This window comes from Zalophus californianus, chromosome 5, assembly GCF_009762305.2.
Source record: "Zalophus californianus isolate mZalCal1 chromosome 5, mZalCal1.pri.v2, whole genome shotgun sequence".
NCBI lineage: Eukaryota > Metazoa > Chordata > Mammalia > Carnivora > Otariidae > Zalophus > Zalophus californianus.
This window is the reverse complement of record NC_045599.1, coordinates 13,116,554-13,188,642: the sequence shown is the minus strand read 5'-3', so window position 1 is coordinate 13,188,642 and position 72,089 is coordinate 13,116,554. Positions and strand designations below refer to the sequence as shown.

General features: G+C 38.5%; 1 long non-coding RNA gene across 1 annotated transcript; it reads left to right on the top strand.

Annotated features, from left to right (window-relative positions):
- Nucleotides 1-32,837: 32,837 nt before the first annotated feature.
- Nucleotides 32,838-56,707, top strand: LOC113928757. The gene is made up of 3 exons (XR_003521958.1): nucleotides 32,838-32,887; nucleotides 38,176-38,260; nucleotides 56,628-56,707. It is a non-coding gene; the product is annotated as an uncharacterized LOC113928757 (long non-coding RNA).
- The last annotated feature ends 15,382 nt before the right edge of the window (nucleotides 56,708-72,089 follow it).

Here is a 72,089-nt window from a genome sequence, read left to right as displayed (position 1 = left end):
CAACTGCCTTTGGCTCGGGGAAGGATCCTGGAGTCCTGGGATCGAGTCCCGCATCGGGCTCCCTGCTCAGCGGGGAGCCTGCTTCTCCCTCTGACCCTCTCCCCTCTCATGTACTCTCTCTCGCTCTCGCTCTCTCAAATAAATAAATCTTAAAAAAAATAAAATAAAAAAAATAAAGATGAATACTTCATTTACTGTGAAGGTAATTGACCTATGGTCAGTTTTGCAAAGTTTAGGAGTATGTTTTATATATAACAGTATACGTTTGTGTCATATACATGTAAATCACTACCATAATGACATGATGATTCGCATTTAAAGTGATGCTATTGAAATTATTAGTGCTCAATTTTAAATACCATTTTACTGACCTGCCCTTCCTAAGGAAACAGATGTTCCAAATAAGATCTTTAACAATAACTGACTATATCCTTGGATGCTAAAATAATGTCTATTATATACTTAATAGAAGGTATTTAATAGAAATCATTCTAAAATCAAAATGCCCATACTACTGCTCAATAAAATCCATATTTCCCTCATTATAGTGGGCACATAGCTGGATTACATTACTCAGCCCTGCTGGAGATTCAGTGTGGTTATGTGCCTTTGTTCCAGTAGGTAGAACTTTAAGGTCTACTTCAAACAACCCATGCCCCCTTGGACTTTTCCATTCTGGCTGAAAGGAAGAAGACTCAGCCAGGTATTATAGATGGAAGAGGTTCTGCCAGTAGGTGTCCCAAGGTGACTGGATGGAGGAGGTTTCATCACACCAATCTATGTCCCTGCCTAAAACTCTTACGTGAGCATTAAATAGACTCCTATTGTGTTTGGACCATTATACATTTTGGAGTCAGTGTGTTATTGCATTGAGCCTATCCTGAGCAACACATCATCTTTTTCAATTAAAAAGAATCCTAAATTTAACATTTTCTTTGGACGAGTTGAGGTCTCTATCAAATGCTTTTACAAAATGGACTAATTATCACTTTCTCCCCTCACCTTGCTAATCACCTGCACCTCATTCCCCACCCTTCCTCTATGACTGTATTTTTACCTCATGTTCCTTGAGCATACAGAAATAGAAATGCCCTTATCTTCACACTACATTAACCTGCCACCTTCCCCACATTTTTTCCATGTATTTCTTTCCTTCCTGTTTCATCAACAGTAAGAAAGGAGTAAAAGAAACAATTGGATTGTGCGAATGGCTTAATCATATCCATTCCTTTGGGCTGGAGAATTTGACATTCATTTAGATCTCTAACTGTTCATCTGATATCTGATAAAAATGGTATACAACTATTGCTTAGGACAAAAATGACCCCTGAAAAACTACATGTGGATTGGATGTGGCTTTAGTCTTCCTTGAGTATGGTGGCTCTTATAACTGGGATATCTTTTGTGCAGACTCTGGAAGCTATACCTACAGAATTCTTATAAAGGCTATCACCTTCTATGGAGCATGAGTTTTTTAGGCCAAGATGACTCTTGCACCTCCTAGTGTGGACTCACCTCCAGTCTTTGCATTGTGATCTAGGGTCAGGACGGCTACTGGATGATTGTGTGAACAGCTGCATGGTTGCTTGCTGTACGACTCTTTTTGAAGGGATGCCTGATGTTGCCCTCCTGCCAAGCTGTCATTCCTGTGTGTATCTATCTGAGCAGCCTGCTCCTAGCATGGTCCATGACAGTGTTGTAAATCTGAATGTTTAGTTGAAGCCAGGAAGGTCCCCTGATGAGCTGTGCACCTCTCTGACCCGGCCCCCATTCTCAGTGAGACCTCTAGCTCTAGCCAAGCAACCACCGTCTTCTACTTCAGCAGAACTCTGGAGGTTTGTTCTCTCAGGAAGGTAAACAGAAGAGACTCCAGGAGAGAAATTAGCCACAGTTGTGAGTAGGAGTACTGTACTAAAATATGGTACTGGTATTAGCATACCAGTTCCTGAGGCTCCTGAACCCTCTTCTGCCAACTGGCTTCCAGAATGTTGGCAGGAGATTGAATCATCCCTCTCTAGTGAATTGGACCGAGCTGGCAAGAGGAAAGCTGCAAAATTATGTGCTCAGGCAGCACACTTAATAGTGAAAACTAGTCAACAAGTCTATGAGGTTCCAATCCTATTTTCAGCATTCTAATCTTTAGTATGAACAGAAAATCATAGATTATTCAGTTTCTTATAAAGTCTTTAACAACAACAAAAAAAACCAAAGGCCAAAATAAATTAGAAATAATATCTGAGACGAGACTTTAGTATAAAATTTATAACAACCAACACATGCTCGTGAACATACATATAAACAAAAGCAACATAAAGTAAAAGTATGTCAAGAGAATATCTCTTCAAATAAACTATCATTAATACCTTCAGACGACCAAGAGGAGATATTGAATCCATAAAACAAGAGTAGGTTGCTATTATAAAAGAATACTCAGAAAAAAATAAAAAAGAGTACTCACAGAACCAAAAGGAGCTCTTGAAAATAAATAAAAGACAGCAGAAAAGAATACTTATAAAACTCACAAAATGATGGAAAACTAAAGAAATATCCCATGAAGAATGCACATGTGCACACACACACAAATCACAGATGGAAAACATGTGAGAAAAATATAATTAAATAAAAAGTGCAAAAGTTTAACATTCTAATACAAGAAGTTCCAAAGTAAATGAAAAGGGAAAAACAAATGGAGAATATCATCTATGAAATAATTCAAGAATATTTCCAAGAACCAAAGAGCTTTCACTGTCAGTTTGAAAGACCTTGCTGATTACCTACACATCACACCAAGTGTGCAAAATCTCAGAGGACTAGGGATGGACAGAAGATCTTACAAGTTCTACAAAGGTGGAGGTGAGGTGGAGAGAGGATATACAGCCTCAGGGTAGCAGGTGAGAATCAGAGTATCAGAATGGCTTGGACCTTTTAAGCAGCAACATCAGCAACTAGAAAATGGTGGGGTTGGTGCCTTCAGAATTCTAAACAGAAATTATTTCCAATACAGAATTTTTTATCTAGTCAAATCATCATGTAAGAACACCCTCCATGATCCCATATGTATCCTTTTTCTGGATGTTATTGTAGGTCTGATCTCCCATAATTAGGGAGTAAACCAAGAAAGGAGACATTTTGGGGGGGGGCAAGAAACAAGGGACCCAACACAGAAGAGAGACAAAGGACATTTCCCCCGGATGATGGTAAAGAGATATGCTTTGTAGTGGTAATAATAATATAAACTGATAGAAATACTGGACATTGATCTAACCTCAATTGCAATATTAGAAAAGTATGTGGGTATGAAAAGGAGATGTGGAGTGGTAATGAAGAAGGAACAAGAGACATTTCGATCCCCATCCATAATGGGCAACCAGAAGATAGTACTTAAAATTGAAAACAAGTAAACATTTTTACACATTATGTATAGCCAAGTAATTCAAGGAGGGAAATGAAAATAAATGATGAAAATAGGAAATAAAAAAAAGATGGCTAGCTTTTTTTAAAGATTTATTTGCCAGAGAGAGAGCGAGAGAGAGAGAGAGAGAGCACAAGCAGAGGGAGCGGCAGAGGCAGAGGGAGAAGCAGACTCCCTGCTGAGCAAGGAGCCTGATGTGGGACTTGATCTCAGCATCCTGGGATCATGACCTGAACTGAAGGCAGACGCTTAACTGACTGAGCCACCCACGCATCCCAAAGATTGACAGCTTTTAAATGTTACACTGAGTTAAAAGTACATAACTGAACATTTTCCTTTGTAAACATTGGTTGAAAAATTGATATTTATGCATTTATTCTCTTACACTGTAAAACTGAAAACCAAGAGGCAGTTTACTGGGAAATATTAACACGGAGATAGATATTCTCAGGAATAGGTCTATAATTCCCTCATTACCCCTTTTCTACAGCTGTTTTCTTTCTGGCTCTTTTCATTTATTTTTTATTTGTTTTGCAACTCTTCGTAAGTACCTTTTTGGAGATCGTTAGTCCCATTGACCTTGCACATTTTCTATCTCCATCAATCTCTTCTATTTTCCTTTTCAGCTTAGAATCTGTGGTATATCACTTGACCAATATTCCTTCCAGTATTTATACAATATTCTTGTAGCATTATCCTTTAATTACTACCTCCATACAAAACACCAATATTCATCAAATTCTAGAAGTCTCATCCATGCCTGTACCACAGTGCTGCTATAGATAAAAAAAATATAACAAAAACATGGTAGCCAACAATGACTACTTTCTTATTTGTTCATTCATTTATCGAACAAAAAAAGTTACAAAGCATTAGCTCCGTGAAATATATTTGATAAGCCTTGGTTATCAAAATAGGCATAGTCCTTGCCTCGGTGGAGTCTTAACTCTATGAGAACAGAGTTAATAAACAGCTCATTGCTTAATTATCTGATTCAAATGTGACAAATGTTACCAAGACAAAATATGGTGTTCTACAGGAGCACTCATTAGGAAAAATGACCTTAAATTTACCTTCATTCTCTGAAGAAGTAAAATTAGGATTAGGGCACAAATGGGATTATATGTCATCTGAGTAAAGGGAATTTGCAACTGCAATGGTGCAGGGTAAGGAGAAATTCCAGACAGAAGAAGCAGACTGTTTGAAATTTAACCCCAAAAAGAGAGAACTTAAAGGAGTCCTGGAGAGCCACTATTAATCACCCTTAGGTCTTTATAAATGCTGTCCTCTGCCTGAATGACCTCCCTTCCTTCCTGTCCCTCTTGACCACAACTTTTACTTGATCAATTTTGATTTATCCTCAGGTTTCAGTTTAGAGGCTGCTTTCTGGGGAAATCTTGTTTCACTCCCTTGATCCTGACTTGTAGTTTCCACATTGGGCTATTGAGAACTTTTCTTCCAGTGCCCCTAACCAAAACCATACTGTGTTGTGATTGTCTTTTTCCTTGCCTCTGTCATCTCTTGGTCCCTAAGAGCAAGGACAGTGATTTCCTCATTATTCTATCCTTAGCATCTCTTTGATATAAATTGGTATTTGAACCTATTTGCTAAATGAATGGTAAAACAAGAGCAACTATGTATTGCAGAGGGCCTCAGGGCTTTGGGTCCGATGCCAGATCATTCATTCATTCATTCATTCATTATTTAATGACACCTCATTTTAGTCCCCTTGTTATGACCAGTCTTTTAGTTATATTTAAAATAACTGCAGCTACTAGATAAGTAAGTTCTGGATTACTTAAGGTATTATATGAGAAAAATTATGCTCTGAGTTGTCACGGACAAATAAAAACTGTAAGTACTGCTTTGTAATTACTTTATCAAAATATTTCTATAATCAAATATTCCAGGCCCTACCAGAAAATGGATAAACTTCATGATTACATGTACACTCCAATCTTTCCAACATGAATTAAATTTTTAATACTGGCTACATTTCTTAGGTGGGGAAAAAATCCCAATTATGTAAAATCATCATTTGTTTTACTTGGAATGATTTAGAGGTATAATTTTAATTAGAACACTCAAGAAAAACTCTGGAAACTAAAGGTGGAAACTCAGCTCTACGTTTGTTAACATTCTGCCTGACTTAAATTTACATTGTGAAAATAAGTAAAGGAAAAGTCATTTAGAATGGAGGGGGAAGGCCTGAAGGGGAAGCTCTCATGCAGGTCACTTCCCCCTGGGGCCTGTAGAACCAGCAGAAAGAAGGTAAGAATGATCTTGACAAGGGAGAGCACTTTTCACAAAGGAAATCCATCTCCTACTTTCAAGAAAAAGAAGGTCCCTCTCAGCCCCAGCAACACACTAGCCACCTCTTGCAGCCAATGAGAGAATGCTCCAGCCTCTAACTCTTGTTCTTTCTTCTCCAATGAACTTTTGTTCAAATTAACCTCCCTGATCTCTTCCTAAAACCTAATACAAATTGACCTTCCCTTACAGCTCGTATGCAATTCCTCTGCTATTCCTGAATAAACTCATTTTGCTAGTAAAATAGCTAGCTATTTTATCTTTAAGGTTGACCACACTAAGAAAGTTAATACTCGGTAGAGCGTGTGACTCTTGATGTCAGGGTAGTGAGTTTGAGCCCCACAATGGGTGCAGAGATCACTTAGAAAAATAAAATCTTAAAAAAAAAAAGAAAGTAAATACTGTATCAATTATAGCACTGATGATCTTAAAAGAACATTTTAAGAAATAAAAGTGATCCTATGGCCATATATAAAAAAATAATTGAGAGTTTGATTTACAGAATGAATGAAAACTTGGTTGTTAAATTACATATATAAGTAAAAAAAGGTCCTTAGCCAAATGAAGTCAATTAGGATAAGAAGTATTATTGTAACTGTAAAATAAAGTGAAAAAGAAAAAAAATGCAACAGAATTTATTTAAAAAAAATGAGCCCCATGTTTTTTATTCAAAAGAGAATCCTCTGATTTGGGGACTGTGATACTGCGATGGGTAGGTAATTTATTTATATATATATATACATGCATATATAAATATTATAGAAATACATATAAGTATATTTAAATAAATACACGTATAAAATATATAATATAGTCATTCAGGTTACTGGTTCCTGGCTCAGAGTTCTGCAAATCCTCAGAATTTGAAAATGAAAATAAATGGATAATTTTTTAAGCTGCTAGGTGACAGGGTAAATTGCTATACAGCAAAGGCTGAGACAGAAATTGATACCTAGAAACACAGTGCTGCTGAACAAAAACACAAAACATGTGGTATTAGACTTGGGACCAGGAAGCAGGAAGGAGTGGAAGAGCTGTGAATCAATTGTTAGTGAAGGTGGGACAGAACAATGGGTAGGAAACTCTCAGTGAAGTCTGGAAAAACAGCACAGAAATTTCTCAAAGAAGAGATTGGAAAAATAACAACCTGTATTATAGAGCAGAAACACAATTGGCAAACCCTGAGCTGTAATAACTTGCCAGACAAGAATACCTAATCAACTTTTGGATTTTAGCTAAGGAAGTCTCCAACCTGAATGTGAAAATTATCCATGGACGCTTATGGTTGTGTATGCTAAAACTGAGGAAAATACCACTGCGCTCAAGAAAGCACTACTCGGTTTGGAGCAAGAGTTTAAGAGGAACTGGCACCTGCAGGGTTTAAAACAAAACAGTCTCCCTGGTTTAACTATAACAGGAATTTCTTTTTTTTTTTATTATGTTATGTTAATCACCATACATTACATCATTAGTTTTTGATGTAGTGTTCCATGATTTCTTGTTTGCGTATAACACCCAGTGCTCCATTCAGTACATGCCCTCTTTAATACCCATCACCAGGCTAACCCATCCCCCCACCCCCTCCCCTCTAGAACCCTCAGTTTGTTTCTCAGGGTCCATAGTCTCTCATGGTTTGTCTCCCACTCTGATTTCCCCCCTTCATTTTTCCATTCCTGGTATCTTCTTTTTTTTTTTTTAACATATAATGTATTATTTGTTTCAGAGGTACAGGTCTATGATTCAACAGTCTTACACAATTCACAGCACTCACCATAGCACATACCCTCCCCAATGTCTATCACCCAGCCACCCCATCCCTCCCACCCCCCACCACTCCAGCAACCCTCAGTTTGTTTCCTGAGATTAAGAATTCCTCATCTCAGTGAGGTCATATGATACATGTCTTTCTCTGATTAACTTATTTCGCTCAGCATAATACTCTCCAGTTCCATCCACATCATTGCAAATGGCAAGATTTCATTCCTTTTGCTGGCTGCATAATATTCCATTGTGTATGTATGTATATGTGTGTGTGTGTGTGTGTGTGTGTGTGTGTGTGTGTGTGTGTATAATACACCACATCTTCTTTATCCATTCGTCTGTCGATGGACATCTTGGCTCTTTCCATAGTTTGGCTATTGTGGACATTGCTGCTATAAACATCAGGGTGCACGTACCCCTTTGGATCACTACATTTGTATCTTTGTGGTAAATACCCAGTAGTGCAATTTCTGGGTCTTGAACTTACCTTTTTCTCACTGCTTGTACTACCATAATCTATCACAGAGGTGGTGGTACCTATCTAGGATAAAGGAATAATTTCTCTAAATATTTCCTATGTATATAGGTCTGGAAAGAGCCAAATCACATGCTAAGGTGATTCCTGCAGAGTCCAGAGGTCCTTGCCCCATCCCTGTGGAGCTCCCACTTCTCTGCTTGGGAGAGCCAAGCATCACACAGAAGACTCTTAGTAATTTTCTAGGCTGTGGGTGCCAGACAATTCTTGAAGAGTGGATGCTCATTTTTAACAACAGGTATCTAATCACCTGCTATTCAAAGTATGGTTCTCAGACCAGCAACACTGTCATCACCTGAAAGCTTGCTAGAAATGCAGAATCTCAGGCCCTGTCCCAGACAAATGTTGTCAACCTCAGCCTATTGACATGATCCCTGGGTAACTGTATGTACATAAGAGTTTGGGAAGCATTGGTGAACTTCCTGGTCAAAAGTATACTAGTCATTATACTAAATACACTCTGCAAATATTTCCAAAGCTATTCATTGAGGTTTTGTGCTCTGTCAAACTCAGAGCCCCTCCTGTGTTGCTACCCAATGTTTCCATGCATCATTAAAAGTCCAGCTACTCCAAATGTATTAGGTTGCATCATGCAGTTACCTATCTTCTATTGGTTTTGACTAATAAAAACAGCAATTTTGTGTGGCTCGATCTAGTATTTTGAGAACCATGATATGTGCAGAGAACATGAGCCTTAGAGCCATATTAGTCTATGTCAAAATCCCATTTTCTGAAACTATTAGTTGTGTGACCTTGGGAAACATCACTTAATTTCCTTGGCTAAATGGGACAACAACAGTTTACTCATATGGTTACTAAGGAGATTCAGTAAGAAAATTCTGTGATTACACCTAAAGCAATGGTTGGTTCATGGTGGAAATTAAATAAATGTATGTTTTCCTTATGACTATGACTTGGCTGCCAAAGTGAAATGGAAAATTAAGACACTTCAATGAACTTGAAAAAAAATCACTATTTGAGAGTCCTGAGTTGCTGCTCTATAGGTTTTAGGGCAAGATGTGGTATTTTAGATCCTCCGGGGAGTATTTCCAGACAATCCACTAATGCGTTGTTGATCGTCACTGATTGTGTAGGAAGACTCCCCAACCTCCTTTTAGGATACAAGGTCTCTCTAGTGGCTTTATTTTGCCAGGTTGTACAAAAGCATGCCCCATTGATCTGAAAGAACTGAATTGCTTATCTTCTCTTTATTCCCCTTCAGGAATGTGACTTTTTTTTTTTTTAATGTTAGCAATGAACTCAGAGAAGGGTTTACATTGCCAGCTGTAGGTTCAGATAAACAGATTTGTATTAATCCACCAAGTAATTCGGAACATTGCATCTAATAAGGCATCTTGCTTAGCTCATGCCAGCTGACCTAGGTGAACAAAAGATTTGCTGTACCATCTGCTTACGAGAGTAAATTTGATTGTGAACATACATCCACACTGTCATACTATACCACTAAAGAAAACCTGGGAAGTTAGGGGCTGCCCCGAGGGACACAACAATTTCAAATGAATTAATGTCCCACTGAGATCTTCAAATACCACTCCTCTGAGGCCAGGTTCAAGCATTACTAGAGCAATTACATTTTATGTTAGATTGTTAAAATTCATGTAGTTTCATGCATGGGACAAAGTAAAATTGTCTATTCATTTTATAGTTAAAACAGACCTGGTAACAAGAGGAATCTTTTTATAATCATCCATAATAACCAGATTCCACACAGTGGATGGTTAAAGAAGTTAAAATCAGAAGAAGAAGAAAGGACTTAAGAAACATATAAGTAGTTTCATTCAAAAAGTCTCACTTTCTAAAAGTTATATGTTGGAAAGCAGAGACTATCAACATTAGGATTGGGTAGACATATACGCTGGTAAGGCTGTACCCAATGGGAAATATTCTATTAGTTAGCATCAGTTACATTTTGCATGAGCTTCCATAACATGGTACCTCTATAAATATGTACTTTGAATCTATAATTCAATTATATTTACCATGGGCCTTATTTAGAGAAAATTTACTACTTTAGAGCTCATGGAAGCAATATAAATCTGTGTTTATTGATGAATCAGGACTGTAAGTGCTCAGCAAGTCCCTCCTAGAAAAATATCATCAAGAGTAACATATGGGATACAATGGAATATTATGCAGCCATCAAAGGAATGAACTCTTGCCATGTGCAATGACGTGGATGGAACTGGAGGGTATTATGCTGAGCGAAATAAGTCAATCAGAGAAAGACATGTATCATATGACCTCACTGAGATGAGGAATTCTTAATCTCAGGAAACAAACTGAGGGTTGCTGGAGTGGTGGGGGGTGGGAGGGATGGGGTGGCTGGGTGATAGACATTGGGGAGGGTATGTGCTATGGTGAGCGCTGTGAATTGTGCAAGACTGTTGAATCACAGACCTGTACCTCTGAAACAAATAATGCAATATATGTTAAAAAAAAAAAAAGAAGAAGATAGCAGGAGGGGAAGAATGAAGGGGAGAAATCGGAGTGGGAGACAAACCACGAGAGACTGCGGACTCTGAGAAACACACTGAGGGTTCTAGAGGGGAGGGGGGTGGGGGGGATGGGTTAGTCCGGTGATGGGTATTAAAGAGGGCACGTTCTGCATGGAGCACTGGGTGTTATACGCAAACAATGAATCATGGAACACTACATCAAAGACTAATGATGTAATGTATGGTGATTAACATAACATAATAAAAAAAATAAAAACGTAACATATGGGAGCACAAACTGGTTACAGAAAATGTGTGATTTACAAATAGAAGAAAACTATCTAAAACTTTAATTTCCACAGGTGAGAAAAAAGCATACAGGGCACCTACATTCACATACTCTGGAAGGACATTGAAACTTGCTTGAATTACTATCAAGGGAGCTATAGCATTTCAAGACCTGACTTGCTGGAGCCCCAAATCAGCTTATCCTCACATTCTGGCCTATATAATAAAGAGATGGATCATATTGTGGTTGGCAGCAAATCGGATCAGAGCCATACTGTATAACCTGAGAGTGAACAAGGAGAACTTACTTAAAATAAGACAGAACAATGCAGCTGGTCTTTAAAGTACTCATGGCCATCTTTAAAGAGATTCATTAAGTTCCTACGTATGGTGTTCAGGGCACAGGAGAGACCATGCTGTCTGGTCCAATCACTTGCTTTTTCAGATGAGAAAGTCAAGATTTAGGGTATTTACAGGCTTAAACTCACAGCATCATTGAAGAGCCCTGGGTTCTACACCCTGCTCTGAAACTGCCTTTAGCATTTTGTTTTTACCCCCTCAAACTCACCAATAGTAAGAAATACTCATTAGTCATGGACCCCTTGCTTTCCTCATATTACTGTTTCTCTAACACACCAGTGTCAAAATTCTTGCCATATTCACATAAAACAGCATTTGTTGAATGTTGCTAATACTCATTCTTTGGATATTCTCATTTATAACTTGTTATGAAGATATCATTAAAATTATAGATCTGATGTATGTTATGTAATTTTAGTAATAAGCATAAAATAATTATATTATTAAGATAATGAGATTAATTTGTTTACTACCTGCAATCATGTTACGTAGCTCACTTTGGAAAATAATGTCCTCTGTTTCTGTCTCCAATGAGTATTTATTTAATGACTGATGATTATAAAATGCTGTGTTAGAGCTAAGGTGGAAGATATGTAAGGATGAATAAAAATATGATCTAGGTGTCCCAGGAACTTAAAATCTAATAGAGATAGAGGTATATACACAAATGGTGTAAAGGAGAAAATATAGTGGAATGGGGAAATGTGAGTTGAAGTTGAACTTGACAGTGAATAGTCTCAAGGTTGTCATGCAATTTCAGTCCGTGAATGTCTCACTCCTCTGCAAGACGGTGCAGAAAACACAACTATGGAAACTGGAGTGAATGAGAATCACGGTCCCTACAGAAAAATTTCAGTAGAGAAGTAATTTTTCCATCTTTACGTATATTTTGAACTCTATTTCATCGTATCTTCATCCACGGATTTATCCAGTTGTGCTTATTGCACTGTTGATGCACGATGCCAGTGTGCATGAGCATGTACGACATTCCCCAGAGAGGTACCAGCAGGGCAAAAGAAAACTCAAAGCCCAAAGCTGATGAATGATTCCAAGTCATAAGACTCCATTAGGGAAAATGTCTCCCTCAACACCAACTCATATTTCTGGGGCAATCAATGTTTTCAACGGAAAAACAAGCATTCTAATCCACCAAGTTTGAACATCTTGATCCTTGGCAAGTTAATTTAGGAAGACGGAACTTTAATAGGCTAATTATTTTGCATCCAAAGATTCTTGTTCTCTGACTCAGCCAGGTTCCAGACTCTGTTTTACAACTATTAAAGAAAGTGGAAGTGACAGGATACATTTTTGTTGCAAGAGCATATGCTTTCTGGTTTGTGTCCACAATAAATGTGGACAGAAGATCAGCCCTGTTCCCTCTCCAAGAGCAAATGGGTCATTACCGCCTCAGACAACTAGAGTAATGCCTGAGCCCTGTACGCCCCGCAGGGCATGCACCTCTCCCTTGGGAGTACGTACGCGGGAGCCAACAGAGAGGATCCTTTCTTCCACTCCTCCGTCAGGAGTTCTTTTGATAATTCTGCCAGCATTGCATCAGTGGGGCCATGAAACAAACCAAGACATTTAAGACTGAATGTAAATGGGCGCTCTGGCTAAATTTTATGAAGGCACAGAGAATTTAAGGTAGAAATAAGCTTCACTAGATCCTCATAGTGGAGTGAGCAGAGGGATCCTATAGGCTTCCATGAAGAGGTTGCAGAGACAGAGAGACAGAAAGAGGGCGGGCGGGTGAGCGAGCATGCAGAGGGCTAGCTGGCTCCAGCTGTCTATGGCAGCAGCTGGTTCTTTGAAATTCCTCCTGCCATGGATGCCTCACAAATGCAACAGGAATTGAACAGCTAAACACCCTGAGTACTTCTGGATGCAACTAGAAAGTACTATTTTATTCTCCCAAAGAAGCCACTTATTTTCTTAAGAGTTCTGCGGAATTTAGAGATCACTAGAGGAAAATTCTACATTGGAAAGGATATTCCTAGTCCAAGCTCCCACACTATATACTACATCTATGCTGATTCAAAAGACGGAGTCCACTAACCTTCAGGGCACTGGATATGTCTCAATAATTTGCTCAGACTGTTGTGACTCAGAGTTCACCAGGAACAAGCATTTTGCCAAGAATGTTCAGAAGAGTATAAGTCTATCTAGGTATTGCTGTTTTTCCAGAGTGCTGGTTATGTGGCTGTTTTTAATTATGCAAATGCACCCAGAGCCTTTGGCAGTGGGCAAAGTCTTTGTATAAACATGAGTATACATAAACATACACATCCATCCTGCTGCTCTTCTCACGTCTTTGTGTCTGAGGCTTTTTTTGTTCCACCTTCAACTATACTACCACAGTAGTTACACATGACCCGTTCCCTGCATTGTCTAGGAATCAACCCCCCAAAGAACTAAAAAAATAAAAAGGGAAGAAAAACTTCAAATATTCTTATTGCCTCTTTTGCCATCTCAGTACTTATATAAAGGAGACATTTTTCCCTTTCTCAACGTTTTAAAGATATTAGGACCTTCTCCATCAAAGGCTTCTTAGAGTAGAGAATACATAAGAAGGCAGGCTTGTGTTGAGTCCCATCCACGTCCCAAAAGATCTCATTAATAAGTCACCTGAGTTATAAGGCTATTCCAGAGCATGGGTTATAAGAACAGCTTCTCTATTATGTTGCATCTCGATCTCACTGTAGATACTAAATTCTAGGGTGGGAGCTGCCTACTGGCCCCTCTTCCTTGCCTTCCTCATCTCTATGATAGTAGGGTCGGGGTTCCTAGCAGGGTCAGATGTCGCTCTGGATCTTTAGGATACAGTGTTTTGTAATGTCCTCCTTATAAGTCACTCCACTGCCCAGATACCTCTACTTCAAAATTATCAGGCCTGTGGCTTCTTTCGTTAGTTTCTTGGCTCATACCTGGATAGACACCCAGACGTGAATTTAAACAAGAATTAAGACTGTTTAAATGCAGGACCCTATTTGAGCAGCAGCTACATATTTTGCTGCCCCTTTGAGGGCAAATGGTGAGCAAAAAAGGACTCACTGGAATGCACATGCGTGTAGCAGGTGGCCTAGTTTGCGGCATGATTTTAGGAATGCAAAGAAAGCAATGGCTTGCCCAAACTTCTCCCACCTAACAAATGACACTTAAGATTCAATGTTTGTCACTCATAAGTTTACAAATCTGGGGGCGCCTGGGTGGCGCAGTCAAACATCTGCCTTCGGCTCAGGTCATGACCTCAAGGTCCTGGGACTGAGCCCTGTGCCTGGCTCCCTGCTCAGCGGGGAGTCTGCTTCTCTCTTTCCCTCTGTGCTCTTTCTCGCAAATAAGTAAAATCTTTAAAAAATCCAAAGTCACATCTAAAGGACACGACTTAATTCAATATTCTCAACCTTGGGTCCACAGAATCCCCAAGACATCTCTGAAGGGAAATCAAGGATGGAGAAGTCTTACATCTTTATTTTCACTAATCTCTAACTGAAAGTTAGCATGATTTTCTTTTTTTTTTCTTTTTTTTTTTAAGATTTTATTTATTTATTCATGAGAGACACAGAGAGAGAGAGAGAGAGAGAGAGAGAGAGAGGCAGAGGAGAAGCAGGCTCCCAAGGAGCAGGGAGCCCGATGCGGGACTCGATCCCAGGACTCTGGGATCATGACCTGAGCCGAAGGCAGACGCTTAACCATCTGAGCCACCCAGGCGCCCATGATTTTCAATTCTTAATGTATGCAACATGCAGAGTAATATTAGCAGCCGTTGTGACTTTGCCACCAATAGAAATCTTATACTTGGTTGTTGCAAAGATGGCAAAATATTGTTCACCTTCACCACTATCTAGAACTTATAGTAATTATTAGACCTGTTGCCAGAACTTTAGTGTGCTACTTACTCTATTATATTACAAATTTGTTTAGTATTTTAGAACTATATTTCAATATAGATGATTTCTATTAGAATAGTATTTTAAAATATTTAAGTTAATAACAATGTATTCCAAATAATTTTCTATTTTTATGACATTATTTTAATACATTATTTTTACATATTTTAAAAATATTTTATGTGTTGAAAAACGCCATTCTGAGAAGGAGTTCCAAAGATGTCTGGTGACATAGCCCATTGCACAAAAAGGCTAAGTTTAGGAACCACTCCTCTAAATCATATTCATTTGCACCACAGTAGGAAGGAAGGGTCTGGAAGCAATTTTCACAAGTAGGAGGGCTACTTTATACATTCAATGGCAGAGAATATTCATGGATAAAGAACAATGTTCTGACAAGTAAGGTCATCAAACGATGATCCCATATTTCACTGTTTACATTTCCCACAGGCAAGGGTCCCCAAAACATTCCAAGGAAACAGCCGTTAGATGTCCACTTCTCCTGCCTCCTTATTTATCTTGCTCCTCCTTCCTCTCTGATACTTATTTGGAGCATCCTACTCTCCATTATAAAAAGGCAGAAGAAAATAAATCAGGTAAAGATGAAGCCAAAAGATTTACAAGTCAGGAGAACAACTTTGATGAGATACTGACAAAGAAATTAGGATGCAACAGAAACACTGACACATTTGTCCCTCTATTCCCAGATCTCAGAAAATTAGGGACATTTTTTCTGAGAGGAGCATGAGCCTCACGAGCATCTTCCGCATGTGCAGGTGGCCGAAATTCCATTTGCCCTTGCAGGTCAGCAAGGCCTAGGAAAACTTGAATCTCGAGCTGTGCCAGTCCATTAGGGAGGTAAGTCCTAATGGACTGGCACAGCTCACCCCTTCACACAAATCTGCCTCAAACTCATCAGATTATTTACAAGCACCTCCAGGTGTATTGCTTGGCACAGCTACCTGTCCACCAACAGTTCTTCGTCAGCTTCAGTTATTTCAGATGGTTAAGGCAGCAGGAAGGCATGGTTGTGAATTGTGAAGAGCAAATCTTGTAACGGTGGGCCAAGTATTTAATCTCTGTCTCCATTTTGGGGTCTGTCGCATTGGAATACTCAAATACGAAGAGTGCCTGCCCCACACAGGTATTGTGAGAATTCCGTGAGGAGACAGGGGTAAGGAGTGAGAGGTAGGTAGTGCCTGGCACATAGTAAGCACTCAGAAAATGCTAGACACTCTATTGTTACTGTTATTAGGCCCGTCCTATGCTTTTCCAAGTTCTCGGGCTCTTTCTCCTTAAGGACTGCTTCCTGAAAAGTCCTCTAGGTCTCCGAGGAGACTATGGTTGGCTTCTCCATGAGAACACTGATGTCTGGACCAGGGTGTTGCCTCTCAGGCCCGAGAGATAAATGTCCCTGATGAATTGGAGATACACTGGTTTCTGTAGGGACTTGAAGTCCATCACAGAATTCATACCTGGCAGAGATGTTTCTCAAACCCAAATCTTCGGATTCCATATTCCATGTTCTTCCTAACAAAGCACAGAAGTTCCACTCTAGCCATCAGTGAATACGGAATGCATTAGAAATGTAGGTAACCTCGACACCTGACATCATATAATCGATCATAATGGTTCAGGCAAAATGCTATAAAATACAAAGGACCAAAACTTTTCTAATGGTCTAGAGAGTCTTAATGAAAAGTGGTATTTTATTTGGATTTGGAAAAATTATTTGTGATTTTTATTGTAAGCTGAAGGAGAGCTTTCTGAAAGAAGGAGTAATTCTCTCGTTCTAGAGCTTTGAGTGCATCAAAGTGTTTCTTCAGAAATAAATCTGGTTGATACGGGCTGGGAAGGGCTATTAACCCCTAATAGCAGTACTTCCCTTTCTAGATAATTACTAATTATTGACACAAAACAGATCTGGTGATATCTGGAGATGCATCAGGAATGCATTCCTCATGACTTAGTCCAGAACAGAAGCTTCTCAGCTTTTCAGAGGCTACCCTAAGCCTTATCAGCCCACAGCCTCCTCACTTGCCTTCCCAGATCTATGTCAACAATCATGAAATTGATTAAATCCCACAATACATCCTTGAGCTGTATGTTTATTTTATAACTGTGTATCTAAAGAATGATATTGAGGAGGAGAGTAATGATCTAGATAAAGGCATTATGGTTCTTTATAGATCATAAAGATAGCATGATACCTTTGGTCATACCTTACCATAGATATAGAGTTCTTCAGTTTCTTCATGGAAAATATTTGCTATTACTTTTTAAGACTTCCTCCAGTCTTCCTCTCATCTAACCCAGTTCCCTCTGATTTGGAATTAATTGCCCTCGTGTTTCCTACACTTCACTTATTCACGAATTGTTTGGAATCAACTAAAATTCATGGCATTAGGGACAATTTGATCAGAGTTGTGCTTTAGCCACACCTTTCCCACTATTGCACACAATGAATTCAAAGAAGGAATTGTAGTAAAATAAATCCTCTTATTAATATTCGTCACAACAGAGAGAAGACAGTTCTTAATTAGATTATGGGGAGAAAAGGCAAAATAGCATATATACAAGGACAAAGGAGATGATTAGTTGTAGACATGTCAGATTTGAGATGATGACTGAACATTCATGGAGAGAAGGTCCTTGAAAGTGAGGGATGAAAGGCATGGTTATTGATGTAACAGACAGAACGAGTGGACAGACACCAGAAGCGGAAGAAAAGTGGTCTGATGGCAGAATTTGGTGAGATTTACACTAAATGATTTACACTAAAAGGATAAGAATAGTAGATAGCAAGTGAAGGTCAGAGAGAAGGGGGGGCAATTCAGTATCCTGGAATCTAGCGAAAATGGAAGTGAACAAATAGACAAATGCTGTGGAGAAAGCCAGGAGGGTAGGCTTGAGAGAGACCCTCTCTTGAGAGATGGCTGGAGTATCACTGCTAACTTCTAAAAGAGACGAGTAAATACAGGAGGGGCTTAGCCTGAAGCTACCCTGCCCAGGGTAGAACGGGAAGTGTAGAACCAGGAGAGGACCCCTACGACCTCCCTTTTATTTTGAGAATTTGAAATGATGTAAGGTGTGTAGCTCTTCCCAGTTACACTGCCTCCATATCATCTTAATAAATTAATAATTGCACATAATGATGATTTAACACTAAAAATGTACCATGTATGGAGTAGGAATTCAGTGTGGGAACGATCGCATTTAATGACCCATCTAGGATTTGGAGTCAAGGATAGCCTCACCCAATAGGGAACTAATATTAGTCATGAAGGACCCTAAGTTACTTAGAAATAGAAAAATGATCTAGTGGCATGACAGCCCATCCACAGGCCGGTAAGATTATTTTTCCAGTCATCTACTTTACATCTTCTTACACTTACTACTTGTTTTGTGTCTGCTTAATGCTGGCCATTGAAAGCAGGCTGGCCACGAAACAGACTCCATCACCATGTCCAAAAGCTCTGTGAACAATATGCATGCATCTTCTGAGACCATCCAAACTCTGTTAAAAGAAAAAGCTACTGAATGGACCTTTTGGTAATCTTCAGTACTCCTACTTCCTGATCTTCTGATAAAAGTTATTCTTTGTTCATGTTACCCGCGGGTGATCTGTCAGAGATGACACCGGTTTCCCTAATTTTCCCTTTGATCTCCTTTCCAGGGCTAGAACTCTGGATTAATTTTACCAGAGACAACTATGTAAACATGGCACTGTTGAGTCACAGCATTATCCTTTCATTTCCAACTTCCCATATGGGAACCATATATCTTTTCTTGCATTTTATTAAAGTTTTGATCAAATGCATGCCACGTTAAATGTTTGCAGCTCTATAGCGAATACATTTTGGCTATTTAAAAATCAGCCAAGATTTACAGTCGAATTCCATTGCTGAAGTTATTCATGACAAAGCCAAGGCAAAGCCAAAAATCCTCATATACACGGTGAAGTGTAATTTACACTTTACTTAGACATCCAAATATGAGGAACAATAGGGTTCTGGGTGGCATGGGGGGTAGAAGCTTTCATGGTTCACAATTCATTCTACAGAATCTATGATCTCTAACATATAAAAAGCTCCTGCTTCTGTCTGTGAACGTTGGCACAATTTACAGGCCTGGAGCAGAGGCCTGGAATGTCTCACATCCGAGAAGATGTTGGAAGCAGCATCACGCGGAATTTCACTTTCCCTTTGTGCATCAGAAGAGTACACAAACTTTGTCTCTTGGTTAGAGATAATAATGGAGACTGCTCTCTTTAAATTATTTATCAATCCTCTAAAGAAGGGCGCTAAAAATATCTTGGGGTTATACATTTTTGTAGAGAACAGGGACTTCTTTTTTTATAATAGAGTTTATACTTGAAAGCTATTCATTCATTTAACAGGTCTTTCTGAACACCAACTGTGTGCCAGGAACTCTGCTAGATGTTAGGGATATACAGAACACATTCCTCAAAGGTCTTATTTAACCCTTTAGCGGCCTTTCTGCCTGTAAGAGGCAGCTTATTTAACCTATGTAATCTTTCCATCAAAATCAACTTCTCAGTTGTTTTGTTTTCCATTTTTGAGCACTTTTGCCTTTACAGAAACGTCTCCCATGTGGAGATGCCTGGAACTTAATGTCAAAGGGCAGATGTGTTTTTCTGTTTCGGCCATATGCTGTTCATCACATGGGCATGTCCATATTTCATCTCGGACATCCATATTATATGATATGCTCATGCCTTACTGTAACCTTGGCTCACTTCCAACATTGCTGCTTTCTGTTTCTCAGCACAAAATCACTGTGGTTTGGCTTATTATGTCCCAGATGTATTCATGTGGATTGTCTCCCTCAGGAAGCCTGGGGTCACAGGGTGGTGGAGTCTGAGACAAATGCTCAGAATTTCCTGTAATGAGTCCTGATTCTAGCTTCATGATGCTGTCACTTACCCCTCATGGAGATTTTATCTGCCAGACCATTATTTCCCTGATGAAGCTGCTCCCTGCAATTGTATCTGGGAGGCTTCACACTCTAGCTTTCTATGAGGCATCCAGATGAACCTATCTGAATTTCATGGTTGGGGAAATTTATTCATGAAACCTGGACATGTGCCTTGATTTGCCCATTGATCTTAGGTCTTTACTGACATCCTTTATAAATACAGTAGCCCAGAAGCTAATGCTTAATTACACTCTTTTTGGAGAAGTGAGTTGAGAACAGGAGAGATGAAACCAAACTTGCCCATCTGGGAGAATCCAGAAAGTAGAACTTCCAGGTAGGTGCCTTCAGGGAATCATACTATTCAGAGAATAGTGACATATATGGATCAAAATAGGCAGAATAATTCTTTAGTGTGGAGACTCAATGTGACCCAACTAATAGGCAGAAGTGCTAACCTGCCCTCCAATACAATACCACTCTGAAATCACAAGTGATTTCCTTTCTCTGTACCTCCACTTTTTTTTTTTTTTTGTCTGCAAAGGTAGAATAAAATGAATGAATTTACAAAGTCCCAGAGGCATGATGGAGGAATTAGAGAAACACTATTTCATAAAGACAGGTGGACTGCCCTGCCAGTCCAACTTCCTCACAAATAGAACATGGAAACTTCTCCCTTTTATGTAATGTGTTGAGAGAGTTATCAAATTTAACACCATGCAATCTTTCATTAGACCTGCAAGTTTATTTCTCAAGCCTGAATTCTTAAATCAGGAAAAAAAAAAAAACAAAGGTAAGATGGGGAGTCCAAGTTACTGAGTTAAGGCTAGGCTGAGTTTAATAGAATGAAAATACATTTAACAGTGGAGTAAGAGGGGAACAATGTCAGCCAAATCATGAATTCTGTTTCCAAAGATAAAGTGTTATGACAAAGCTCATGTTAATTTAACTATGCTCTCAATAAACTATTCAGTAGGCAGGCAGCAACCACAATCTGCCAGTTGTTATTTTAGAGCTGAAAGACACTTATTCCCTAACCATAAAATAAAAAATATATATAAATGGGTGTTTGGATGGACAGTTTTATGTGGGGATCACTTTAAATAAGACTGATACATAATTCAATAATTGACACCCAGTCTCAACCGCAGCATGCCACAAATGCCCAACTGCATGCCAACGGGAAAAATAGCCCTTTCTCCCACCCACTCAGATTCCCCTATAAAATGCACGGAGAGAAATGTGTCTCTTTATAAAGTGAAATGGAGAAAGGGTGTGGCAAAAAGGAGAACAACGAAGTAGCCGGACATGGCCGAGGAGAAGCCGTATCTCTCAAAATGCTAAAAGGGGAAGATCCATTCACAAGACAGGACAGCTGGGACTTTGGTTAGATAGTCACAGTGTGAAAAGAAAAAGAAAAGAAAACTTTACAATGGCCCTTTCTGATTGTGTTGGCTCGACAGAAAATTCTGGGTTGACAAAGACAAAGTAGAGTGTTAACACTGTGGCTCCATTTACCATGATGTCCTCACTGGGGCCTTGGGGGCCACAGGATGCCTCCAAGGATTGCTGAGTGGAATTACTGCTGAGTTGCTGATTCTTCTCTCCAGGCTTGTAAATTTCCTCCCAAACCGGTCCTTCACTCCCTAGCCCTAACACAGCAGACGTTCGATATATACTGTCTAATGAGTTCTCTCTCCTTCACTTTATACATGACCTGTTCCAATTATTTCTCTTTTCCTTTGTCCTTCCTTAATTTACTCTGTCTTAGATATGCCTTTGCTTAGGGCATTTGGGTTTGCCTGTATTTAACAAGAGAGCAAAGATAACTTGTCTAAAGAACAGGATCACTTCCAATGTTTCTGCCCCCACACCTGAGCATTCCACTCATGTATAGATATGAAGTCCTATACAGCTTTGGTCTAATGAAGTCTCCTAGACATTCTTTGCTAAGTACCGGGTAAGGTGTCAGAACTAGCGAGGCCAAGAGAATAGTTTCTATTTCTTTTCTGTGTGGCCCTTGCTACAGTCATCCATTACTGGTCTTCAGTAATTGCTGTTTTCTAGTTTTAGGGCCCTTGCTATCTTTTGGAATCCCCAAGTATTTGCATGTGCACTGGTTTATAGAACAGTACCTGTTAGCTGACACATGTGGGGGTTTGCTTCCATCAATGTGGACCACAGAATCCAAGGAAGGATTGTGTTCTGTCCCATCACTTTCTCAGTCTTCATTCTGGATGATCTGTGTTATGATATAAACAGTGTTCATTTTTGGTCTGCTGTTTTGATTGGAATTTTTGAGGTTAAACATACTTTCCACAATAGGAAAATTATAAATGCCATGACATTTTTTTTCAGCTTCATTAGATATTTTTATATCTACCCAATCCCTCTTTACCCTAAACCAACCTACTTCGACAAGAGTTTGGGGACAGGAACGATGAGATTGGGGGAGTTTAAGAGAAAGGTTTTTGTCTAACAGTTTTATTCCTGATGGCATGTAGGCTTCAGATCCACTAGCATGGTCTCATGCTCATAAAAAAGACAGTTTGAGCCCTAATGTGAACAACCCATTTAGAAGAGATTTGAGTTTCTTCAGACTCGTAGAATACCAACCAACCTAGCAAGTAAACATTAGAAAGGATGCTTAATTAATCATTAGAGAAAAGCAAATTAGATCAATCAAAATGTGATATCTCTATTAACCTGCAAGAATGGCTGAAAGGAAAAGATAGACAATAATAAGTGGTGACAAGGTGGTAGAACAGTAGGAATTCTCACACACCATTAGTGGGAATAAAAATCAGAAAAAATCACCTTAGAAAATGCTTTGGCAACATCCATCAAGCTGAGTATATGCTTACCATTTGACTAGTGCTAAATAGGAAGGCATATTTAATTGTGTCATGACAATACTATTTAGCATAACCTCTAAGGAGAACCCAATCAAATCCTTCATACAATGGAGCACGATACATGATTAGAACAGAACCAACTATTTGCTTCAGACAACAACATAGATGACTTTAAAAATACCACAGAGAGATAAATCAAAGCCAAATGAGTACAACTGTACTTTGAGAAGCAAACAAACAAACAAACAAATCATGTAGGTATTAGAATTTTTTTCTAACAGGATTTTAGTTACCTTTAGAAGATGGTCCCTGGGAGGAGATAAGTGAGGATTTCAGGTTGTCTGTAATGTTCCGCCTCTTAATCTGGGTACCGGTGACATAGCTCATTCTGCATGTAATTATACAGAATAAGCTGTGTAAGTATGATCGGTGTGCTCTTCCATTGGCACATTATACTTCAGTAAAATATCTACCTACAAGAAAATAAAACGTATCATTTAGATGTTTGCTAACAAGTCCACTAGCTGTAAATAAAGGAAGATGTTGATGAATTGTTAAAAATTCGTGGTTTACACAATAACATGGAGGCCATATACTTTTTTTTTTTTTTTGCACAAAGGAACCTAGTGAATGATACCAGAAATCCTCACATATTTCTAAAGTTATGTTTCAAATAACAGGCATGCAAGTATCAAAACTAATTATATTTTACTATTTTCAGCATTTTGAAAGAGATTGGTTTTCACTTTCTTCTTGAATCTTCTATGTTTTTTCCGTTCTGGAGGAGGAAATGGAAGGAAAAAGATATTTCTCAGTTCAAGATTCTTAGAAAGTCTCTAGGAATAGAAAGCAGATTAGCCTCACAGTCTCACTGGCTTAGCAGAAATTTTCAGAAGTCAAGTGGAGTTACAAAGGAACCTTTACCCCCCAATTTAACATATTTCCCTGCCCATGCTCAGGCTACCATCAGTCCAGCTGGCTCATTTTTAATTCTTTACACACACATGCAATGAGTAACATAAAATGCCTCTACCTTCAAACTATGACATTACTGTCTGATTTACCAAGGTTCAAGAAAAAGAAACCACTTAGTGGTGAATAAATCAGCCAAACTAAATCTCTTAGTTTAATCTGATTCTTCTGCAGTCACATCGATATGACAGAAATGAACTCTTCTAAAAAAGTAAAAATGACAGTAATTTTAAAATGGTTTGTAAAACAATTATAAAACATGTAGAAAGAATCTCAGTCTAACTAAATGGTATTTTTAAAAAAATGAAGACAGCATTGCTGTTTCTATCAATGAATAGCTGATTGATTGCAAATGATACATACCTATTATTAATGAGACCTGACAATTCCATTAGACTAATATGCAACCACTGCACTTTTAACTCCCTTGATGAGCTTATCATTCATTTTTTTCCCCCAGAGCTCAGGAATACAAAACAAAAGCAAGAGTACTCAGAAGGTTAACTGAAGGTACAAATTTAAGGAGTACAGGGACTGTTTCTATGTTTCTCTCCTCCTAGATCAAATGATACGGAAGAATGTTAGAGCTTCCTATCAGGAGTTATATGGTCATTTCACAAGTAATCCATTAGCCAATTTTTATTCTGTTTGAACAGCTACATTTTAGTTAGCCAATTTATTGAATATTAGTCCATTCTGTCTAATCCCCTGGAGCCAGATGCTTACACCATTCAAACAAACCTGAGACCAAGAGTCCCTGAGACGAAACTCTTTTTTATCCAACTTAAAGAGAGCAATGCCTCCAAATTTATGATCTTCTAAGTAATCTGGGTTTAATAGGTTGAGAGGTGAGATTCAATAACTCCCTGCCTTTGAACAAATCACTCTACCACTAATGAAGACTGATTTTTGTGCTCTGAATACAAAAGTGTTTTTAAGAGGCTGAAGTAATGATACAAGGTCATATCAAATAACAACTTATTTCCATATGGCTAGATGTGTGAGGGTCCAAATAAGGATTCCATTAAGATAATTGCAGACAATATGAGGAAAACACATGTGCTAGTGACACTACCAAATACAGAGTCTGACAAATACCAAATTTATTTAGCTGTGAAGGGTAAAATACAAAAATTTTCTTCTATACGTAAGTGAAAATTCCAAATGATTCTTCTGCATGACAATCTCGTTTGAGCTATATTTCCATTTTAATGGAAATGATAAATTGAACTTACTGAAAATACATTCCAGGGAAACTTAATTATCTACTCATTTACTTTCTTGAAAAAATACTTGCTGAGTATGTGTACTTTACTAAGTTCTTCAGAGGGAGACACCAAGTAAGACTTCATCCAACTCTAAAGGAGTTTAAAAAACATTAGTGAGGGCCCGGGTGGCTCAGCTGGCTAAGCGTCGGACTCTTGATTTTAGCTCAGGTCATGATCTCAGGGTCCTAGGATCAAGTCCCAGTGGGCTGTGTGTTCAGCAGGGAGTCTACCTGAGGATCCTTTCTCTCCCTATCCCTCTGCCCCAAACCCCTCTCACTCTGAAATAAATAAATAAATCTTAAAAATTACAAAGAGTTAGTGGAGAAAGACATTTAACCTTGCCTTTGGTTATAGACTGTATTCGTTTGTTTGCTTTGTTGTTTATATGAAGAATGTAAAAGAAGCATTTAGGAAATTTACAGGAGTGCCAAGCTAAGGAATGGAATAACCAGAGATGCTTTCAGGGACTGGACATGAACCAGCAGTTTCCAGCATCAAGGTCTACAAGAATGAACAAAGTGGGTGAGCCCTTTGTAAGACAAAGGGGAGTGGCATAGATTATGGAAAAGTAGAGTGTGTGCACTCTTTTTGGAAGACAAAACTTTTTTTTCTTAAGATTTATTTAAATGTTTGAGAGAGGCATGAGCAGGAGGGGCAAAGGGAGACAGAATCAGAAGCAGACTTCACCCTGAGCGTGGATCCCCACGCATGACTTGATCCCATGAGCATGAGATCAAGACTTGAGCTGAAACCAAGGGTCCAATGCTTAACTACACCACCCAGTTGCCCCCAAACCTTTCTTTAATTCTAGCTGATTATTACCATGTATGAGGATCGTTATGTGGCAAAGTCTTCCGATGGCTCGAGAGAAACCACAAATCAGGAATTTTATGTGCAATTTCTATTGTTTTAAATTTTGCAAAATTTTATATGTATGTATAATTTATATATATATATTTACAGATATAATTTATAAAATTATATAATACATACACTGATTATATTCTATATATAAATTCATATACATACATAAAGGTGTTTATATACAGAGGCATTACATATATATATAAAATATATCTGATCTATAACCAGATTATTAGGAAAAAAACTGGTCGTATTGACCATTTATTCGTGCGTCTTCCAAACTCCGTATTATGTAAATTCTGCTCAGTTTGAAAAGGTGACTTGTGGATTAAGCGGTTATTGTATCAGAGCCCCAGGCAAACAGTCACTCCTCTCAGTCTGGAAACATTGGTATTTCTGTTTTAGGAAATGTATTTAGGAAATGTATTTAATACTTTCCTTTCTTTATTGTTCTACTTCCTAGATTTTTTTTTATTTTATTGTGTTATGCTAATCACCATATATTACATCATTAGTTTTTGATGCAGTGTTCCATGATTCATTGCTTGTGTATAACACCAAGTGCTCCATTCAATATGTGCCCTCTTTAATACCCATCACCAGGCTAACCCATCCCCCCACCCCCTCCCCTCTAGAACCCTGTTTGTTTCTCAAAGTAAAAACTTTATCTTCCAGAATTTCTTATCTTTGTTATTGTATATTCATTTTCAAGAAAACTTTTCTTATCTCTGTACTCTTTTTTTTTTTTAAGATTTTATTTATTTATTTAGAGGGAGGGATGGGAGAGGGAGAAAGAGAATCTTAAGCAGGCTCCACACCCAGTGCAGAGCCCCGTGCCCCAGTGCAGTACTCGATATCATGACCCTTAGATCATGATGTGAGCTGAAACCAAGAGTCAGACAGTTAACAGACTGTACCATCCAGGTGCCCCTCAGTACTCTTCTTATCTAGCCTCAGTTCCTGTTTCATGGATGCCATTGAATTTCTCTTATCCGAAGGGGTACGTGCACCCTGATGTTTACAGCAGCAATGTCCACAATACCCAAACTGTGGAAAGAGCCAAGATGTCCATCGACAGATGAATGGATAAAGAAGATGTGGCAACTGATTTTCTAATTATATCTGCATATATATGGTATACATAGTTTACATACAAATTTGTATTATATTTTAGTTTATATTATAATTTCTAAGGATATGTATGTGCACACACATATGTATGCATATTTTCTTTTTCTTCATTTGGATTTTTCTTCTACTATTTTCATTGACTCTCTTTATTCTGATTTCTTTTCTTATGCCCCCTCATCTTTATATTTCACATTAGAAGCTTTGTTTAAATGTCTGGTAATCCTTGAATCCTTGAATCTGGTAATCCTTCTTTTGTATGTAATGGGAAGTGAAGCAATGTAAAGATGTTTATAAATTCTACTTGCATAGGTAGACTCTGTCAATTGGTGGTCTTATTTTAGGGTAAATTTGCAGAGCCCTTTCATTTGGTAACTCTAAATCTATAGATTTTGTTTTGGGTCCCAGTTTCTTTGAGTATTTTTTTGTCCAGAGATTAGCAAACCTTTTCCATAAAAGGCCAGATAGCAAGTATTTTATGGTTTATCAGCTATATAGTCTCTGTTGTAACTATTCAATTCTGCTGTTGTAGCACAAAGGCAGCCATAGAAAATACATAAATGAAGGGTGTGGCTATGTTGCAATAAAACTTTATAACAACAGGCCATTGCTTCCAACCTCTACCTTAATCTCCTCTCATGTAGTATAAACTCAACTGCCAACATTCAGAGTCTAGTGAAAGAAGGGAACCTAAGACATCACCATTTAGTATATTGTCTTGCACTAAATCCTCCTGTTTTTAATAAGATAGTCCCTCCTCAGCTGTAAGTAGTGTTTCTGGGATTAAAGTGTCTCTGCCAATCTCCATGAAGTAAATTTCATCTTTGGCCATGAAGAGTCAAGAAGAGTAAGCAACTCTATAGAGTGTGGCATATGATCTGAAAGTCACTAAAACACTACACCTGTTTTCAACATCACCTGCTCCCCTACTATTAGCTGTACCTGGTTCCTTCAATTTTCAAGTTTTTCCAAGGTGCTAACTCATCAGTATGCCTGGAGCTGGCCTCCCCAATCTCGGTTTACAGTTTTCTCTGGTCTTTAGTACCACTCATAAGTCAATAACCATTCATCCAAATGTTTTCTGGTTTCCAATTTGTGTTGCTGTATTTGCCTCTCCTGTTTTCTTTGTACTTTCAGGCTTTTGCTTTCCAAAAATCCTTTATTCCACATTTTAGTAGGGTCTGTGATGAGATTAGCAGTATGTGTGATGATTTTTCCATATTTAACCAGTAGTCTTCAGAAAGTGTGTGTGTGTGTGTGTGTGTGTGTGTGTGTGTGTGTGTGTGTGTATACACATATGGATATAGATGTTTAGATATGTTCTGACCTTTGATATTCTGGTCTTAATGCCATTCCGTTGCAAGTATATTATCATTACAGTCAAGAACATACTTTTATCCACAGATTTCCTTGGTTGACATCTTAAAGCCCATAAAAGACATCTGATCTCTGCTGCCTCTGAAATGTGAGATGTTTTATAGTTTCTACTCTTTACAACTTTCTAGTTTCCATCTAGGGGGAAAAAAAAAGATTACTTCAAGGTAGGGTAAGTACTCTTCTATGTATTCACCCAAGCTAAGGAATTTCTATTTTCCCTCCTGGCCCAGGTCACTGAAATTCCTTACTCACCAATTCTTGCACAAAGTGGGGACAATAATTTTATATCTTTACCACAGGATGTTCCCCCAAATCTGGGGAAGGGGTGTTCATACTAATTTAAAATGTAAATCAAATGGATGAGCATCCATTCCACTGTGGGAAACCTTGAGTCTTCTTCATGCAGCTCACATCTCTGCGCATCTTTTTTGTGGATCCTATCTGCTCTCTTGTTTCTTAGGATTCCTCTTCTATATCCATTCCTTTTGGCCTATCATCAGTAGGACTCATTAGCTTTCTATTTCTGAGAAGCACATTAGCACAACCTTAGTGGCTTGATTCAACACCCAGTCATTAGCTCACAGTTTTGTAGATGAGCTTGAATAGATTCATGTTCAAAACTGAAATCAAGGTGTTGGCTAGACTTGGCTACTCTGTGCAATCTCTGTGAAAGAATCCACTTTTAAGCTCATCCATGTTGGTGGCAGAATTCAGTTCTTTGTGGATATAGGACTAAGGTCCCAGTTTCCTTGCTGGCTCTCAGGTAGGTGCTGCTCTCCAGTCCCCAAAGCGATCCATATTCCTCCTCATGTGACCCCACTCACCTTGGAAGAAACAGTGGTGCACTGAGTCCTTCTCTGGCTTGACATCTCTCTGACCTCCTCTTCTACTATCAGGCAGAGAAAGCTCTTTGCTTTTCTGCGCTGGTGTGATTAGATCAAATTTAGCTCGATAATCTTCCCATCTTAAGGTCAACTAGACAACATAAGAACAGGGGTGGTATTTTGACATAAAAGCAGGTTCTGTAGATTCGGCTGGGACAGCTTTGAGCAAACATTTTAGAAATTCCACCTATCAAGGATGCCTGGGTGGCTCAGTCAGTCAAGCGTCTGCCTTCAGTTCAGGTCATGATCCCAGGGTCCTGGCATCGAGTCCCACATGGGGCTCCTTGCTCAGCAGGGAGCCTGTTTCTCCCTCTGCCTGCCACCTCCCTGCTTGTGCTCTCTCCCTCTCTCTGTCTCTGAAAAATAAATAAGAAAAATCTTAAAAAAAAAAAATTCCACCTATCATGCTTCTATTTGCTCTGCTAAAGTGCCATCAATGCCAGGACAATGTGAGTTTACTCACAATTTGGGCAAGCAGAGAGGACTACAACAACACATAGAATACTTAAAATAGTATATTAGGTATCAATGTCCTGAACAACTTGGCTATTCCCTACCCTGGGGAATGTCCTGATGGATTTGTACTTCAGGTGGACCCCGCTCTAATCTTTTGTGGGATTCTCCTCCTCTTTTCTTTACATCTCTCTATATTTCCAAAGGTAAAGAACCTCAATCTATTAGGTACTCTAGTTCCTGGATGGAAACTTCCAGATTTCCATTTATGTCCACAGGCAGAACTTTAGTTACAGCCTCTCCTCAGAAATGATTGTGAGAGTGCTAGCCAAGTGAGGAAATTCACTTTTTACATCTCAATATGCCCAGTAACAAAATGAGAATATTCTTCCTAAAAAGGATCCTGCTTTTTTTTATCCCTCCCATTTCAAAATGCTTATTACTTTATTACTCTTAAAACTCTCACCCTATCTTCTTTTTCTTTTCTTTTTTTTTTTAAGATAGCAGGAGGGTAAGAATGAAGCGGGGGGGGGGGGCGGAAATCTGAGTGGGAGAAGTACCATGAGAGACTACGGACTCTGAGAAACAAACTGAGGGTTCTAGAGGGGAGAGGGTGGGGGCACGGGTTAGCCTGGTGATGGGTATTAAGGAGGGCACGTTCCGCATGGAGCCCTGGGTGTTATACGCAAACAATGAATCATGGAACACTACATCGAAAACTAATGATGTATGGTGATTAACATAATTAAACAAAAAAAACTCTCACCCTTACACCAAAAATTTGTTTTTTCAATTAGTGAACATTAAATAAGAAAATATATTCAAATTGTTTAGCATATTCTCAGAAACAAAGCTAGAAACAAATGTTGGCATTTTTATTGGAAATACGGTAGGAGAGTGGATCATTTAGCATTCCTCCAATAGAATCACTTAAAAAGGTGCCTATAAGTAAGGATGTAGACATGTATTAAAACTAGACAAACATACAATAAAAATAAAAAATAACAAGAGTAAACTCATAAATTTTTTAAGCAAGATTTCTGGCAGGATTGATTGTGACCTGGTCATGTTTTAGCCTTATGTGAGGAGAAATAGGTAGGCAGCCAGCAGAGGGAACACAACCTCAGACTCTCCTAACCGTGCTCAACTCTCTTGTCTCACTAATAGAAGCGTTATACACACCCTTGGGCCAGAGACCTTGTCTCTTGTGTTTTCGAGAATCCAAAGTACGCAGTCAATGCCCGATAAGTAATAATAATTAATATTGAATCTCACTCCCTGGGCAGTGCTCCCAGTATTGATAATGTCAATGAGGATTATGTCTTCCAGGAAAACATGCAGGATAAATTTCCTGTCTGGTCCCCACCTAGAAGCAGAAGAGGAAAAATGAACTAAACCTACTGTATGATAAGTCACAAAGCATTTGCCATCAGAAACACAAGAGAATGCTCAATTCGATCATCCACTTATCTTTTTGCCCCCCTTCCCTTCTTTTATTTGCTTTATGTTCAATTCATAATATAATAAACACCCACACATCCATAACTCAACCCAAGAAATAAAACAGCAAGTGGTATGCAGCTGGTCTAGGGGTGATATATAAATTATCCAAGAACAGGAAAAAGCAGGCACAGATGAGGAAAACTGAGGCTGGCCAAACTTTGGAGTGACTTTGGAGACCCCTGCTATGCTAAAGGGGGCAAATTTCCAGTGCCTGGATCTTTAGGAGACCTGCTTGGGGAGAGGTACAGGTGAGGGATGGTAGGGAGACTAGGTAGAGGGGATACTCGTCTAAACTGAAACACCAGCCATTTACCAACAAGTGTGGAATTACCTCCATCATTTCACAGCCTCTCCAGAAGTAAGCCCTGTGGTGAATTTTATATTCACTATTCTATTATGCACACGTGTAAACACTCACACCTACACCCATATACATATTTCCACGATTATTAGGCATTTTGGAGAAGAGTACCTTTCAAAAAGCTTATAAAAGACATTAACTGCAGGAGTTTTATGGAATAAGAAGAACTTGTCCGTTTAATTTTAGAAAAAGGTAATAACAACGTTTCAGAGCTCTGTTAGGTATGCTGGTAACTGGAAAATGCAATTTTAGAGACATAATTGCCCCACGTTCTGTGAAAATGAAATAAACTCTCCATCTTCCATGCATATATACATACTCAGTTCTCCTTTGGTTTGAGTTCTTTCACTTTACCAATTTTGATCAGCCATTACTATTTTGATGACTTCAAGTCCTCCTGACTTGTATGGACACTGGTCTTCTCTAGAGCCATAAGCCAAGGGAGAAGGTCCAGACTTCTCCATGGGAAGGGCTGTCTGGACACGAACACATTGAGGAGATCATCTGAGAGAACGCAGACCATCTTACAATGAGACTATTATTCTATCAGCAATGATCTCGGCTGTGCAAAAATCCATCCCACGTTAGTTTTATTTCTGTTAAAATTAATGTAAAGTGAGAGTTCAGAGTGTTTCTGCGTAACTGAGAATCAGATGGGCCTTTCGTACTAAGCTGGTCCTGGAGATCTGATGTCAGATATTTGCTCTGATAGCCCCTACAATTATTTTGAATTTTTGTTGTTGTTTTGGACCTCTTCAATGCCTCTCTTCATTAACATCCCCATCATCCAGAACTCATTTCCTGCCTGAACTACTCCATTTCTATATGACAAACACAGCTCCATGGTTGATCCATAGTTTCACTAATGGCAACTCCAGCCACAGAACAGATGTGAAGTCCAGTGAATAAAATACCCAGTTTCAGAATGAGCATTTTCTATTTGTGCCTACTTTTATATCAATCTCTATTAATCTCTACCCAAAAATGTAATCACAGAATCATGTTTTATTATCTGATCCAATATCAGCTCTGATGATTGCTGATATCCTTTGGAAAACAACAGAAATGAACCTTTCAAATCAGTCTTACAGAAATTCCCAAATGTATGATCATTTTAAAGAGAATACTCTGACATATCTCATAACTTTATTTTAATTCTCAAGAAATCTATCTTCAGACTTTTATTTTGTAGTCAACATTCTGTGTTCTGATGTAGAGTGCTGAGAATATAAGAGATAATGAGTCTTGGGAACTGGAAATACGTAAAATGCTAGTAAGGTAAATTCATATATGACATGATGAAGAGAATATTTACCCAATAAATTATTACAATTAGCTTAAGATACATATAAAGTATAAAACTTCTTTAATTTGCTGCATTCTTCTTTGGCAAGAACTCAGTCATTTTGGATACTTTCTTTCTATAGGCCATTTTAAAGATTTTTTGGCTTTATTTTTCTCTCCACTAATTAGTCTTTTTATATCCAACAATATTTTGTAGGGTAACAAAGTGAGCTACTTTTCACGTTTGAAATTTCAACAACCAGGCCCAGAAAACTCAAGCTATTTGTCTTCAAACAGTTGCTGGGAAAAATTAGAACGCAGGTGATTTACTGTTTACACGCTATATCCTGCCAAATTCTGGATACAGATTTACAGAATGTGTGACAGAGAAATCCTTAAGTGTTGAGCAGTTCACTTTGAATTATAATTTTTTTGCTTGGGATTTGCATGTAATTTTTTTTTCAAATAAACATTATGAGAAATCTTACCTTCCTGACTTTTAGTGTGTGTATACATAGATATACATATATATTTATATATGTGTGTATATATGTAAATAAATATATTTATATATGTATATATTTATATGTAAATAAATATATATGTATATATGTATATATAAATCTTACCTTCCTGACTTTTAATGTGTGTGTATATATATGAAAATAAATATAAATCTATTTATATATGTATATATTTATTTATATGTAAATAAATATAAATATATTTATATATATGTATATGTATGTAGTATGTGTATATCTGGGTGAGTAAATAAGGCTAATAAGATTTATACTAAAGCTTTGGTTTTGAAAAAAAATTAAAAATACATCTTGCATTTCTTATTTCATCTCCCTTACTTTGATGATTAGTATACCCAAGTTACCCAAAATGACCAAGTATGTATGCACCCCAATATTCACTCAATGCAGTTTGCCACTGAATTTCATTCACTGCCTGAAGTTGAGAACTGTGTTTGGTAAAATGCCTAAGAACCTGTCCTCACATCTCATAGTGGCCACCCTCAGCAACCTGGCTAAAGTGACAGTTTACCTGGCAAACGTGTTTTCCAAAAGAATTATTAATTGTCAGACCCCTCTTCTGGTATTTTTTTGAGAATTGATGTACTTATGAGCACTAGGAATGACTGCTTTTTAAAATGAGGTGTATTAATCATATTAAGGTCAGATGCATATGTCCTCCTGACGATAGGCCCAGCAATATACAAATCCCCTTCCACACTCCACTCTGATAAAGTATTATTTTCTCAAGCCAGTGGCTGAGTATTACATTTACTCTTCAAGTCAGGTGAAAATGATGTATGTTTTCCTTTCTGGAAATTCCAAAATGTGGCTCTTTACTGTTTCTCATACATTTTATTTCATTTGTTGAAACAAGATGGAAGACCAGGTTTTAAGTGTTTTGTGAATTCCTCAAGAAGAAATCATCTTATGAAATGTGTATTTTATGCTTAAGGTAGCACTAAGATTTTTTTAGTGATTTAAGTGTTAGAAAGCTAATTGGGAAAGAACTACTAATTTGAGAACATTTACCTCTGGTAGAATATTAACAGTCATTGTTTAATCTTTAAGACTATAGCAAAAGTAGGTTTTACTTGAAACATGACAGTTCAACGTCACCTCCCAAGGCCCCAAGGCTATTTATTCGCTTGGTTATATAATATACTGAAAGACTTTTGACCAGAAATTATTAAAGTTTCATAAAGTTTCATCCCAACTGAAGACACTAAAAATAAATAGGTCATACCACGTTTAACCTTTATCCTTATATGAATAGAAAAAATTTAAAACCAGTTGGAATTGGCCTTTGTAGTCATTCTGTGATTGAGAAAATCAACTCAGGGTATAAAGTCCAATACATGTGCAATCATTCCCAGCTAAATGCCAGAGATGGAAACTCTTGCAATGAGAAATCAGGGCTATTTAGAATATTAATACTCCTTCCAGGATGCCTTATCAGAAGAGTGTGTCTATCATGTCAAACCTCAAAGAGTTCTTTCCAAGTGGAAGAGTCTCACTGGAATAGAGTAGTAGACTCACACTGATTCTGAACACGTAAGATTTCTTTTAATAAAAGTAATCCTGTACTTAACTTGCGGATACATAGAACCACAGTGTCAGAGCATTTCAGATTTTGTGCACTTAATTGAGCTGAGGAGTGATGTACATAGGATTTCAAAGCTTACATCCAGTGAACATTTTAAGTCGTGAACAGAAAAGTGGAAATAAGCCCAAAAACATTTTTTAAAATTTTTTATGTTTTATTTTAATTCCAGAAACACAAAAATACTTTAACTTAAAAAAAGAAGTGGAGAGAAAGAATTTTCTAAAGCGTGTCTTTTATCTTGCAGACTGGGTAAGAGGGAAGTGCTGTGAACCACTCCAGGAAAAGATACTTAAGCAGCACTGTGTTCATTTTCAATTAAAAACGCAATGATGGTACATCACTAGGTGACCAAGATTTGCCACAGAATCCTGGTGTGAGGTCAAGAGCTTCACAAAGCCCCATTTCTGTCATGGTGAGGAAAGCCTCACGCGATTACTGAAACAGAAGGATGAGCATATTAGCGTGGAATGGTTTAGACTTCTTGGTATCAGTTGGATCTGACTCTTGGCACATGGCCTCAAAAAAGTCTTACTTAAAAGTCTGTGGTATGCCTCTACAATTGCAGTGGTTTTAGAGTCTTCTCCAAGGCTCAGGGGTAGAATGGGCACAGCAACTCACAGCAACTTGGCTTTAAAGATGATATTTTTGAGGTGGGGGGGCAGGGGAGACTGGTGTAGGGGTTGGAGGGGAGGGGACTTTGGACAGGCAAAAAAGCAGCATGCATTTCTTTCTTAGAAGCCAAGGAAATCTTTCAGGTGGGGAATTTGCTGCTCTCAATGAAGGACCAGGCTTGTTTATTCTCCATTGAGAATTTCCCTTTTTGGAGGGCATGACCATCTAGGGTTTTAAATAAGAGATGCTGACACAGAATCCAAGAGCAAGCATAAATTTATCCATTCCTATGAGATCTATTTATTTTGTCTCTAGTATGATAACTTTTTTTTGCCAGAGGCATGGGGAGGTGAATAGATAAAGATGCGGGGAGAGTAGACTTTTCTCCTTAAAACCTCAAAGCTATTTGCATGGAAACTTCTAATGCTTTAATCAACTAATATTTATTAAGCCAGGGGCTTTTCATTCTTCACCTCACTGAATACTTACCAGTTATTCCATGGAAAGTTAGGGGTTAATATTCTCCTTTTATAGACGTGGACGCAGGCACTCAGTCAAATATAGGAACGTGCCCAAGATCACAGATATAGTTGGATCAGGATAGGATGCAAAAGTGGGATGCCAGACTATAAAGATGGGCCTTTCCTCTGATCTGCACTTCTGTCCCTACTGTCTTGAAGTCTTTCCACAAACCTGAGACGTACTCAAAGGTTTCTTGGGGGTGACATGGTTGGAGATCCCTCTAGCCTCAAGTCACCTGTCTATATGGAGCATGTGGGTGACATGGAACTTCTAAATTGATAGACAGATTTGGACAGAGGTTTGTTTAAGGTTTGGTATATTTGCAACTTGGCTGTTATTGTTCCTGATCATTGTCGAGCTCTTCAGAACCTGTTTTTACAGCAGTCTGTGAGGTTGGTGGCAATCATTCCAAGAGCAAAACACACCCATAGAAACGAAAAACGGGAACGTGGGATTATATGTTATAGATAACTATAAACACACTGGCTATCCAGGTCAGTGGATACTAGAAATGGAGTACACCTTGTGCCGATATCTTCTAGGCTTATAGGAAGACAGAATAATTTGAAACCTCAAGTGAAATAGTACTTTTTTTTTTTAATCAAGCCATTTTGGTTGGTGATCAGCACAATAAGCTGTCAAAAAGCATTACTACCTACTCTATATTTTAAATGTCCTATTATTCTCTTCTCTTCCAGATATAAGTGTGAAATGCAGTAAAGTGCTGAAGTTTGACTGTATTGACTATAGCCAGCATCAATCTTGCAAAATAAGCATCAGAACTCAAAAGACCTCATTAGAGTCAAGCATAAAGCCCAAGTATCCACTCTCCAACATTCATGAAACCGTATTTCATGCTTGCAATATAGGCACTTCAGAAAACTGCAAAGGCCAAACACTCTCTCTTTATCACTGTGATTAGACTTCCAAGTGTCAGTGACAATTAGCTCCTAAAATCCTCTAGCATTTATCCCTGAAGGAAAGAGCCAAGGACTTACATGGTGGAGAGAGGAAGGTGATGGGTGTCTCGGGGTGTTAGAGCCTGCATTGTGTCTTAGTGGCTGCACACAGGACTGGGACCAACGTTCTTTGGCTGGTGTGAAGGAAGGAAATTCAGAACTTCTGGCAGAAACCTGGGCTGGACAATGTTCACATCAGTTGCTATGTGTCATCCTCACTGATGTCAATTCAGATGAGGTCATTTAGGGATTCGGGGCAGGATTTGAAACCTGCCTTAAGCTTCAATCAAAGGGACTCAGAGATGGACAAAAAATGGGAAGGCAGAGAGAAAAACTTATGTTTTGGAGTTACTCAAAATCCTGATTCATTTATCTGCCCTTTTCTGCACGTGGATAAAATGTATTTTCTCTGTTAACACCCTACAAGAGAGTTTTATCATGCAGAGGGGATGCCTCAGGCATTAAAGTTTTGTGGTTTTGTTCTGTTTTTTTTGGTCTTTATGTACTCCCAAAAATGGTTTTGTGCTTTGGCGTGTCTTTCAAATACACACAAGTTGCAATCAGTGACTAATGTTTCACTATTATGACTATTACACTAGAAAATGTTCTCATGAATTGATCTGTCAAATAAGACAGCTTCTTGATCCTAGTTTGACATTTTTAAATAAAATTATCATGAAGATCAGCATGAATCTACTCAGTTCCAAGAATATGATGCTATAGTCCCAAGGAAAAGAGTCCCATTGGGTGATAAACTTCGTTTTTGGATTTTCTTTCAGACACCCACGTTAACATGCTTGTGGTTTTCTTGATTTTAAATTCATGATTTTAAAATCCTTCAAGATTTCTCAGCATGAATAGAATTACTTTGTCCCTTTTGGAGCTGAGTTTAAGCCAGTTAATGGTGTCTGCAGAGACGGTGGAAGAAAAATGGTTGGCCTGCCCCCATTTTGGCCATGCTGCCGTGATCACATTCAGGCCTAGCCTTCTCTGCAATATTGGGAATGAAGTGAATTTGTCTTCAGGGCTTCCCCTCTGACTACTTTTATCTTTCTTCTTCAGCCTTTGCTCTCTACAAAAACACCTGCCTTATACCTTCCTGGCCTTAATGTGATCAGCTGAGACAGCGTGAGAGGTTGCTTTAACTGTAAGTAGCTCTCTCTTTATATTGTAAGCATGGAAAGTCCCCCTCCTCTTCTCCTTGGCTGGGCATGTTTTAATTTCTGTAAAAATTGGGATTATTGGCCGAATCTACAACAAAGTAAAAACTAAGGGTATCCCCTGATTGGAGCTCCTCTTCCTATCCAGCCCTAACTTGGAACATGAGAAAGAGACACTGACTTCTGTGTTTCTCCTAAGAAAGAGACATCGTTTGTAATGTTGTTACAAATTAGTTGAATATTTTATCTCTGTGTTAATCCTTGCTTGAAAGTGACGCCCTGACGTCAGTTTCCAGAATACAGTTTTACAATTTATGTAGCTGTTTTATAATAAATGATGTATTAGAGTTAATTATATTTTAGATTACTGACTTTAATGCACTTTACAGTGTTATGTATTTAAAAATTTATCATTAAGCATTGTTTCCAAATCCTGACTCTCTGATCTGTCCACGTTCACTTGGCTATAACCTCCTCGAGATTAATGACTCTCTTCACTTCTGTCTTCCATACCTTTGGCTAGTTCCCCTCACAGAGAAGTGGATTCTAGGAAATACTGCTTCAAGTGTTAGAGAGACAGGCGTCAATCCATTCATGTTTCAAAAAGTTCTGTGATTTTGTCCTAAATCCCCCAGCAATCAACTGTGTATTGCAACAAATACCCAGCAGGAAGGGTTGTAGGCTTCAGCCTCTCCTAAGGCACTTGGCAGTCTGATCCCCATCATGCTCTGTAGTTGTGGCCACACTCAGATACAGTATACCAGAATCCAAGCTCTCTTTTGGGCAGCCTGTCAAGTGTAATATTAGATGTGGTGTTCTTCTGAAACTGTTCCAAAAAATAGAAATGGAAGGAAAACTTCCAAACTCGTTTTATGAGGCTACCATTACCTTGATCCCCAAACCAGACAAAGACCCCATCAAAAAGGAGAATTACAGACCCATATCCTTGAGGAACATGGATGCAAAACTTCTCACCAAAATACTAGCCAATAGGATCCAACAGTACATTAAAAGGATTATTCACCATGACCAAGTGGGATTTATCCCTGGGCTGCAAAGTTGGTTCAACATCCACAAAGCAATCAATGTGATACAATACATTAATAAAAGAAACAACAAGAACCATATGATGCTCTCAATAGATGCAGAAAAAGCATTTGACAAAGTACAGCATCCTTTCTTGTTCAAAACTCTTGAGTATAGGGATAGAGGGTACATACTTCAATATTATAAAAGCCATCTAGGAAAAACCCACAGCAAATATCATTCTCAATGGGGAAAAGCTGAGAGCTTTTCCCCTAAGGTCAGGAACATGGCAGTGATGTCCACTATCACCACTGCTATTCAACATAGTATTAGAAGTCCTAGCCACAGCAATCAGACAACAAAAAGAAATCAAAGGCATCCAAATCGGCAAAGAGGAAGTCAAACTCTCACTCTTTGCAGATGATATGATACTGTATGTGGAAAACCCAAAAGACTCCACCCCAAAGATGCTAGAACTCTTACAGGAATTCAGACAAGTGGCAGGATATAAAATCAATGCACAGAAATCAGTGGCATTCCTATACACCAACAACAAGACAGAAGAAAGAGAAATTAAGGAGTCGATCCCATTTACAATTGCACCCAAAACCATAAGATACCTAGGAATAAATCTAACCAAAGAGGCAAAGGATCTGTACTCAGAAAACTATAAAATACTCATGAAAGAAACTGAGGAAGACACAAAGAAATGGAAAAACGTTCCATGCTCATGGATTGGGAGAACCAACATTGTGAAGATGTCAATGCTACCTAGAGCAATCTACACATTCAATGCAATCCCCGTCAAAACACCATCCACTTTTTTTCAAAGAAATGGAACAAATAATCCTAAAATTTGTATGGAACCAGAAAAGACCCCGAATAGCCAGAGGAATGTTGAAAAAGAAAAGCAAAGCTGGCGGCATCACAATTCCGGACTTCCAGCTCTATTACAAAGCTGTCATCATCAAGACAGAATGGTACTGGCACAAAAACAGACACATCGATCAAATCAATGGAACAGGGGCACCTGGGTGGCTCAGTTGGTTAAGCGACTGCCTTCGGCTCGGGTCATGATCCTGGAGTCCCGGGATCGAGTCCCGCGTCAGGCTCCCTGCTCAGCAGGGAGTCTGCTTCTCCCTCTGACCCTCTTCTCTCTCGTGCTCTCTCTATCTCATTCTCTCTCTCAAATAAATAAAAATCTTTAATATAAAAAAAAAAAATCAATGGAACAGAATCGAGAGCCCAGAAATGGACCCTCAACTCTATGGTCAACTAATCTTCGACAAAGCAGGAAAGAATGTCCAATGGCAAAAAGACAGTCTCTTCAACAAATGAGTTGGGAAAATTGGACAGCCCCATGCAGAAGAATGAAACTGGACCATTTCCTTACACCACACACAAAAATAGACTCAAAATGGATGAAAAAGCTAAATGTGAGACAAGAGTCCATCAAAATCCTAAAGGAGAACACAGACAGCAACCTCTTCGACCTCAGCCGCAGCAACTTCTTCCTAGAAACATCGCCAAAGGCAAGGGAAGCAAGGGCAAATATGAACTATTGGGACTTCATCAAGATAAAAAGATTTTGCACAGCAAAAGAAACAGTCAACAAAACCAAAAGACAACTGACAGAATGGGAGAAGATATTTGCAAATGACATATCAGATAAAGGGCTAGTATCCAAAATCTATAAACTCAACACCCAAAGAACAAATAATCCAATCAAGAAATGGGCAGAAGACATGAACAGACATTTTCCAAAGAAGACATCCAAATGGCCAACAGACACATGAAAAAGTGCTCAACATCGCTCGGCCTCAGGGAAATCCAAATCAAAACCTCAATGAGATACCACCTCACACCCGTCAGAATGGCTAAAATGAACAAGTCAGGAAATGACACATGTTGGTGGGAATGCGGAGAAAGGGGAACCCTCCTACACTGTTGGTGGGAATGCAAGCTGGTGCAACCACTCTGGAAAACAGTATGGAGGTTCCTCAAAAAGTTGTAAATAGAGCTACCATACAACCCAAGAATTGCACTACTGGGTATTTACCCCAAAGATACAAATGTAGGGATCTGAAGGGGTACATGCACCCTAATGTTTATAGCAGCAATGTCCACAATAGCCAAACTATGGAAAGAGCCAAGATGTCCATTGACAGATGAATGGATAAAGAATATGTGGTGTATACACACACACACACACACACACACATATATATATACACATACACACACACACACACACACACACACACACACACACACACACACACACACTGGAATATTATGCAGCCATCAAAAGGAATGAAATCTTGCCATTTGCAATGACGTGGATGGAACTGGAGGGTATTATGCTGAGCGAAAGAAATCAATCAATCAGAGAAAGACATGTATCATATGACCTCACTGATATGAGGAATTCTTAATCTCTGGAAACAAACTGAGGGTTGCTGGAGTGGTGGGGGGTGGGAGGGAGGGGGTGGCTGGGTGATAGACATTGGGGAGGGTATGTGCTATGGTGAGTGCTGGGAATTGTGTAAGACTGTTGAATCACAGACCTGTACCTCTGAAACAAATAATACATTATATGTTAAAAAAAAAAAAAGAAGATAACAGGAATGGAAAAATGAAGGGGGGGAAATCGGAGGGGGAGATGAACCATGAGAGACTATGGACTCTGAGAAACACACTGAGGGTTCTAGAGGGGAGGGGTGTGGGGGGAGGGGTTAGTCTGGTGGTGGGTATTAAAGAGGGCATGTACTGCACAGAGCAGTGGATGCTATATGCAAACAACGAATCATGGAACACTACATCAAAAACTAATGGTGTAATGTATGGTGATTAACATAACATAATAAAAAATTAAATTAAAAAAAGATGTGGTGTGTATAAACACACACATATATACACACATACAGTGGAGTATTACTAAGCCATCAAAAAGGATGAAATCTTACCATTTACATCAACGTGGATGGAACTGGAGGGTATTATGCTGAGTGAAATAAGTCAATCAGAGAAAGATAATTATCACATGGTTTCACTCATGTGGAATATATGAAAAAGGGCAGAGGATTGTAGGAGAAGGGAGGGAAAACTGAATGGGAAGTCATCAGAGAGAGAAAAACCACGAGAGACTCTTAACTACAGGAAACAAACTGCGGGTTGCTGGAGGAGAGGGGTGGGGGGGATGGTGTAATTGGGTGATGGGCAGTAAGGAGGGCACGTGATGTGATGAGCACCGGGCGTTATATGAAACTGATAAATCATTGAACACTACATTTGAAACTAATGATGTACTATAAGTTGGCTAATTGCATTTAAATTTAAAAAAAAAATGAAAGAAAAAAAAGAAGGGATTCCTTGGTGAGAAAGAAAGGACATCTTGTAAGTCTTTACAAGAGGGGCTAGGTAGGGAGTATCAGATCAGCATTTCCATGTACGTATGTATGTCTTATGTATTTCAGTTTACCCAGACTTCAGTACAGAGCCTGACACCCAGAAGGTGTCTAATTCATTTCACAGAATAAATAGATGAATGAAAAAGTACCCTTGACACTTCATTCTTACCATGTTTTTTGTGTCTGTTCTTCCTGCATGTGCTCTTTGAATATTTTTTTTTCTTCCAGAAATGGCTATCCTTTCTCCTAAGCTTCTCCAGGCATCCCCTCCCTCCCTCTGTGTTCAGTACTTCTCTCTATGCTGACTCAAGCTGCACCCTATGCTCATCACTGACATGCATTCCATCACTGAATTCTGAGGAATTAGATTATAACCTACTTAATAATCACGTCTGAAATGAATGAAATTAGGGCCCTGATGAAAATCCAAAGTATTGACCAATCAGTTAGGTGTATCAACACACAAAGGCTTTATGCCATCAGCTTTGGCTGTTAAGGAGACTCCATTCTGCATCCTATTTTTCGGAAAAGTTGTGAAGACCTAAGTGTCCTGGCTGAAGAGCCTCTGCAAAATCTGGGTAGCAGTGCAAATACTTGTCCTCACACTGTATTGCCTAACATCCACCTCGCGAACCCCACCCCCACAACTCCCAATGCTATTACCAAACTTTCTAGTCTTCAAAGCATGGCTATGTAAGGGTTAAATGACCCTCTTCCCCAAGCAGGGTGTTGGTCTCAGTGAATAGGACTTTGCCACCACCTGCATCTGCACTGGGGTGCCCCTTCAGGTATAAGGTCCTCTCCAGTGTGTGTACTTAGTCTCAATGCTACAAGCACAGGCTCTCTGGAGCTGGCAAAACCACCATATCACAGCTCTGTTAGTTGCTTGGTATATGATCAGGGGTTAGTTTAATGCCTACTTAGCTGGGTTGTGGTGAAGAGAAAATGAGATGATTTTTTAAAAATATCTAGCCCCGTGTGAAACACAGAGTAGATACTCAATTTATGATAGCTAATTTTACCACCATCACTATGGCAATATACTCCTCCCACAAACTTACTGTAGTCCCAAAGCAAACATGCTGTTACATTCACACCCTCCATTATTCTCAATGAGATCCTTTTTTTTCCTGAGAAACACAACTGACTCTTTCCATCCCCACTGCCAGTTCTTCCTCTCAGAGTCTCGTTGCTATCCCATGGACTCTCTGATAACGCTCCCTTCTCCCAGTCTTCCTTACTGTGCTTCATTTTCCACAAGGCTGGAAGAATTTGTTCCTAAAAATAAACCTTATTAGCACATTTCTTTGCTTTACGTCTTTTGATTGGCTCCCTATTGCCTAGTTAAAGTGCTTTATTTATTCTAAGTCTCCTCCAAGACTTTTATTTCCTAATATGAATCATGAATCTCTAAGATGGGGTTATATGTCAGTTTTACTAATGCATTTTTCCACTGAAAACTTTTTTTTTCAACAGAGCATTTTTGGGAAACTATTTCACAGGAGTCCACAGGGCAAGGCTGGCCTCCAGTCAAGTTCAAACCCCTAAGCACAAACACACCCCACTTTTCTAATCTCAGCATCTTCCTGCTTCATACTTACTTTTTGTTCCAAATCTACTGTTTTCCAATAACATGCTTTGTAGTTTCGTCCTTCCTTTGCAGATAATACGATTGGCCCCTGAAACAGTCTCCTCAAATCTTTCCCCACACTTCTCCATATGCTCAACTTGGTGACCTACTGATTCTTTAAGAAACAGCTCAAATGTTATTTCCTGTGAGGCTTTTTTATTCTTCTGTCTCCCGAGCCATGTGGGTACTTTGGGAGTTTAAAAGGAAGCATAAACTATGTTCATATCTCTCTTATATTTATCACAGTGCTATGTGAAAGTCAGTCTCCCTCATTAAAAATAAACTCCATATGGGCAAGCATGTCCATGCTTCACTCTCTTTGGAGATTCTTTTCTAGTTTACTGTCTAACATATATATAGAAAGAGCGATGGGGTGTAATGAATGTTTACTAAAATATTTGCTAAATACGCCACAGAATGGCATTTCTCTCTTTCTCTCTCACACACATGTGCACAGGCACACAAAAACACACAAACTGTCACCAAATGATGTGGTTAATAATTTCTATCTTCAATAAAGCCTGCCTTTACCTCAGAGGCCCATGAACTTTTGGAAATCCCTGATTTCTCTGTTCCCAATCATACACATCCTATAAACTCTAATCCTTAAGGACCATGATCTCTCCAAACTCACTGTAGAATATTCTGCTTAACAAGGGCACGGCTGTTACATTTTGTGCCAAAGTCAATAATAGAGCATTCCCAACAGACATTTAAAGTTCTTCTAGAGACCCCTCAGAGGCAGCTCCTATGCAAAAATACAAGAGGAAACTCAGATCGGTTCTCTGCAAACCCACTTTGTCATTATTTATCAATGATTCTCAAACCAATGCCCACTCCTATCTCAGACTGACACTCGATAATGGTTTCAATAGAAGAGCAGCTGTTTCACATTATATGCCTCTCTGTGAACAGCACCCAGGTACTGCCATTCCCATTGTTTTGTGAATGTGCTAGAGAAATCGCAGGTTGCCAAAGACAGCATCCACATGGTTCCTTGAAACAACGCCCCAGACAAAAAAGGAAAGAAAAAAATCCCTCACAGATTGCAATGTGTACAGTTTTGGCTGTTTTGCACATCCTCTGCAGCTGTGCATTCATGATGCTATATTTAAGCAAAAATCTGTGTAAGAACTAGTCACTAGGAGATAGAAGTTTGGCGGCCATTTTAAGGATTTGGCTGTCATGGTTGTCAAGATTCTCTATCTCCAACCAGAACGAGCTCTGCCTGTCTTCTCATCAACCAGAAGTAGGATGTGAATACCTCCTGGAATTTAATCTTTTCCATATATTGTAAGACTTGCTCAAAAATTAGCAAGCCCTCATTATTTTCTTTGTGAAAGTTATCACTGTCACTTTGTGCCTGTTCTTTAGAGTCATGACTGTCAAAAGTTGTGACTTTTAAATAGTCATGAGAAGAGAAACCTTTGAAAAGGCTCTCAACCCAATACATCTTTTCTTACACCCCTCCTTCCTTACTCTAAGGAAAATGAGAGTAAAATCATAATTAATGGGGAGATGGTTGCTCAATTGAAATGTACAAGACCAATTGCTTTTCAGCAGGCTGCAAATGCAACTTTAAGAGGCACCAACAATTTCTCATTGTCAGACAGAAGAAATACTTAGACAAACTCTGCCTAACAAAGAAAGGAAGTAAAATACCCCATGGATTCATCTATTGATGAAGAAAAAATATGAAACATAATGACTACTGGAAGAGGAAAAAAATTCTTTGGGTTGTTATAAAATGCCTTGTTTTCAAAGATATGTAAAAGCAAGCACTTGAGCACCCTTAAATAAGTCTCGTATTTAGAAGTCAGGGAAATCTCCAGGATAGGAAAAGCAAAATTACATTAGTTAATCTCAAAATGCTTGGCCTTCTCAAGGAAGTTACTATAATGTGCCAACAAATTTCAGCAGATCCATTTACATCTTCTCTGAAAAATACTATCATCTTTTTCCAGAAACCTGTAAAGCTTAGATGTGTCTAAATCTTATTTGCCAGTTACATACTTCAAATATTTGTATATTCCTGAAAAAAAAAAAGATGGTCATTAAATTTCAGGTCTTTCTTATGTATGTTGAGTATTTGAGCTTATTTTAAAAATTCTACCTAACTATTTCCCAAAACTCAGTTTGGAACAACAACTTGCCTCCAATTTGCTTATGTCTATCATTCAAATTCTAGTTTGGAGTTCTAAGAGTTATTCCTTTTTTTTCCCCCCAAGTGAATTAGGAGGAAACTTGGGTACTTTTACTTTTAACATTTATTTATTTATTTCAGAGAGAGAGCGCGAGAGTGCATGCATGAGCTGAGGGTAGGGGCAGAGGGAAAAGGAGAGGATCTCAAGCAGATTCCACACAGCATGGCACCCAATGTGGGGCTCAATTCCAAGACCCTGAGATCATGACCTGAGCTGAAGCTGGATGCTTAATCAACAGAGCCACCCAGATGCCCCAAAAGTTAGGTATTGATAGGTAACAAAAATGTGTGAATTTGTGTGACTATGATAAGATTCAATACCATTTTTTTAGCATTTTATTTTATTTATCATGATAAGGGTATTCTTTAATCCCCATCTCATATTTCCCCCCAAGTCCCTACCCACCTCCCTTCGAGGTGGCAACTCTCAGTTGTTCTTGTTAACAGTCTGTTTCTTGGCTACGAGTTACTCTTTCCCTGAAATTTCCCATCACCACTTTGATACATAATGAACTAGTTTAGAAGAAGTTAATCTGTGCTAGACTCATGTCCCCTCAAATATTATTCTTCATATTTAATGTTACTTTTTATTTTATTTATTTTTTTATTATGTTATGTTAATCACCATACATTACACCATTAGTTTTTGATGCAGTGTTCCATGATTCATTGTTTGCGTACAACACCCAGTGCTCCATGCAGAACGTGCCCTCTTTAATACCCATCACCAGGCTAACCCATCCCCCCACCCTCCTCCCCTCTAGAACCCTCAGTTTGTTTCTCAGAGTCCACAGTCTCTCATGGTTCGTCTCCCCCTCCGACTTACTCCCCTGCATTCTTCCCCTCCTGCTACCTTCTTCTTCTTTTTTTTTTAACATATAATGTATTATTTGTTTCAGAGGTACAGGTCTGTGATTCAACAGTCTTGCACAATTCACAGCGCTCACCATAGCACATACCCTCCCCAATGTCTATCACCCAGCCACCCCCTCCCTCCCACCCCCCACCAATCCAGCAATACTCAGTTTGTTTCCTGAGATTAAGAATTCCTCATATCAGTGAGGTCATGTGATACACGTCTTTTTTAATGTTTCTTTTTAAAAATTGACTTTTTTATATTAAAATAGTTTTAGATTTACAGAAAAGTCGTGAACCTGATAAAGAGTGTTCCCGTATATCCCCTTCCAGTTTCCTCTATAATAATCATCTTACATAGGTACAGTAATTTGGTCAAAATTTATGAGCCAAAATTGATATACCATTATTAACTAAAGTTAATACTTTATTCAGATTTTCTTACTTTTCACCTAGTGCCCTTTTTCTGTTCTGGGGTCCCAACCAGGGTACCCATTGCATTTGGTCATCCTGTCTCCTTAAGCTCCTCTAGACTGAGACAATTTCTCAGACTTGCTTTATTTTTGATGACCTTGACAATTCTGAAGGAGTACTAACGAGGTATTTTGCAGAATATCCCTCAACTGGGTTATATCTGTATCTTTCTCATGATTAGACTGGGTTTTGGGGAGGAAGGCCACAGAGATAAAAGTCCATTCCTAGCACATCAATGGTACACGACACAACGACCTTGACCATTTGGCTGAGGTAGTGTTTGCAGATATCTCCACTTTACGGTCACTCTTTCCCCTTTATATAACATACTTTTGGAAAGGAAATCACTAGGTGCAGCTCATACTTAAGGAATGGTGAATTATGCTCTATCTCCTTGAGGGTGTAGTATCTACATAATTTATTTGAAATTCATCTGTGCTGGAAGTTTGTGTATTCTCTACCATTAATTTAAATACAAAACTATTCTGCATGATACTGGAGTAGCGGATACTTGGCACTGTGAATTTGTGAAAATCCATAACACTTTATTACATAAAGAGTGACTCTTAATCTATGCAATTAAAAAAATCATTTAGGGGGGCGCCTGGGTGGCTCAGTCGTTAAGCGTCTGCCTTCAGCTCAGGTCATGATCCCAGGGTCCTGGGATCGAGCCCCGCATCGGGCTCTCTGCTCCGCGGGGAGTCTGCTTCTCCCTCTCCCATCTCCCCCTGCTTGTGTTCCCTCTCTCACTGTGTCTCTGTCAAATAAATAAATAAAATCTTAAAAAAAAAAATCATTTAGGAGGCCAGAGGATCCTAGGATGGAACGAATACTATGCTACATATGTATACTAAAACAAGTAAATGGATGGCTGATGGTAGAAGGCAGGTTTCTCACTGTTGGAGTGGGAGGTTCCAGACAAGCAAGAGAAGAAGGCTACATACAATGTTCCTTGTAGTAATGAACCAGAGTTGAAGTCATTAATATGACTTTATGTGTCCAGCTTAATTTAGATACAGATGTATATAAACAGAAATATTTATAGATATGTGAGTTAGCGTACACACAAAATATTTCTTGCTTTGTCTGCAGACAGGGGCCATGAGAATGATACCTGTCACAACTATTACCAAGATCTTGGTTTCTAATGCCATTCTCCAATGAAAGAGCCAGGGTTCTAGGAGAAAAGGATGATCGTAGTTCTGGGGCAGAAATACACAAGATGAATCTGGGGTCACTTATAGTGCCAGAAAGTAAGCAAGTCCTCAAAACAAAATCACAAAAATGGGAGTCTGTCAAAGATGGAGATAAACACAGATGCCTCCTGAAAGAGCTCCCAATGGCCAAAGCTGAAAACACAGCAAAAATATAATTACGTGATTATGCATTTCTTTACTAAATGCAACTTTACCAATGAGTCTTTCTAAATGAGTTACACTGTTCTGTGTTCTCCATGATTCCTAGAACTGGAGTTATAAGCAAATGTTCTGCAATCAGACTCACCAGTTTTAGTTATGGCTTCAGTTCTTATGCATCACCCAGGTCAAATTCCTTAATCTCTCAGTATTTCAATTTTCTCATCAAAATGTTGAATAATGAGAAAATATATGAAATGCTAGCCTACAGTGCTGGGCACATTATAAATACTCAGTAAATAGGAGCTATCATTAAAAGTTTGCAGTATACACTCCGTAAAAGCTCTTTTCATTGCCTAAAGGACATGTTATCTCTTCAGAATTCTGTGAGCTACATTTTCAAACTAGATAGAATTCATTGTACAGAAATGAAATTATTTGCTAAAATTCATTTACACACAAAAAATGTCATTTTTGGAAATTTACAATCCCCACTAATTTCTAGATAAGCTCTGAAATAGTTTCTATGACTTCCTTTGATTTTTATAAATGATTAAATTGTATATTTGGTTTTAATATGGTTGGTTATTCTAAATGTAGCAATTTGGCTTTGGGCTATTATTATCTAGTGTCACAAATGAGCAATTCTGTTATTTCTGTGAAAATTTCAGTTAGAATGCTTGTTTGACGTCGGGTAGATAAAATAATTGAAAATTGACTGAAATTTAAAGCCACAAACCAGTTGTGTTAAACTTGGCTGAAGCTGGACTTCGTTAGACATCCTAACATAGCCAAAATGTCACTGAGTGAGAGTGATTTGTTGGTGATTTGAGTGATTTGTTGGTGATGTGAGTGATTTGAGTGATTTGTTGGTGATTTGAACCCTCATGGGGCCAGTGCCTCTGGGAAGAGGGAAGAGGCACTGGCCCCATGAGGGTTCAAATCACCCTCCCAAGGTCCAAAACACCCACTCTTCTTGTTCACATGCCATAAAATGTATTTTTAACTTAAACGAAGTGTTAAGCAAGCACCCTGTTTTAGACCATCCAAACTCAGAGTGCCAACCCTAATTCCTCCTTAAAGAAATTCTGGAAATGTTTCTGGTGTCAATAGCAACATTTCTGCTACACAAGGTTGGACTAAATCATAAACTCGCTACTGTAAACATAGATATTAACATATTTAACCTAGATGTTAAGCTAATACCAAGTTGCTTTGCATATAATCAATTTGATGTCACAGCCTCACATTGAGGTCTTCCTCCTTCCATTTCTAGGGTAATGCTAATTCCTTTATTTTATTTTGTTAAAGATTTTATTTATTTATTTGACAGAGAGAGAGAGAGAGAGAGAGAGAGCACAAGATGGGGAGCAGAAAGGGAGAAGCAGGCTCCCCGCTGAGCAGGGAGCCCAATGCGGAGCTTGATCCCAGGCCCCTGGGACCCTGACCTGAGCCAGAAGCAGACGCTTAACCGACGGAGCCACCCAGGTTCCCCAATGCTACTTCCTTTAAATTCTAACTGAGGTCGTATTTTTGCACTGGTGTGGGCCTCCTTGGAGCAGGAGAACAGAAAAATTCACATCTAATGCCCTGAGCTTTGTAAAGAGCCTCAGAACCAGGGAGGCCATCTGACGGGCTGCTAATATATGGATAGTCCAGAGTGAATCCAAATTATCATTGTAGAAAGTGTGTCACAGGGGCAGTGTGGGTTCTAACCATCTTTCAATAATTAGAGAATCTATGGCTTGTCACCGAAGCCTTCTCGGTACTTAGTGATACCTGATTCTTCAAGTTTGCTTTAATTCACGGGGTCTGAAAAAAATGTTGTATTCTTGATTTGTTGCACAAATGTATCCTTTGTCTTAATCCAGTGATTGATCTCAAGTAAATTGAGATCTCGGACTTAATCTTTGACCAAGCTGAAAGCTCAGCGAGGTGGGGGATGCTGTGTCTCCTAAAATATAATGTGATGCCTGACATAGACTAGATATTTAACAAGTGTATGTTAAAATCACATAGTTTCTTCAGGCAGGTCATAAAGTGTGTGGCTGAAGAGTCAAATCTGACTCTCAAATTTGAAATTCAGGCTATTTGAGGATTTCACTTCACTCTGTCTTTGTATTTCACTCCTTCCCAAGAAAGTAGAGAAAAATAAAATAGACAATCAAGGTTTGTAATCTTCACTAGGACTATGATAAAGTGTATTAATCAATCCCTTATCTTCTGAGTGATTTTAAATATAAGCAAGGAGGAAGAAACTAGAAATAATGAGATGTAAGCTGTGAGTATAAGTGGTTTTCTAGACGACTGGGTGGAGAGGGACAAGCAATAACTATAAATCAACTCAGCAATTACAAGTGATTCCAAGCTGGGGAGCAGAGCATCACTGAATCTGTTTCAGGGAGGCTTGCATCTTTTACTTTCTGTTCTATAAGCAAAGGATGGTTTTGCTGATGTAAGGCTTGTTCAGGGAAGAAATCTTACATATTTGTCTTCATCCTCAGAGTATCTATCATACACTTTTCCTGGGGAATAGTAAACCATACATGTAAAATCTGGCCCTGCATTTCACAGATAGTGGGAAGTTTCCTGACACTCACAGCTCTGTAATCTTACTTATTGTAAACATTCCCCAGGAGCACTGCACACATGAACTATTTCTGGAGGTCCCTGAATGTCTCCATAACATATGCCTGGCCCTTCTCTGATCCGTTTCTGCACACTGATGTAAAAATTCATCTTCTACAACCATTTCACAAAGGTAGGTTCTGCTTTAAAAACACACACAAACAAAATTTACTCATCCTCTACTGCCTACAGAATAAAGTTAATCTGCTTAGCTTTGTGCTCATGGCTTCACATAGATTCGGAGTCACACAGATCTTAGCTCCAATTCTGACTCTGCATTGACTACATACCCTGTACGTGCAGTCATAACCGCCCCCACCCCCGTTCCCAGTCTCAGGGTCCTCACTACTTATGGCTCAGCACCTAACACAGAAGTAACTCTAAAAAACTATAACCAGGGGCACATGGGTGGCTCAGTCAGTTAAGCTTCTGCCTTCCGCTCAGGTCATGATCCCAGGGTCCCAGGATTGAGCCCCGCATTGGGCTCCCTGCTCAGCGGGGGGCCTGCTTCTCCCTCTTCCTCTGCCTGCCTGCCTGTCTGCCTACTTGTGATCTCTCTCTGTCAAATAAATAAATAAAATCTTAAAAAAACTATAACCATTTCTGTTTTTCTTTTTTAAATGCATATCATTATTCTGCAAGCTCACCCAAACACTCTTACTTACACTATCATTTACTGTAACCCTATAAGATCACTATTTAGTTTTCTCAGCACCTGACACATAATTAACTCTAAAAAACTATAACCATTTCTGTTTTACTTTTTTAAATGCATATCATTATTCTGCAGTCTCACCCAAATACTCCTATACTACCGTTTACTGTAACCCTATATGCTCACTAGTTTTCTCACTGATTTATTGTCCATTTTACTTTAAGTCTCTATTTCATTCATACTGTTACCTCCTGATCATATGTAAATATGAGTATTTCTGCGTGAGCAAAGATGTGATGATATGTGGTAACATTCACCTAATTTAACGGTGTTGAGACAAAAAAAGAAAGTGGCTATTGACCACTGAACAAATATGAGCAAGAGCATGTGAAACAGATCTCAGAGATGACTGACACCAGGGCCATGAAGATCACGGGGGTGCTCTCTGGCTCCTGAGTCTGCCTCATTAACACCACCAATTCCATGACTCGGGAATAGGGACAGTCACAGGCAGCTCCAAGGTTCTCACCTCACCTTTGCCACATGGGAGGAAAGAGTTCTTCTTTTTAGCTTATTCAAGATGTCACAGAGAAAAGCTCTGACTGATTCCCATGCGCCCAATCCTAAACCCATGACTCTATTCTACAGAATAGGCCACAATGAAGGTCTCAACATGACTCAGGCATCCTGACTCCATGTGGCAGGAAAAAGAGAGGTTATCTAAGGAAATGGCTGTTGTCTCAGGAGCTACAAATTATAGTGGGGAGAGGGAGCGAACAAATTCTACAAAAGAGTGCCCTCTTTCAAAATAAGGGCTGGGTACGTAGGGGAGGAGAAAGTACAACTCATGGATTATCCACGAGTCAATTATAAATGTAACCACAACTATCCATTGGAGCAGACTGACAGTGTTTTATTTTGGTAGGGTGCATAGGTAACTCCAGAGAGCCTTATTTGAATGAGCTTATGTCATTCTCATTCTAGAATTAAGTCAAACATTTGGATTTGGGGTTATTTTTTAAGCCCACAGGGTTCAAGTTTGGGTTCTAGACTAAGTTGTTTAATTTCTATGTCAGCAATAAGAAATATCGAGGAATATTAAGATTTCCTACAGCATCTACTGCCTACATACTAGATTATATTCATGGATATGCTTTACATGGTTATGTTTTACCTTAGGCATTTAGTCATCAAGATATATTCTGTCAATCTATTATATAAATAATGACTGATTTTCTGCTCCTCAAATCAGCTTAGTATCTGTTGCCACTCATTTTCAATCAATTATCCAATGTAAACAGTTTGAAATTATGATTTTCTTAGGGATCCTCAAATAACTGACATTTATTATTAATCACTCAGAAAAAAATTGTGATTAAAAAAGAGTGCTGCTTAACACATTTAAAAAGAAATGAGACTTGAATTATCAATGTGTTAATGTCACTAATCAAGATTAGAAGTGATCATATTAGCATGTATGTGTGTCAGCCAACATCAGAATAATTCAGGTGGAAAAGGGCGAAGAGTCCCTATGGGGCCAGGGCCAACCTTAGAAGAGAATGGAAAACTGAAGAAAGCTTTGGTAGACAGCCTCTAAAACGAACCCCCCCACACACCAGTGCCCCACTGTCTCATTCTATACTTCCAGTATTGATGCCTATATATAATCTTTTCCCCTTGAATGTGGGCTAGATTTACTGATTTACTTCTAACTAACAGAACTTGGTAGAAAACGTATGATGCCACTTCTTAAGTTATAAAAAGACTATGACTTCCATCTTGGGTGATTTCATTTCTTTTTCCCTCTCTTTTTCCTTCTTCCCCTGTTCATTCTTCCCCCTTCTCCCCCACTCTCCTCTTCACAAGTTTTCATGCCATGAGGATTCTCATCGAGCCTACGATGGGACTCAGGTCCTGGTTACAACCATGGAGGCTTACAAACAGATTGCCCTTGCTCAGTCAAACCCTGTGCTGCGGTCACAAACCCTGCCAACAGCCTGACTGCAACTTCATCAAAGCTTGAGCCAGAGGCTCCCAGCTAAGTCACATCGAGATTCTTGAACCACAAAAACTGTGAGACAGAAAATATTTGTTGTTTTAGGCTGATAAGTTTGGGGATAATTTGTTACACAGCAGTAGATAACCCATATAACAACAGCAGTGCAAGTTCTGATTGCTTACTATGCATTGTACTACAGCCTCCAACAGAGAAAAAAACACAACAATAACAAAACTTTATGAATTAAAGCCATCCTAGGAATCTCCCTCTTGGAACCATCCCCTCTATCAGTTATCTTTTCCCACTGAGAGCCAACCTTGCTGCTCAGACAAGAATAAAGCCATTAGCTCAGGGCTATGACTTAACATATGACCTTAGCTTCTCTGGTCTCTACTTTGGAGACAAATTGGTAAAAGTACAAAATTTTCAAAAACGTTTTTCATGCCAGCACTGATTAGTACCATGCAAGTGAAAGAAATTAGTGAAATAAAGAAAATAGCACATCCATTATTCTTTCAGTCCTAGAACTAATATATTTGCTTTTGTTTTTGACATAATTATAATCACATTCGCCATTTAACTTTGTATTCTGCTGCATATGTATTAACATTATAGTCTTCAGCTTTCCATGTTAATATACAAACTTTTTGATAATTTTTAAAGAGAGCAACACAGGGTGCCTCAGTGGCTCAGTTGGTTAAGCATCTGCCTTTGGCTCAGATCATGATCTCAGAGTCCCAGGACTGGACAAGTCCCGCATAGGGCTCCCTGCTCAGTGGTGAGTCTGCTTCTCCCTCTGACCTTCCCTCTGCCCTTCACCCTGCTTTATGCTCTCTCTCGCTCACTCTTTCACTCTCTCAAAAAAATAAAATCTTTAAAAAAAGAGCAACACAATGTATTGATGTTAATCACAGTTTTCATAATAATTTCTAAGTTTAGACATAATAAAAAAGTAAGATAGTTCAAACTTCTTAGTATGGAAATGAATATTTATAAACCTAATTCCTTTTAAAAGATTTTTTTCTATTTCTTCCTTACTTTAGATTGACAAAGTGAAATTCTGGGTCAAAAGATACAAATCATCTTTTAGTAACATTTATCATGTTTTTTAGAGGTAAAATAACCCATCTTCCTCTCAACTGTAATTCCTATTTTCTTCATAATCAATTGAGGTGATTCAATGTAACTTAAAAGATCATGTCTTTCCAAAGATCCCTAGGGGACCATTTAAAAAATTGTTAAAGGTCTTAGAACAATTTTAGAGACATAGTATTGCAGATAAGAAGTGTTATCACAATGTGTGGGTTCTTCTTACAAGTCTGTCACTTTATTATTTCTAGTTCACTGACAGCTCTTCAAAAACTATTCTCTGGAGTTGTAGCTAAAATCCCACTTTGGCTATTTTCAACAAATATATCAGTGAACTAATAAATCCAGGAGGTTTCATTTATTAAGACAGAGCAAAAAGACTTTCCCATAATTTTAGGAGAAAAAGGTGCTCAGGAGACCTTATTCTATCAAAATATTTCCATCTAGGACTTCCACGCTTCCCTTAATTTCTCCCAGATTATATGTTAGGTTTACTGGGGTATCATTTACTTATAATAAAATTTGTCCTTTCTTTAGTATACAGCTCAATGAGACCTGACAATTATATTGTCCTATTTCTGCTTCTGAAAGGAAAATTTAGAATATTTTCACCACTCCAAAAAGTTTCCTTTTCACAGTTATAAATTCCCTTATAAGTTCCTTTATAACCATCCTTTGTACATAAGTTCCCCTCCTCTCACACAGCCCCTGGCAACCAGTGATCTGATTTCTTCCAGAATGTTGAATGAATAGAATCATGTTGCTTTTGTATCTAGTTTCTTACCCTCAGCTTTGTGTTTTGAGATTCAAATATTTGGTTGAATGTATCAGGAGTTTCCTCCTTTTGATTGCTGGGGATTATTCCACTATATGGATATAACACAATTTTATATCCATTTACCACCCAGTTGACATTTTGGCCTTTTCTAATTCATGGATGTTGTGAATAAAATTGCCATAAATATTCAAGTGTTTGTCTGTGGGTAAGCATACTTTTCTTTTCTTTCTTTCTTTCTTTTTTTTTTTTTAGGAGACTCCATGCCCAACATGGGGCTTGAACTCATAACCCTGAGATGCAGAGTCATCTGCTGTATGAACTGAGCCAGCCATGCAACCCTGGGTAGGCATAATTTTTCATTTCTCTTGGGTATATTTAGGTGTGAGAATGTTAAATCTTGTGGAAAGCACTGTTTATACTTACAAGAAGTGGTAAAAAATTCTCCTCCATTATCTCTTTAAACATTTATTCTACCTGGTTCTTCTCTTCTCCCTTTAGGACTCCAATTATTCTTGTGTTAGACTGTTTGATACTGCCAACAAGTATTAATTACTCCATTCTATGTTGTATTTCCACTCTGGTCATTTTCCTTCCTTTCCATTGGATCATTTTAATTGGCTGGCCATCAAAGTCAGTACTTCTTTATCCTTTTGTGCTTCGTCAGCCCATAAGGTCATTGAAAAAATTACTCATCTATCTCTAACTTATAACATTTCTATTTGATTTTTAGAACTTTCATTTTTGTGCTGAAATTGTCCATTTGTTCTTGCATGTTTTCTAGCTTTCCCATTATTTCAGATTATTTACTAACTTTTTGAATAATTCCAAGCAAGGGGTTTTCTTCAGGTCTGCTTCTAACTTCTTTGTCATTTAATAGTGGGTCTCAATTTTTTTTAAATTTGAACTCTGTCTATTGCATGTGGAAGGACAGTAGACACTTAAGTCAATAGCATTGAAACCTAAAAATGAGTATCCCTCTTCCATCAGGCTGTTCAAGTACGTATGGGGATTAAACTGGTCAGTAGCTAAACTGAGTTTGTATTTTTGGTTGCTAGATTTACTTTCAGTGCATCAAACTTCAGCAGTGACCTATTGTTACTTCATTTAGTTTGGTTCCTGGAGTGCCCCTATGGTTGACCGACTCGGAGTTCTTACTGTACCCTCAGCTTCTAGGGGGTGCTTCATACCTGAGCCCTTGGTATAAAAATATTTCCTACTCCTCCCCCAGCAGCTTAAAGCTGGATGGGTCTGGGAAGAGAATAGGATTCTTTGCCTGTCTGACACCAAGAAGGCTCTCACTCACATCTCACTCACATCTTCTGCTCTACCCCCAGTCTTTCTTATGAACCCATATATAGGCCTGCAGAAAAGAGTCGGTCCCCGTCCCCCCACCAGCTTGAATCTGAGGCTTTCAAGGATTAAATTTGTCATCACTAAGTCTGTAAGAACCCTTAATGTTTAGCTGTTTTCTCCCTTCCTATTTTCAGGGAGACCTAAACTTCTATATCTAAGGTTCATGTAACTTGTCTCTCCAAAGAAGGTCTCACCCTCTTTGAAATTCAGTTCTTCTGGTTACCTTATGACCTCCATTCTCTGATGGTCTCAAAAAAAGTTATGATGTTTTAGATTATATGGACTTTTCTTTATGTTAGAATGGAACTAACAACACAGAAGCAAAATGTCTCCTCAAATGATTTTGTTGACACATCAATGCAGCTAAAAATACAGCTCCGGACTTTCACTCCATTTTGAGGGTACAACAATAAGATAGTATAGTGCAAAAGTAAGCGTACTCATTCTATTTTCATCTTTTCTAGTTCCCATTTCATCTCAGACACATTTATTTTCTTTTTGTGATGTCAAGCCCAGAATACTCCAAGTCAAAATAATTTCTTAGGAAGGAAAAGGAAAACTTCAATGTTTGGGAAGATGTTTTAAAAATTCTCCTTGGAAATGATTTGATATTATATTCCAAGTCAGACCAAATGATTTTTTGACTTGTAAACTATGCAAATTTTCCTTGTGCCCCATCAAGCCTGGGATGTTGATAAATAATAGAAAAATTTTGCCAAAACATATGAAAAGAGACTTCTCATTGTCTTAAAAATTTCCCAGCCACAGTGGGAAGATAAATGCACTGTTTTAATTCATTCTCTCACCAATCCTAAATACTATATAAGTCAAAAAATCTCCCTTTATAACCTCTGGCATATGTTTAAAATCCTGTGTCCCCATTGATGATATATTTACAGTGGGAAGTAATATAACACACACACACACACACACACACACACACACACACACTCTTCCATTAGTTTTTTCTCCTAATACCCAGTTGTCAGTCATAAAATTCCAGAACTTCCTTTCCTTAGTTTACCCAGAGGTAACCAGACCCCAAAACCTTTGACAAATCCTTATGAATAACTGATACTCCAATTTATCTATTAAAATAAAATGACTAAAAGTCCTTAGCTCTGTGCTTGGTATACAGGATGCTCACAATATTGACTCTTACTTGTCATTATTAAAATTATTTTTTGTTGTCATTACTCTTCTAACAAGAGACAGACTGAAACCATACAATCATCAGGTTTTGATGAGGCAAGGCAGAGGGAACTGGCTGACTCCACAGCTTATTCTCCGTCTTCCACAGTCTATAGTTACTGGTGGGAGGTGGCTGCCCACGGTCATTACATTGCGCAGATTCCCTTGTGTGTATGTGTGATCATGTGCCTAATTCTCACCAATATGAGTAAAAGTAATGTGTATTTCTCTTGGGCCAAGGCTTTTTAAAAGGCAGGTATCTGTGCATGCTTTCTTTCCCCTTTAACATCTGGATTAAGATGCCATGTTTGGCACACCAGGCGTGGCAAAGTTGCAAGATGGAAGAATCTTATCCCTGGCATTGTTGCATTGAAGGCTACCCCCTCTGAGTGTTGTGAACAACACAGAAACTCATGTATTTAGGGATGTATATGTTATCACAGCTAATGTTATCTCGGTCAATACAATGTCAGTGGACTAAACCAACACTATTCAAAGAATGATGGGGCAAAGTTTACAAAATGTTACTGGTCCATGACAATGCAAGCATGGAAATTGACAGTAAGAATTTAGGAGATCTATAACAACTGGACAATGTACTTTTTATGTCTACTGAATATTTTTTTTTTAAATTAGGCTTATAGCTGTGAATTGCATAAGACTGTTGAATCACAGTCCTGTACCTCTGAAACAAATAATACATTATATGTCAAAAAAAAAAAAGATAGCAAGAAGGGAAAAATGAAGGGGGGAAATCGGAGGGGGAGACGAACCATGAGAGACTATGGACTCTGAGAAACAAACAGGATTCTAGAGGGGAGGGGGGTGGGGGATGGGTTAGCCTGGCGATGGGTATTAAAGAGGGCACATTCTGCATGGAGCACTGGGTGTTACGTGTAAACAATGAATCATGGAACACTGCATCAAAAACTAATGATGTAATATATGGTGATTAACATAACATAATAAAAAAATTCCTTTTAATTATTATACTTTAAAAAAATTAGGCTTATATTTTGCAATTCTTTTATTTCATTTTATTATTTATTATTACACTGGTTTATGATGGATTAGAAATTTAAAAAAATAGGCCTCTAATAGATGGTTTGAGTAGCACTTGGTTAAAAGACTGCTATTGTCCCTTCCAGAAATGGCATCTTGTTTGTGTTGTACTCTCAGGCACCTACTTCTAGCCAAGTAATATATGTAAGGATCCCGCCTGGTGGCCACATCCTCTTGTACTCCAAGGATGGGTTGTTCTAAACAACCTAGCTCAGGATGAGTACCCTCTTGCAGGGAATATTTTTGGCTATCAATGAAAAGTATTTCCAAATTTCTGTTGGGTGTTGAAAGCTTACCTTTATTATTTATAACTGCAACTGCTAACTCCTAATATTCCATTGATTCTTGTTCATTGAAATAAAAATATCTTTCTTCGTCGACCTCTGCCTGAACTACCTTTTGCTTAGCTTCTGACTACCTTCCTTGAGGATTCTTACAGGCCATTTCCCACTTCCTCCCAAGCTCTCCAGCCCTTTACTAACTGTAAAACAAATGGAGCGCCCCCCATAGACCCTATGTTCATTCCTTAATGGTCTGCAACGATTGTGCACTGTGTGTCTTTCTCCACAGGAATTCTTGCTTTAGGCTACTTTTAATATCCGGAGCAAATATTTTTAAAATTAAGTATTTTTATTTCTTGGCAGTACAGTTGATAATGTCACTTATGTAACAGTGATTTCAACAATTTGTGATTTTTCCTTTAACAACATGAGGATGCTCATCCAAATACTAGGCTGTAGAGGAAATGCAATATTTGATCAGGAGAGTGCCTCTAGTCTCAAGATGCTTTTAGTGAAATTACTAGAGTGTGAGATAAAGTAACAGGCGCCCTTATATCCAATTATTCAACATGTTGCACTGTAATTATCCTTATATTTATTTTTGCCTTCTGCATTAGATGCTTTTATGTTCCTTAAACGCAATGAAACTTTACCTTTCCTCTTTAAAAAAAAAAAAAAGTATCTTTTTTCATCAGTTCCTTCAAGTGGCTTAAAACAGGCACTCAATAAATGCTTCTTTTTAAAGTTTTTGAACTGCTCTTTGGGGAGACAAAAATCTTTACTTGAATATAGTGACAAAATCTTAGTTAGGGCTACCATCTAAGGGATGATTACTGTAGCCTAGTAAGAGGACAATGGTTTGTAGAACCAGAGGGGGACTAGCTTCAAATTCTTATTTCTTATTTATTTTTTTAATTTTTTTACGAGCTTAAAATCCTCATTCCACCACTTAGTCTTTTTTTTTAAAGTTTCAGAGGTAGAATTTAGTGATTTCTAAGTTGCATATAACACCCAGTGCTCATTACATCATGTGCCTTCCTTAATGCCCATTGCCCAGTTACCCCATCCCCCACCCATCTCCCCTCCAGCAACCCTCAGTTTGTTTCCTATAGTTAAGAGTGTCTTATGGTTTGCCTTCCTCTCAATTTTCATCTTATCTTATTTTTCCCTCGCTTCCCCATGTCCATCTGTTTTATTTCTTAAATTCCACATAAATGAAATCATATGGTATTTATCTTTCTCTGACTGACTTATTTCACTTAGCATAATACCCTCTAGTTCCATCCATATCATAAGCAGTCTACACATTCAAAGCAATCCTTATTAAATACCATCAGCATTTTTCATAGAGCTGGAACAAACACTCCTAAAATTTGTATGGAACCAGAAAAGACCCCAAATGGCCAAAGGAATGTTGAAAGAAAAAAAAAAGCTGGAGGCATCACAATGTCAGACTTCAACTCTATTACAAAACTGTCATCATCAAGACAGTATGGTACTGGCACAGAAATAGACACATAGATCAATGGAACAGAATAGAGAACCCAGAAATGGACCTTCAACTCTATGGTCAACTCATCTTCAACAAAGCAGGAAAGAATATCCAGTGGAAAAAAGATAATCTCTTCAACAAATGATATTGGGAAAACTGGACAGCTACATGCAGTAGAATGAAACGGGACCACTTTCTTACACCATACACAAAAATAAACTCAAAATGATGAAGACCTAAATGTGAGACCAGAATCCATCAAAACCCTAGAGGAGAACACAGGCAGCAACCTCTTTGACCTTGACTGCAGGAACTTCTTGCTAGACATGTCTCCAAAGGCGAGAGAAACAAAAGCAAAAATGAACTATTGGGACTTCATCGAGATAAAAAGGTTTTGCACAGTAAAGGGAAACAGTCAACAAACCAAAAGACAACACCTTTGGAATTGGAGAAGATATTTGCAATTGTCTTATCAGTTAAAGGGCTGATACCTAAAATCTATAAAGAATTTATCAAACTCAACACCCCAAAAACAAAACAAAACAAAAAAATCTACCCCTTAGTCTTGAATAAACTTAAGCTATTACTGCTCATCCTGTTCCAGCTTCAGTTTCTTCATTTGCTAAAATATACCTCTCAGGCTTTTACTGTAGAGATTAAAGATAACATATGTCAAGTTGTGGCAATTAAGAGGCCAACAATACAAAAGTACTATTTTTCATCTGGTTCAATCTCAATTACTTTACTCATGCTACCAAAATTCAGCAAAGCAATGTGACATCCAGAACTGTTTTTTAAGTTAATGTAGCAAAGCTGGCCAGAAGATTCTTATATCCTTAGTTCCAGCTTTATGATGGCTTCAGTCCTTTCTATAAGGATTAGTTCTCCCTAAGATCACTTATCTTTTTTTTTTAAGATCACTTATCTTAAAACTTACATGCAAAAAATAAAGTTGTAAGTGTAGATGAAGGGAAATCACTTATAAGAAACAATCTGATGTTATAAATAAAAAGCCAAAGCCCTTAAAATTTTGCATTGCTTGGCTATATAGAAATGATCTCCTAATCTGAAATTCCTTTCAGTTACTCATGGGAAGAAGGTAGTTCATCCTTTACGGGGTGGATGAGTGGAAAACCCTGTGTGTTATTTATTAGAAACATTTGCAGGGAGGAAAGTATTTTATTAAGTACCTGTAACTGCAAGGTGCTCACAAGTTCAGGAAAAAGCATATCCATAACATGGAAACATTTTTAACAATTTCAACTCAAGCTGTCATCATTCCTTCCACTAATTTCCTGTTTACACACCTTGCTAAGTCTGTCTTTGGTCTCAGCACTGCCCAATGACTGAACAGTGTTTCTTACATCTTTTCTTTTTATTCAAACCACTTGCTTATGAAGGGATCTGGGAAGTAGTCAACAGAACCAAAAACAATGAGTGTTTTCTCTATACATGGCACGGGTTACTGAAGAGAGACATTTTAGATTTAACACTCATAGTTTGGAATTTATTAGAATCAAAGCAGATGTAGCACTGTTATACCTCGATAATCTCTGCATAATTTGGAAGGATGTGGAGTGTGCTTTTTATGAGAATGACAAAGCCAAATGCTTACAGATGCTAAGACAGCAGTATTGGAGAAATTGGAAGCGATGTTATTGGCAAATCATATAAAAATGTCAAACAGTATGTGTGAGTGTGTGTGTGTGTGTGTGTGTGTGTGTGTGTGTGTGTGTTTTCATTTCCCAGCAGCAGGAAATGATGCCACGAGGGAAAATCTGAAGTGAAGTAAAAGAAGAAAAATAATCATATTGATTTGAGGTTATGTTGATGAAAGAAAAAGAGTGGAAAGAAAAATATATAAAAGGCCAGTGAATCTCACAAGAGGCGGCACTGGTCATAATTTTAACAGGTAAAACTTGTTATCTTCTGTAGCCAGTACCGTGGTTCTTCCCATTTTTCCTACATGTTATAGTACTCTGGTTGTCACTCTGCCTTAATATTTCTAGTCGGCACACACCTGCCTTTTCTCTACTTCTCTCCAGGTGGAGATACCAGCACACCTCTAAGTTTGCTCATGACTGGAAACAGGTTGCTTCCCTTAGGATGTGCATCACCTCACTTATATGTGGAATATGAAAAAGTCAAACTCCTAAAACCAGAGAGTAGAAGGTTGCTGAGGGCGTTAGGGCAGCGAAAACAGAGAGATGATGATCAAAGAGCACAAAGTTTCAGTTACAGAGGATGGATAAGTTCTGGATACTTAATGTACTGCGCGGTAACTATAGTTAAGAATACTGTCTTGTATACTTGAAATTTACTGAGAGAGTAGATCTCAAGTCTCACTACACAAAAAAATAAGGTAACTGTATGAGGCTTGATTGTGGTAATTACTTCATGATGTATACACACATCAAGGTATTGCATGGCACACCTTAAAAATCTATAATTTTTGTCAATATGCCTCAATAAAGCCAGAGGGCGAAAAAAATAAGGTACTATTTTCCCAGAACTTCTAACCAGGTGTTTCTCAGAGCTGGCCTGAATTTACCATGGGTGAAGATACTGCCTCTGCTTCAGCCTCAATGATTTCCCTCCCTGAGGAACTCCTAGAGGGCTGAAAATATCCCTTTCCTATGCATGTTCCTACATTTTCACTGACGCTTCTATTACATGGAAAGCACCCAGAGCATCTCGATGGTGCCATTTTGTTAATATCCAACACCACTGGAGCTTGGACTGAGCATTTTAGGGTACAATCTATGATAAATATTGGCTGGCAGGCAATTTTTTACACAAATTAATATGTTAATGGGCTGGTAGAAGTAAAAATGAGTGACTTTCTGTTGTCAGGGGTTTAGTTTTATACTGGAGAAATAAATGGCAGGTATGTGTTGCTTCTCACAATGTGTTCACTTATTTTTGTGTGCTTGTCTGAGGGACAAAGTAACAGATGTGAGACAAAGGCTTTCCCTCGGAGAAGCTGGGAAATGTTTTACAGACAAATCCTCTAAAAATGGTCTCATTACTTTAAGAAGAGCCATTATTTAATTTATCGGACACTTTGTATGTGCCAAGCACACTGTTAAGTATGTTTTATCCTCCAGGTGGGAAAGATAGGATTGTGTGCTGAAAATGATGATCAATTCTATACCTGGTAAGAAGCAGACCCAGGAAACCAGGATTCTAATTTCACTGTTTATGCCATAATTCTGAATCCCCCTGGCTGAGGCTCCATGAAACTCCTCTCTGTTGAAGAATGAGAATGAGTTTACTAAGTAGAACTGAGAGAATGTCTCTGGGAGCACTGACTAAGGAGGCATCATCCATGTTCTGGAAAAGGCAGCATATAGCTGGAAAATATGCAGCATCATAAAGGAGATGTTTTTAAGTTGGGCTTGAATGGTGCATGAATTCTGGCTGCGTGGCCATTTGTTGTTAGCTTTCTTACCACACATGCCACATTTTCCTCTGCCTATTAGAAACTTAAATCTCCCAGCTCTGATATTTGGATGAAAAAAAAAAATCCCTTGTGTATAGTTATGGGAGAGGACTCTAAATTGACTCTACTAATAAATAAATCCCAATTCCCCAGCTAAAGTGGGCATAATCAAGCTAATCAGGTCAATGATACTCAATTCTGGGACCTAGGTCTGAGCTAAGTTTCTATTTCTTATCGAATATAAAGGAGAATACATAGAGTCTCTGGTATGAGTGACAGCAATTTGCGGATTATGGGGTAAAGCCTGCCTGAGACATGGGCCAATAATGAGACAGCAGTCGTACGAATGGAGAGAGAGAGAGAGACACTGAACCCTGATCATGTCATTTAGGTCCTTGATCAAACCATACCCCGAGTTTTCAGGTGAGCCAGTGCATCCTTTTCACTGTTGAAATTTGAATTGGACTCTCCTGTAACTAAAACCTGTTAGTAAATACTTAATCAGATTCTATACAGCTGCACCTTTATGGTCGTGGAAGGGGAGATGCTGGTTTTCAATATGAAGAAGTGTGACAAGTACATGCTAAAAAGCAAGGAAGAGAAGAAGTTCTCTTGTTGTTGTTGTTGTTGTTGTTAAATTGAGGGGAAATTCATATTTATTGAAAGACTACTGAGTGTCAGGCAGTGTGGCAATTCATTGCCATATATACAACCTTACGTGACCCTTCTAACTTTATGAAATAGCAGTACTATATACCTATTTTATGGGTGAAGTGCTGAGAGGTTAGGCAAGTTGACTAAGGTTACATAGCTAAAAAAAAAAAAAAAAAAAAAATGATAGAGCCATGAGTAAAAGTCACGTTGTTGGTTTGTTTCCAGACTAGAAAGCCCATGTGCTCTTTGCAATGTAATAAAAATCCTCAACATGGAACTGTCAGCTAGAGTAACATGGGGTATAACTAGAAATGTTAAGTCATAAGAATGTAATTATTTTGTAGGAGACTCAACTCACGGTAAATTCTGCCTCTCTGAATATCTTAGAAAGTCCATCCCAATTGACAAGTTAGATGGAGAGAGGCTGATATGGAAATGTCCAGAGATCACGGACAAAAGAGACAAGTGTTCCTGGGAAACTGAAGGTAGTTGACTTTGCTACCAAACTAAAATTTGGTGGCATACAGGCACCCTTTTGATTCCTAGATCATTTCCTGGGATTATCATCTGGCTCTGTGAGGCATTTCCCCAGAAAAACCAGGCACAACCTTGACTCCTTTGGCAAGATTTGATAGAGAATGGATATTTCAAGGTAAATAGCCCCTTCTTACTAAGAAATGAATGTCTCGGGACTTAAATCATTGAGGTTCATGATTTGTGAGACTTGGGAGTCCCCCAAATAAGTTGTAGCTAGGGTTAACATTAAGTAAAATTGTTAAATCCAATAAACACACCCACTCATCTATTATGATCCAGAAGGCCCAGCAACTATGTTACCCTTCCAGGGGATACTGCTTGGCTACTGTTGTGTGACAAGGAGCAAAGCAATTACATAGGAATCTCAAAGATTTTCCACAGTGTCTAGGGGAAAAATATATAAATACATATATAATGAAACAGACCAGGTGGCCAGCTAGAGAGAAGTCACTTTAAACAGAAGAATCAGCTGAATATGACCACTAGAGGACCCAGGTCTGTTAACTCAAGAGCTTTTGATCTTTCCAGAGAATTCAGAACCCTATAGCTTTAGATGAACATTCCTAACATTTAAATTCTATCAACTCACCCACTAAACAATCTACAGACTCTTCTGATCACCACCTTTCTGCCTCTGACTTTACCCAAAAAGCAGGACATTAACAAATGTGTTTTTGGTGGTTGTGTGTTTTTCACTGTCAGCAACCAGCTTTTCGTCTTCTGCCCCATAATAAATCTGCACATGCTGCAGCCTTTTTCACATCATAGCCAAGGAAGGGAACTATTAAAAAATAATAATAGTAAAAATTAAAAAAAGAAAAAGCCACCTTTCTCACATTGTCAGAAAAACCATAAGCTACTACAGCAGCTTTAAGGTCCCACCAAGGATCATAGGCACTTGTGGTGATAGGCAATAAAGCCATAATTGCAAGAGTGCCTATAATATGAAGTTAGGTGTGAAGAAGGATCTATAAACTGACATGCAGTGATTAGTATCACACTTCAATGTGAATTTTTGAAGCTGAATAAATTTTTTAAAAATATGACACAATACTTTCAAAATACAGACTTCTGATCCCATCTGTCAAGGGTTGTTTTTTTTACCTATTACCAGCTGTTTTTAAGGTGTCAACGAAGACTTCCCTATTGATCATGGAAATAGAAACTATTTCATGAAATTTTCTTTGCCCTGATCACTATCAAATAATTATAGGAAATTACTTCCCACTGGTGTTTGAAAAGGTTTTTTGGGGTCTCCTTGCCCATTTAAACTAGTTTTGTGTGTCACTGGATTCTAGTGAGGTAATGGATGTGTTTTAATTATATTCGAATTGCCAGGCTTTGTATAGAAGGTGCACATTTTTGCACTGAAAGGAAAAGCAATCAGCAATTTTTAATAAAGAAAATCTTTAGCTCTGACTTCGCTGTCACTGCTTATCTTACAGAAGTGGTTTGGGGATTGTGTGGTTGACACTTAAAATAGGTAGTGTGCCGATCAGAGGGTAAATATATTTCTCCATGGAAATGGGTTTTCCAGTGGGAGAAGAAATTTTGTGAAGTGAGCACGATGGGATTAAATTTTAAGTACGATCATGACAGGTGGCATGACCCTTGAGCACTTTTCACGTCTCAGCAGAATCCAGAAGAGACGCTGTTCAGCCTTGATCTTCAAAAAAAGGAAAGCTCTGAAACAAAATATGAGCAGAGAGCCCCCTGTAAGCCCATAAGCTTAAGAGCCTGCAAGATATAAAGGCGGCTATAAGTTAACAGGTCAGGGCTCTTGCCATGGGACCCCTGGCCTATGCAACAAATAGATGGAACGGCTTTAATAATCAAGAGAGATCTTCTGGAGGCGGGGGGGAAGTGGCAAGGAAAAAAGTACACAAAGGAAAGCTTGAGGACCCCAGTTTCCTTTGGTTGGTGAGAAAGGAAATATCTTCCTACTTGCCAAAGAACTAGTAGGTGGCAGAAATACTCCTGTGTGGTTTCCATGTGTGAATGTGTGAACACTTTTTAAGCATACTATCAATATTCACAGATCTGCAATGGCTAAGAGAAAAGAACAGAACAGGTTTGTATACCCTGGGACATGATACAGAGCACTGTCTTTGCATTATCTTTCTACACCATTTTCAACAGTAATGTCATCATCTTTTTGCCCTAACCCCCTTACCTTTAAAGAAGGGAATAGCCTGAGCCAGGGTAAGATGTTAGCTACAGCCAGTGGACTGGATTTAGGACCTTCATCCTAACAGGGGGGAAAAAATGGGACAGGGAGAAGCCCAGGGCTATAGAGCTAGAAAGGTAACGGGAAACAGGGTGGCTTGGAGGTTATCTGATCACTCAAGGAAACATCTTAGTCCAACATGAACTGTCCATTAATGAAAATGCTGAATTCTAAGCTCCACTGGTTAGTGCAATAAGGCTGCTAAGCACTCTAGCCTTATCATGACTGGCTCCAGGGCTGAGCAGAGACTGAGTCACAGTGGGCTGGCGGTAGGGCAGGAACATTCCCTATGAAGGCTGAGAAGAGCAGATCCCAACGGACTCATAGAGATACTGATAGAATTATCGAAGCAGAAGAAATCTCTATGAAATGTCTGGTCTATCTCTTTTCTCTAAGAAAATTTCTCTGCCAGCCAGGATCAGCGAAATATATTTACCTAAACACAGATGCAGAACTTGACATGTCCCTACTCCCCCAAGTTTTAGGAGAGAACAAAATCTAAAAGTAGATTTTTCTTCTTTCCTATTATAAGCACTTGATAGATTTCCTATAAAAAACACTTTACATGCATCTCACAAATTTTGATCTGATCTATTTTCATTATCATTTGGTTTAAAACATTTTCTCATTTCCATTGTAGTTTTTCTCTTGGGTTCATGAGTTATTTACAGGTATGATGCTCAATATTCAAATATTGGGACTTTCCAACAAACCTTGCTGTTAACCAATTTCTGATTTATTTCTCCTGCTGTCAGAGATTGTATTCTGTAAGATTCCAGTCATCTGTATTTTGTGACTTCCTTTATAGTCCATTTTTGATGAATATTCCATGTATACTTGAGAAGACTTTATTCTGCAAGTGTTGCCTATGGTGATAGGTAAATGCAATTAGGTAAGCTCAAGGTGAATTCCAACACTGTTCACAAATCTTCTATACCCATATTTGTTATTTTTTAAAGATTTTTATTTATTTATTTGACAGAAAGAGAGAAATCACAAGCAGGGGGACTGGCAGAGGGAGAAGTGGCTTCCTGCAGGGAGCCCGACGTGGGGCTCGATCTCAGGATGCTGGGATCATGACCTGAGCCGAAGGCAGACACTTAACCAACTGAGCCACACAGGCGCCCCCCCCATATTGGTCTTTTTGTCTCGGTTTCTTCCAAATACTAATGCAGGGTGTTAAAAATCTTCAACTCCATTTGTAAATTTGTCTTTGTCTCCCTTTAAGATCTGTCAATACCAGTTTCAACCATTTTGGAAAACTACGTTATTTGGTGCATGTCCATTTGTAACTGTGAAGACTTTCTTTTGAATTAAACATTTTTCATCATTACCTTTGATCATTATCTCTTGTAATACTCCATCTTGAAATCAATATTATCTGATAATAACAGAGTCCCTACAGCTGTATTGTGCTGCTTGCATGACACATCTTTTAACCATAATTTGGCCTCAAACTATCTAGGTCTTCATATTCAAAGTCTGTCTTCTGGCATTAATGTATTTCACACATTGTTTTCTTACGCAACGTGAAGTCCATTTGCATTTGATCAAATTACTGACATTAATTAATTTAGGCATTTGCTGTTTTTCATCCAGGTCACCTGTTTGTTGTCCCTATGTTCTTTCTGCAATTCCTTTTTTCTTGGATTAGTTGAATATCTTATTAAAATTCTAATTCTAATTTATCCATTGATATTTTAGTTACTGCTTTCCTTTTTTGGTGGCTATTCTAGGGATTCCAATACGCCTCCTTGATTTATCTCAGTCCTCAAAGAATTCAGACTGCACTGTATCCCATAAAATGCAACAATGTATTTCCACTAAACCATTCTACCTCATAAGTCTTTCTCTAGCTGTTACCTATTGTCAACCCTACAATACTGAGTTACAATCTTTACTTTTAAAAGTTATTTAGTTTGTAAAGAAATTAAAAAGCAGGAAATCATAGACCCTACTACTTGTCTCACTAATTTATTTAACATGTTTATTGTGATTTATTGCCATTGGAATATAAGCTCAATGAAAGCAGAGACACTGCTCTGTTTTCTCTTCCCTTCCCTCTATCCCCAAATCCTTTGCATAACACCTGGTACAGAGCTGACACCAAATACATACTTGCTGAATAATGTATACAAATCTCAGGCAATGGTTGCAAAGGCACAGGGCCATAAGATGATCAGAAGTCCTCTGTAAGAGCATGAGTCCTGCCTTCTATATGGTATATTCGCTTTAAAGGTGTGAGTGCTTATTCACACTAACAATATACTGAATCATTACACATCATCAGGCCCCAAAACAGTCCCACTTGTATAGACAGGCATCAGAAAGCATCTGACTGAGGCATCTACTTCTTGGTAGGTTTAGTACCTTCCCCAGAACGCATTTCCCCAGATTTCCCTCCTCAAAGTAATTGACCTGTCAGCACTTTGCCTGCATAGCTGCATTTCAGAAGAGAGACAGTTAAGCAAGCAGCTGACTGCAATATTCTAGTTTGCAATATTCCTGTTTCACTTGTCAGGAAATTAAAAAAAAAATAATTCAGGAAAGCAAGGACATGCAAAGGTTGAATATCTGTAACAAATGGGCATTTTTTTTTAAAGCAGGCAAAGAAAACTGATGAGACAGTGCCAAATGGGACCTTCAAGTCCTGATGCATTTGGGTCTTCACTAGCTTGTAAAATCACATCTTGAACAGACTGGCACTTTCGTTCAGCTGTTTGCATCTTTTTGTGTGTACTTATGCCCAGGAGACCATTCGGTGCAAACTGTCCATCTGCCTTTGTTTTCCTAGATTTTAACACCATTCACCATGGATCCTTATGATTGTATTTATGCCAAGGTGAAGATTATTTATAAGTTCAATGTTTATGTGAACTGTTCTGCAGTGGATCTCCATGATCTCTAACAAGAGGAATACTTTGCTTGCATTCAACTCAAGAGCTGAGTTTTCTTACTGCAAGCAGACATCTGCAGGAACACGGAAAATAATTAAGTGGTGTGAGAGAACCAGAGGGAATTTGTAAATGACATCTATCCCACGGAAAGCTGACCTGATCTGAAATTCATGCCAATCAACTTGGCAGACTGGAAAGGCCTGGCTACCATTAAGGCTTCAGGTCATTATCATTGGGGAGGGTATGTGCTATGGTGAGCACTGTGAATTGTACAAGACTGATGAATCACAGATCTGTACTTCTGAAACAAATAATGCAATATATGTTAAGAAAAAAAAAAGAAGAAGATAGCAGGAGGGGAAGAATGAAGGGGAGTAAGTCGGAGGGGGAGACAAACCATTAGAGACGATGGACTCTGAAAAACAAACTGAGCGTTCTAGAGGGTAGGGGGGGTGGGGGGATAGGTTAGCCTGGTGATGGGTATTAAAGAGGGCACATTCTGCGTGGAGCACTGGGTGTTATGCACAAACAATGAATCATGGAACACTACATCAAAAACTAATGATGTAATGTATGGT